Source organism: Aotus nancymaae, unplaced genomic scaffold, assembly GCF_030222135.1.
Source record: "Aotus nancymaae isolate 86718 unplaced genomic scaffold, 86718_ANA_hifiasm-v0.15.2.pri h1tg000019l, whole genome shotgun sequence".
Lineage (NCBI taxonomy): Eukaryota > Metazoa > Chordata > Mammalia > Primates > Aotidae > Aotus > Aotus nancymaae.
This window is the reverse complement of record NW_026988431.1, coordinates 44,019,768-44,080,715: the sequence shown is the minus strand read 5'-3', so window position 1 is coordinate 44,080,715 and position 60,948 is coordinate 44,019,768. Positions and strand designations below refer to the sequence as shown.

The 60,948-nt window shown below is 37.8% G+C and overlaps 2 protein-coding genes and 1 non-coding gene across 4 annotated transcripts; 1 reads left to right on the top strand and 2 right to left on the bottom strand.

Annotated features, from left to right (window-relative positions):
• Positions 1-351: 351 nt before the first annotated feature.
• LOC135275924 (U6 spliceosomal RNA) lies at positions 352-454 on the bottom strand. The gene has a single exon (XR_010343513.1). It is a non-coding gene; the product is annotated as a U6 spliceosomal RNA (small nuclear RNA).
• A 5,211-nt stretch (positions 455-5,665) lies between these two features.
• On the bottom strand, positions 5,666-43,173 carry EIF2A (eukaryotic translation initiation factor 2A). Of its 2 annotated transcripts, XM_064378794.1 has the most exons (15): positions 43,075-43,129; positions 39,430-39,528; positions 37,277-37,346; positions 31,184-31,258; positions 27,088-27,206; positions 26,000-26,099; positions 25,243-25,325; positions 21,964-22,037; positions 21,677-21,821; positions 21,450-21,566; positions 18,545-19,116; positions 14,026-14,139; positions 8,438-8,566; positions 7,269-7,334; positions 5,666-6,674 (listed from the first exon to the last, which is right to left on the bottom strand). In XM_064378794.1, exons 3-15 carry the CDS (start codon positions 37,321-37,323, stop codon positions 6,609-6,611), a joined length of 1,707 nt encoding a protein of 568 aa, XP_064234864.1. In that variant the 5' UTR covers positions 37,324-37,346; positions 39,430-39,528; positions 43,075-43,129; the 3' UTR covers positions 5,666-6,608. The 2 variants fall into 2 exon arrangements, with proteins under 2 accessions (XP_064234864.1, XP_021525223.1); XM_021669548.2 differs by lacking the exon at positions 39,430-39,528 and having other exon boundaries at positions 43,075-43,173.
• A 127-nt stretch (positions 43,174-43,300) lies between these two features.
• Positions 43,301-47,386, top strand: SERP1 (stress associated endoplasmic reticulum protein 1). Its single transcript, XM_012437038.2, has 3 exons — positions 43,301-43,873; positions 44,144-44,219; positions 45,418-47,386. The coding sequence occupies exons 1-3, from the start codon at positions 43,790-43,792 to the stop codon at positions 45,456-45,458; spliced, it is 201 nt and encodes a 66-aa protein (XP_012292461.1). The 5' UTR covers positions 43,301-43,789; the 3' UTR covers positions 45,459-47,386.
• The last annotated feature ends 13,562 nt before the right edge of the window (positions 47,387-60,948 follow it).

The following is a 60,948-nucleotide window of genomic DNA, read 5'->3' as shown; positions in this document are numbered from 1 at the left end:
AAAAAATATATATATATATATATATATATATATATGTATAAAGTTGTTTTCTTTCTGTGGACTTCTAAGATTTCTTTGTATATTTTGGATAATACCTCTTTATCAGATATATCTTTTGCAAATATTTTTGTGGCTTTTCATTCTCTTGAAAAATTAAGTAATTTTAAACTATTTTATTTTTAACATTTATTTGGAGACAGTTTCGTTCTTGTTGCCCAGGCTGGAGTGCAACAGCGTGGTCTCAGATCACTGAAAGCTTTGTCTCCTGGGTTCAAGCAATTCTCCTGCCCTCAGCCTCCCTAGTAGCTGGGATTACAGGCTCCCATCACCACTCCCAGCTAATTTTTTTTTTTTTTAATGGAACGCTTCACGAATTTGCGTGTTATCCTTGCGCAGGGGCCATGCTAATCTTCTCTGTATCCTTCCAATTTTAGTATATGTGCTGCCAAAGCGAGTTCTAATTTTTTTTTTAAGACAGAGTCTCAGTCTGTCACTTAGGCTGGAGTGCAATGGCACAATCTCGGCTCACTGAAACCTCAGCCTCCTGGGTTCAAGCAATTCCCTGCCTCAGCCTCCTGAGTAGCTGAGATGACAGGTGCTTGCCACCATGCCTGGCTAATTTTTGTATTTTTACAAAACACAAGTTAGGGTTTCACCATCTTGGCCAGGCTGGTCTTGAACTCCTGACCTTGTGATCCACGCCTCAGCTTCCCAAAGTGCTGCGATTACACACATGAACCACTGTGACTGGACTTTTTTTTTTTTTTTTTTAATGAGCCCATACCCAGTTTTTGCATTTAAGGTTTTCACAGGCTTGCCTCAACACCAATGACAGTTTATAATATTCTTTCAATGGGAAAATATTCCTCTTTGCAAATAGTTGACTTATAAATAAACAAACTGCTGGAACGTGATTCATTTGCACCAATAAGAGACCACTATTACAGAACAAGTTTAGGAGGCGGGTGGGAGTAAGTGATGGCGAAAGGCTAAAGAGGGTTAATTCATGGAGTTTGACAATGAGAAAAGACAGACTGGACAACAGAGTAAGACCCTGTCTCTAAATAAATAAGTAAGTAAGTAAGTAAATAAATAAACAGCAGTAACCCAGGCTACTAAAATGGCAAGTGTTAAGTGAGTGAACATATTTTCCAGTTACGTTCTAAAATTTTGAATTCCTCATTAATTTCCCTTTGCTCAAGATCTTTAGAACCCTCTAGTGGCCACATGAGGAATTGGCTTAGGTGAACCATGTAAAAGCTTTTCATTTTTACATTCATGTAAAAAACAATTATATATATGTATATATAATAAGTTATATATGTATATAATGTATATATAACATATTATATATTTTATTTATATATAAAATATATAAACATATTAATATAAATCTAAAAATATAAAATAAATACACACACACACACACACACACACATATAAATAGGCTGGACACAGTGACTCACGCCTGTAGTCTCAGCACTTCAGGAGGATGAGATGGGTGGATTGCTTGAGCCCAGGAGTTTGAGACCAGCTTGGGCGACATGGCAAAACCCTGTCTCTATGAAAAATACAAAAATTAGCTGGGCATGGTGGTGCGTGCCTGTAGTCCCAGCTACTGGGGATGCTGGGTGGGAGGATCACCTGAGCAGTGAGCTGTGATCATATCACTGCACTCCAGCCTAGGCAACAAGGGAAGACCCTGTCTTAAAATGTATACATATATTATAAAATATATTTTTAAAAACCTTTAGAAGTGTGCTTGTCTGACTTCCAATTTAAGATCACAGACTAAAGGTTCAGAAACTGTATTAAAAACTCTGGAATACAGAAAGTAGACAGATTCAGACTGATTTACCTATCATTTCTACAACATAACAGGGGTGAAGTTTGGGGCTGGCAAAGTACTAGAGAGGTTTTCTTTTTTTTTTTTTTTTTTGAGACGGAGTTTTGCTCTTGTTACCCAGGCTGGAGTGCAATGGTGCGATCTCGGCTCACCGCAACCTCCGCCTGTTTTTCTATTTAGAGCAAACTGTTTTTCTATTTAGAGCATCCAATACCTGTTAAATCTTAGTTTTTCCCATTAAGTCTTCCCTGATTCTTTAGTTGTCCTTAACTTTTAAACAAACTGAAATTTATACATTCCATATTGGTCTGCTCAGGCTGCCATAACAAAATACCAGTCTAGATGGTTTAAACAAAGGAACTTTTTTTTCCTCACTGTTCTGGAGGTTAGAAGTCTGAGATGAGGATACCACCAGCATGGTTAGGTTCTGGTGAGGACTCTTTCTTACTTACAGCTGGCTGCATTCTTATCATGTCTTCACATGGCAGAAAGAGACACAACCAGCTCCTTGGTGTCTTTTAGTGTAAGGGCACTAATCCCATCATGAGGGCCCCAACCTCTTCACCTCATTTAAACACACTTACCTTCTAAAAGGCCCATCTCCAAATACCATTGCATTGGAGGTTAGGGCTTCCGCATTGGCGTTTTAGGCTGGCACAGTCTATCTAACTTCCTGTCCATACATTAGTTATCTATATTAGTCAGGTTTTCCAGAGAAACACACACACACACACACACACACAATCTAGAGAGAGAGAATGAGGGATCATGACCTTGGCTAACCCTAATTACCTCCCAAAGGACCCACCTCCAAATACCATCATAGTAGGGGGGTTGGGCTTCAACATATAAATTTTGGGAGGATACAAACATTCAGTCCATAACACACCCAATTCACCTATTTATTTTTAATTTTCTTTTGTGGAGACAGGGTCTCACTATGTTATCCAGTCTAGTCTCCAACTGCTGGGATCAAGTGATCCTCTCACCTCAGCCTTGCAAAGTGCTGAGTTAACAGGTGTGAACCACTGCACCTGAGCCCCAACTCACCTTTGTCATGCTAATTTCAGACTTAAGTACCCAGATGGATAAATAAATGAACATTTTAAGCAATCACATGGTGCTCCCTGACTACCAATATATGTTGCCTTCTTGGTCTACTCACCAGCATGTGTGCAATAAGCTATTTATATCTCATTATTTATTATTATTATTTTTTGAGACAGAGTCTCGCTCTGTCGCTAGGCGCCAGGCTAGGGTACAGTGGTGTGATCTCGGTTCACTGCAACCTCCACCTCCCGGGTTCAAGCAATTCTCCTGTCTCACCCTTCCAAGCAGCTGGGACTACAGGTGATCACCACTACGCCCAGCTAATTTTTGTATTTTAGTAGAGACGAGGTTTCACCATGTTGGACAGGATGGTCTCGATCTCTTGACCTTGTGATCCACCCACCTTGGCCTCCCAAAGTGCTGGGATTACAGGCATGAGCCACTGTGCCTGGCCTATATCTCATTATTTTACCCAAATGAATCGACAATGAAAAAAGTGATAATACTTAGAATAAAAACCTTTAGTCTTATAAACTTAATTCTGAGACAAGATGGAATATGCCAAAAGAGGAGAATATTAGCACCACATACCCACAGGATTATGTTAAAATGTAAACAAAGAATAAAATCATACAAAATATTATCAATATACTACATAGTATGTCCATAAAGTGATCTGTAAAATATTTATATTTTAAGCTTTCTAGGGATGAATATATTCTACAACAGAAAAAAGATCACTTTACTCTTACACATTTTCAGGAATGTATGAATACTGTAGGAAACCGTAGGCTAGGCCTATTTCTCAAACTTTGTTAACATATTGGAATAGCCTGGGAAATCTCTGAAAAATACTGATACCTGATTTCTACCACTAGATATTCTTATATAATTGGTATAAAGGGGAACTTAGGCATTAGGAATTACAAAAGTTCCCCAAGTGATTTTAATGTGCAACAGAATTTGGGAATCACTGGCCTAAGTTATCCTGAGGATAAAAAGCATCTCCACAATCTCAATGGTTTAAAAAACAAGTCTATTTCTCACTCATGCTACAAGTCCAAACTGAGTCAGAAGGGGGATTTCGTTTACCCTCCTTCTCTGCCATCTCAACCCTAGGCCTCAGGGTCCATCACAGCAGGGGAGGAGGAATAAAGAATCATGTACTAGCTTGTAAATGATTTTGTGCAGCAACAACTCACCTCACTTCCCCCTAACATTTGATTAGCTGAAGCAAGTCACTTAGTCATACCTAATTTCAAGGAGATGGGGAAGCGTAATTCTCCCACATGATCAAGAGAGAAGAACAATTAGAAACACTGGTGAGCAGAGTAATGTCTCTACCCTACCTTCCCCTTTTTTTTGAGATGGGGTCTCACTCTGTCAGCCAGGCTGGAGTGCAGTGGTGCCACCTGGGCTCCCTGCAACTTCTGCCTTCTGGGTGATCCTCCCACCTCAGCATCCCCAGTAGCTAGGATCATAGGCATGTGCCACCATGCCCAACTCATTTTTTGTATTTTTGGTAGAAACAAGGTTTTGCCATGTTGTCCCGGCCAGTCTCAAACCCTTGAGCTCAAGCCATCTGCCTTCCTCAGCCCCTCAAAGTGCTGGGATTACAGGTGTGAGCCACCGCACCCAGCCCTCTCTCTCATATTTCCGTATCAATGCTTGTTTTTTGTTTTTTTGGGACATGGTCTTGCTCTGTCACACAGGCTGGAGTGCAGTGGCATGATCTCGGCTCACTGCAATCTCTGCCTCCCAGGTTGAAGTGATTCTGTTGCCTCAGCCTCCTGAGTAGCTAGGATTATAGGGGCCCACCACCATGACCAGCTAATATTTGTATTTTTAGTAGAGATGGGGTTTCGCCATGTTGCCCAAGCTGGTCGAACTCCTGGGCTCAAGCAGTTCACCTGCTTTGGTCTCCCAATGCTGGAATTACAGGCATGAGCCACTGCACCTGGCCATTTCAGTGACTTCTGTAACATTAATGTAGATTAGTGTGAAGCTAGTTAAATCCTCTTACTTCCACACAATGTATTGTTACGTAGAGAGAGAAAGAGATGGAGAGAGAGGGAGAAAGGTACTGATACAGAAGGAGCTCCAAAAAAAAGAGTTTTGCTCTTGTTGCTCATGCTGGAGTGCAGTGGCATGATCTCAGCTCACTGCAACCTCCGCCTGTTGGGTTCAAGCAATTCTCCTGCCTCGGCCTCCCAAGTAGCTGGGAGTACAGGCATGTGCCACCATGTCTGGTAATTTTGTATTTTTAGTAGACATGGGGTTTCACCATGTTGGTCAGGCTGGTCTTGAACTCCTGCCCTCAGGTGATCTGCCCACCTCAGCCTCCCAAAGTGTTGGGATTACAGGTGTGAGCCACCATGCCCAGCCCCCAAAATATTTTAAGGGAGTACAGAATCACTATGGTGAGTATAAGCTGGGCATAGTGATGCAAGCCTGTAGTGTCAGATACTCAGGAGGCTGAGGTGAAGGATCACTTGAGTCCAAAAGTTCAAGGCCGCATTTCTGCCTGGAAGACAAAGTGAGACCCTGTCTCTAAAAACAAAAAGCAACAAAAAAACTCACACAGAACAGTGAGTATATGCCATCTTTTTTTTTTTTAAGAGTATGTATATGTATACTTGAAAACCCATATGGTATCTATCATTAGAAAGATACACAAAAAAATTGGAAAATGTGGCAGTGGAACAGACTTCCTTTCCATTGCATGCCTTTGTATTGTTTGAATTATATAAAAAAAAAAAATCCTGGGTGTATACTTCAAAATTTTTAAAAAAATGATTTTATGTTACTACATAGGATATTCTTACAAATTAGGAAGTCAAACATCCAAACAGAGAAATGGGCAAAGGAAAAGAAAAATCAATTAACTAAAGAAATACAACCATCAAACATGAAAAAGTACATAACACATCCCTAATAAAAATAAATGTATATAACAGTAACGAACTATCATTTCCCCTTTATCAATGTGGTGAACATTTGAAAGCCTTATCACTTCTGATATTGACAACAGTGTGGAAAACTTTAAATGGTGAAAGTATAAAGCTTGAGGTAGGGCGATTTGGCAATATCCATGAAAACTACGCAGGGTGCTGAATGTTACTATAGGATATATTACCTGAGGATATAGGAGTAGTGTATCACAGTAACCTAAAGCATAGTCTCTGGGATTAGACAGTCTAGGTTCAAATCCCATTTCCTAGCTTTGAGACACTGGCAAACTTCTCAATTTTAATGGCCTTAGTTTGTTTATTTATAAGAGAGTGATTATAAGAATTACTTAGTCTTGTGAGAATTAAGCAGCTTTACACATGCCTTATAGATTAAAAAAGGACATCTGAACTAAGGAACTTAGAAGCAAAGTGATTATTTAAAATGTATCTATTCATTTATATGGTATATATCACCCTCTACAAAAAAAAAATGACATTTGTCTTTCAGTATTTCAAGCTTAGCTAAAAAATTCATGTATCTCTTTTCTATATCACATATTGACATGATATAGGATATAAGATATAAATATCAATTTAATAGACTATTAAATAATTTTACACTTTGGAAAATCTTGGATAAATGGTTAAAATTAGAGATTGACATTACGTGTGGGCACAGGAACATTCTGTGCACACCAATGGGTTTAACAGAAGATGTGTCTGCACTGATTTCTGGTCATCAACTTGCTTTCTGTGAATCTTTAAATACCGAGTTCCAAATCTTCCAGCTCCTGGAGAAGGGCTGTTTCTTTTTGAATTTTCTCCAACTAGAAAAGTTTAAAACAATGAAGTTATTATGAAACAAGTACTGGATATGTAACAAAAATAATACATATACATGACATTTCTGACAATTTATCATGTTCACTAGTAAGCACAAATTTTAAAATGCAGGTTAGACGCAAATTCTAATTTGTTATCTGGTATGAATCAAGGGTAAAAAAGAACAGACACTGTCTTATTGCATCCCTCTGTGCCCAATACATTTTCAATTCTATATTTGGGTTTAAAAATGTTGAGGAAAGGAGGAGGGAAAAGGTAAACAGGGAAGTACAACTTGAGATATGCAAAGGAAGAGAATCTTTTATTTGTCTGATGTAACAAATTGCTATTATTTTCATCAGTAACAGCATAGTATGCCTCTTAAGAACACTGACTCTTTCATTCCCATGATCAATACCATATCTCCTCTATTTAAGAGTAAAGCTATTTAAAAATAAAAACATTAAAAAAAATATGGCATATGGTTTTCAAAATAAATTTTCAAAATCTATGTGCTCTTTTACCTGACTAGATACTTGTTTATAATAAATGGGGGAAGGGTGGTGGTCACAAGCCTAAATGGAAAACGAAGAAAGTACCTGATTTTTTTCGAGCTGTTTTCCAGTTGCTGCTTGTTCTTTCAGTTGTTCGATTGCTTTCAGTTTCTGCAAATATCAAATATGAGTCAAGAGGAAGGAAGTCACTTCAAATGCAAATTTCCTTATTAAGAATGTGAAACTCAAATGAGATTAATTATCTTACATTTGTATAAAAAATGGTCTGTTAAAATGCTATGATAAAACTATTTTTTAAAGTTAAATGCAAAATTGTAAATATTAAAAACATGAGATTTGGCAAAATATTTTTCTCAGGCTTTTAATTAGTGTTTTCATATATGTATGTGTCTATGTAAATGTATCAGTAATGGCACATTTCAATGCCCCACTGGAACTGGGTGATGTTTCTGGCTTTGAGAGAAATCTCAGTGAGAGCATTCTGAAAGATTTTTGGTGCAAAGTCCTGCCCAATAAAAAATGAATGAAAGAGAAATCTCATAATGCAGCTGTGAAGAGCTCTAGAGACCCTGTTTTATCCCCAGGGCTACCCCAGTACACTGGCTGCAATATCACAAGTCAATACATTTCTCTTTTTGTCTCCGTCTCTTCATCTTCAAAAGTAGGATAAATATCTGGTCCTGCTTATCTCACAGCTATCTAATGAAATACTGATTATGCCTGTAATCCCAGCACTTTGGGAGGCTGAGCAGGTAGATACCTGAGGTCAGGAGTTAGAGAACAGACGGGCCAACATGGTAAAACCCTGTCTCTACTAAAAATACAAAAATTAGCTGGGTGTGGTGGCGCATGCCTGTAATCTCAGCTATTCATGAGGCTGAGGCAATCACCTGAACCTGGGAGGCAGAAGTTGGAGTGAGCCGAGGTTGTGCCACTGAACTCCAGCTTGGGTGACAGAGTGAGACTCCATCTCAGAAAAAAAAAAAGTTTTCAGTATATTTCTATGCTAATGCATATTGATTTTTATTACTCCAAAAATCAGTAAATTGCTAAGAGCCTTCAGACATTTGTGACAAAACTAAAATCAGTACCATTACTAAGTGACAGTACTTCATAGCGAGAAAGCAACAAAGAGAATTGCTAACATAAACTTCTTAGATACCTGTCTTTAGGCATCTAAGTGCTACCTTATTTATGTAATTTTAATTTATGCCTTGCAATATGCACATCTGTTTTTCATTTAAGTTTCTCACCTTCTTTAGGTTCTTGATTTTTTTGTCTATCTCAGGATCGCCAGACATCGACTGAGAGATAGTGCTTCGTGGTGTGCTCTGTGGGGCAGGAGTAGGTGCCAAATCTGGACTCTTGTCACTTCTTGCTTCCTGCAGGAAATATTTTTTTAAATTCAGTTTTAAAAACCAACAGCATTACAGTATTTAAACCATCACAGCTTTGGTCTATAAAATACATAAACTATGTGATTTTACCTACATTTTATATAAAGAATCTGAATTAAAGGTCTCATGAAGTATGCTACATACTCCCATATTAGAAATAAAATGACCTTATCAGAGTAAACTAGGAGGTTTCTGTACCAGCCAACAAGCATTCCAAACTTTTGGATATTCTGAGATGTGCCAGTAGATGGATAGATGGATGGTTTGAACACATGAGAGGGCTTTTCTATTTAGTGTGTTTAAAGTTTCACTCTCAGAAGGCTCTCTCCAAAACTATGAAGAATATGTATGATCAAGTACATGTAATGGATTATTCTATAAGAATAAGAATCCTACAGATACTAATTTATAATCAGATCAATTCAATTCTGCAACAAAGAACCACAAAACTTTTTTCCCCTTAAAGGGATGCTATGTTGCTTCCAATATGATCAGACCTCTGATAACTTTTCTTGTCCCTCCTCACTGAAGGACCCCTGATTCTGAATCACTTTTATTTCCACCAAGGTGCTGTACAGTTTTGCCCTTGGCTTTTGTGTACAGCAGTCTCCCTTAACCATGCTTTCACTTTCTATGGTTTCAGTAACTGAGGGTCAACTGCAGCCCAAAAATATTACATGGAAAATGCCAGAAACATACAACATAAGTTTTAAGCTGTGTGATGAAATCTCTCAGCATCCTGCTGAGGGTGAGAATCATTCTTTCATCCAGCGTATCCACAGTGTATTCAGTCCCCACCTATTTTTCACTAGTAACTGTCTTGGTTATCAGATTGACTATCAGTATCAACAGTGCTTGTGTTCAAGTAACCCTTATTTAACTTAATAATGGCCCCAAAGCACAGAGTAGTGATGCTGGCAATTTGGATGCACCAAAGAGAAGCCATAAAGTGTTTCCATTAAGTGAAAAGGTGAAAGTTCTTAATACAGAATAAAAAATATTGTACATTGATTTGCTAAGATCGACAGTAAGAATAAACCTATCCATGAACTTGGGAAGAAGAAAAAAGAAATTAGTGCTAGTTTCACAGCTGCACCTCAAACTGCAAGTTACAGCCATGGTCATTCATCTCACCACACAGGCATTGTACCATCTCACATCCTTACAAAAATGGTGAATACAATACAATTAGATATTTTGAAAGACCATATTCCCATATATTGTATTACAGTCTATTGTTTTAATTGTTCTATTTTCTTATGAGTTACTGTTAATCTCTTACTATGTCTAATCTATAAAGTAAACTTTACCATAGCTATGTATGTACAGGAAAAACACAGTTTCTATGAGGTTCTGTATTAGTTGTGGTTTCAGGCACATCTCTGCCCCTCCAGGATAAAGGGAGACTACTATATATTGTTCCTTGTCCCTAGAACACCTTCCCCTACAAGTCACTGGCTGAACCCTACTTATCCTTTAAGTCTCCTGGAAAATTTCCCTATTCTAAGACTGGATAGTTGCACCTTTCCCAGGCTCCCATAATGCCCAGTATTTTTCCCTACGGTAACACCATATTCCACCATTCTCCATTAGAATTGAGCCCCTAGCATAATGCTGGTTTGCTGCACGGGCTAAATAAATAAAAAAGTAAAGGAATGACTTTTCCTTTATAATTACGACAAGATATATATTTTGGTAAGGGGAAAAGAGTTATTTATGTATTTATTTATTGGCTCCAAGAAAAGGTTTCTACTTCTTATAGAATTTCCAGTGGAATATATATAATGCCCCAGGTCTCCACAACCTTTTACTCAGAGTTCTGGGTAGGATACTCCAAACTTTTAAAGCATCCTCAGGGAACACAGAATAGGGTATCGCTTCTAGATATTCAACTCTAAAAAAGTCTGCCTAAGAATTTATAGAAAATACAGAATTGGAGTCAATTTTTCTTTTTAAAGTCATGTTGGTTTCACTTTTTTGTATACTTTAATAAACAATTCCTTACCTTCTCCATGAAAACAAATTACTGTGCACTTTGAGTATTTGAAAGAAAATATTCAGTCTCTCCTCTTAAGGAGCCTATAAGTTCTGGTAATAGGCAGTTTTATATTTTTCATAATATAAAGTTAAAGTAGAAGAGTGAATAAAAGAAGAGAGGATATTCTGCCTATCAAAATTCACTTTTTATATCAGATTTTAAAAATATAAAATTTTAGTTGTTTATAATGAGCTAAGAATATAACTCTTCTAGGAAGAAAGGTTAAATGTTATACATGTGAAAAACCTTCAAAATTAAGTGAAATGTGAAATTTATTTTTCTCCACAAACTAACCAAGAACAAGCTGCAATGTCTGCATTATTACACTTAAATTCTGGCCATTCTCTAGAAAGGACATATATATAACAAGATTAAATTCTCATGTTTCAACTCTTTTTTGGTAAAGTCAATAAACTTATAAAATTATCACCAGTTTATAAAAATACTAGTTAGATTATATACATCTGACTGCTCTATCTCTGGCTACTTACTTCACAGTCAGGACTAAGACGGCCTGGATAAGGTGAGATTCTGTCAAGGGCCATTTAGCTTTGTTCTATTACCCAGCCATTACTAACTCCAGACAGTTGTCCCCAGAATACATACTGAATAGATTATCTTGCAAGTTGAAAACCCTTTGCTATTACTGGAAAAACAACTCAAAAAGCAACTTCAAGATGAGGGATTACTGGTATCATCTTTGGTATCATCTTTAGTAAACAACGTGTATAGGTGCTTGATGATTGTACTGGCTCCTTAAAAAAACCTGACAGTTATATAACTAAGAGTTATAAAAAATCATTATTTATAATAATTATAATCATATTAAATTATATGACAATTATAAAATATTAATATAAAATATATAGATACAATTTGCATATTATATAATTATAATTTGGTATATTATTAGCATATTAATAGTTATAATTATCAATTATAATCACATGTAATTATATGTTATTATATATATAATAATTATAAAGGAATCTTAGTTCAGTATCACCGATGGTCATATTAAAAATATCTTTTGATAAAGTGGAAGACATCTTGCTTATAAAAATAGAATTCTAAGTTGAGTGGGTTTCAGAGAGGCCCTAAAACTCAGAAGGCATCTAACCTATCAAGCTGTAAGGATACTACTAATGTGTTATAATACCCAGGGCCAGCAGAGGTCCCTACCTGTACTGATGAAAGGACAAGACTGGCTTAACGCATGGAATAGATCATTTTACTTGGAATAACGTAAAGCTGACTTTAAATTAAAAGATACTTCTGGGGATGAAATATATTAACTACAGATGAGCAGAATGTTTTTTCTAAAAGTCCAGATTTTAGCAGAATATGGTTGCATAACACAATTCTACACCTTAAAATAGTAACTGCCTCCCAAAACACATAACCATCCTAGACTTGTCAAAATTCAAGAATTATCAGCAAGACTGTATTGGTGATATAGCACTCAGCTATTAAAAATCTGCCCTTTCCAGAATGGGCACAGTGGCTCACGCCTGTAATTCCAGCACTTTGAGAGGCTGAGGTGGACGGATTCTTTGAGCTCAGGAGTTTGAAACTAGCTTGGGCAATGTGGCAAAACTCAGTCTCAAAAAAACCCAAACTAAAAGCCAAATAAAACCCGCCCCTTTCCAGCCTGAAAAACATAGTGAGAACATGTCTTTACAAAAATAAAAAAATTAGTCAGGAATAGTGGTACACATGTATAGTCCTAGTTACTTGGGAAGCTGAGGCATGATTACTTGAGCTCAGGGGTTTGGGGCTGTAGTGAGCCATGATCATGTCTCTGCACTGCGGCCTGGTTAACAGAGTGAGAAAAAAAGTGTCTCAAAAAACAAAAATAGAAACAAAAAACCAAAACCCTACCCCACTGCTCTAGTCTGACATATTGGTGTTTCCCCCAAATTCATAGTTTGAGACCTAATACCCAATGTGATAGTGTTAGGAGGTGGGGCCTTTGGAAAGCAATTGAGTCATGAGGATTCCACCCTCACCAAATAGCTTTATAAAAGAGACTGAAGAGAGCTCCGCTGCTCCTTCCACCATGTGAGGACACACAAAAAGAAGTTGCCATGTATGAAGAATGGATCCTCACCAGATACCGAGTCTGCCAGCATCCCAGCTTCCAGAACTGTGAGCCATAAATTTGTGTTTATAAATTACCTAGTCTAAGGTAGCAGCCTGAATGGATTATTATGACATGTACTCTGCCTGAATTGCAAAAATGTGATCACCATAACTTCACTAACTAGACATCCCCAGCCCAGCTGATCACAATTTGTCAATTATTTACACTGTTGTGGCTTTTCAACTACAAAATAAAAAAAATTGGAAATATTCCATTATTTGGGTACTTCTGGTATTTAGATTCCCAGTTAAACAATTTCATATGGTGCTGTAATACTGAGTGCCCAAATGGCTTTCTAGTCATGTAATTTCCAGCTTCTCTTATAAACACATGGTTCAAGGAAAGCAAACTGCACCACCTCACACAAGTGCCACCAAAAGAGTCTACAGCAAGTAACATGCTATATAATACCATTAGTCTCAGGTTACAATGTCAGGTCCAGTTTCTTTTGTCACCCATCATACAGACAGGATTACTTCGAAATTCATAAGCAAACACAAAAGAAAGATAGTCTGCCTATTTAAGTCTAACTACAACTACATTTTATATAACAGCCAAGGGTTTTTGTGTTTTTTTCCTTTTTTTTGAGGCATGGTCTCACTCTGTCACTCAGGCTGGAGTGGTACAATCACGGCTCACTGCAGCCTCAACCTTCCAAGCTCAAGTGTTCCTACCATCTCAGCTTCCCAAGTAGTTGGGACTACGGGGTACACACCATCATGCCTAGCAAAAAAATTTTTTTAGAGACAGGGGTCTCACTATGTTGTCCAGGCTAGTCTTGAACTCCTGGGCTCAAGCCCAATTCTCCCACGTTGGCCTCCCAAAGTGTTGGGATACAGGGATGAGTCACCACACCTGGCCCACAATCAAGTATTTAGGACCACAATTCTTTAAACTTTAAGGCTTAAAGCTAACTTAACTGTCTTTTTTTTTTTTGGAAATGGAGTCTCACTCTGTCTTCCAGACTGGAAGGCTGGAGTGCAGTGACATGATCAAGGCTCACTGCAACCTCCACCTCACAGGTTCAAGCAATTCTCCTGCCTCAAGCCTCCCAAGTAGCTGAGATTATAGGCCCAGGTAATTTTTGGATTTTTAGTAGAGACAGGGTTTCACCATTTTGGCCAGGTTTTGAACTCCCTGGCCTCAAGTGATCCACCTGCCTCAGCCTCCCAAAGTGCTGAGATTACAGGCATAAGCCACCACACCCGGTCATAACTGACCTTTTGTTTGTTTTGTTCTGAGGAGATTAGTGCCCCCAAATACCTGCTTTGCAGCTTTCTTAGCTTCATGCTTCCTTTGATTTTTAAGAGCTGTTTTTGACAACGGCTTATCATTTCCTGATTGTGGTTTCATATTCTGAGGTGGTTCCTCTTCATGCTAATGGAAAATGAAAAATAATTTTGAAATGGAGTCCATGTTGTAAACACATACAACAACAAATAATATACTTCTGCTAATATAGGATAAACTTATTTGATCAATTTTAAGATCATTAGCAAAGATTATTTCAAAACTAATTAGTAGTGGCACACTCCACTGTCAGGACAGATTTAATTAGGGTCTTCCTACTAGTTGCTGTATCTTTCAATCATATCAGAGCTGGCAAAATTCACTTTAGTTTTGTTCAAACAACAGAATTTTTCTTAGCACTACTACAGACACATGATTCTTATGAGACTAGATATCAACAACAGGTTCTTCTGAGGTCTTTTTGATTCTGACTCCTGTCAACAGAAACTCAGTTGCCTTGCTTATTTTCTTCACACAAAGAATTACTTGCTAGATCTTTACTTGTAAAATCAGAAATTAGAAGATTAAAAATAAAAGCAAATGAAAAAACGACTAGATTACAATACATGCAATAGAAAGAAGTAACTAGATAACTATAAATCTGGGATTGACATAATAAAGAGGGCAAAAAATTACATGGCTTTTCAGATTACACAATGAAAACAATCAGTTCCATCATCAGATATTTATATAACCATGTAACAACCATAATCCACAATAGAAAAGACGGTGAATTATAGGTTCAATGTATCTCCAGAGTAGTTTTAGACAATATACAGTATGAGTGATGGCACTACAAGTCCCTATCAGATTCACGTACTTACTGATTTCTATCTATACTGCTACTATTTTAATGTTAACTGTCTCTTAAACTCTATCATAACTCAGCACATCAAAATTATCAACTCTCCATGAAGTTTCTTGAGTACTAGGTCTCAGATACGCATTTTACTTCTAAGGCCTATATGGAAACAGGCAAGACTCAAACACTTAAGATGCAGAGTAATAAATAAGAAACCATAAAGTGACCTTATCTTAGCAAATGCACTAACTATTTCAGGTCATCAGAGTTCTGGGTATGTTCACAGTCTACTTGAAACAGACTGAGTATTAAGAGAACCTGCATTTGTAGACAGCAGACAAATCTGGAGTACAAGGGTCTTTTATTTCATTTTAATCCAAACTGCATAAAACGCTACTTGAGCTATACAATATTTGCTGAACATTTGTTTTATACATAATATGAAAACTCTTTCAATAGTGGCCTCTTCTGTAGTTTGTTTTGGCTGTAAAGCTTCTGCTCAGGAGAACTTTGATTTAAAATGATGCAAGAAGAAAAGGTAAGTTACAAGTCTCTTCCACACTTATGAGCATCATATAGCCCCTGAGAGCGCTTTCACTTCAGACAAAAAAATCCACACAACTACTACAGATCATGAATTTTTTTCTGGTTTTGGTACTATGTGCTCATTATGTGTACTTTCATTCTCATTAATAAACTTTATTCAGTTATATCAATTATTATGGGACTGTTTTTGATGAACACATTTTATTTTTCTCAGCTTACTGCAACCTCCTGTTCCTGAGCTCAAGTGATTTTCCCACCTCAGCCCCCTGAGTAGCTGGGATCACAGGCAGACACCACCGTGCCCAGCTTTTTTTTTTTGTATTTTTAGTAGTGACGGGGTCTTGCCATGTTGCCCAGCCTGGTCTCAAATTCCTGGGCTCAGGTGATCCACCCACCTCACTCTCCCAAAGTACTGGGATTACAGGTGTAAGCCCCTGCACCTGGACAATGAACACATTTTAAAAGGCAAAGGTTTTTTGGAAAGCTAATAAATATTCTTTAAGGATAATTTATATATAAATTTTTACTTATAAAAATTTTTTTTCTGTGGTGGACGAACCCTGCCTTTTTTCCCCTACTGCTGTGTAACCCTCCTCCTTTGTAAAGTTATCGACTACACAGTCTTTGTTTCTAGTAATTTCTTGACAGTATTTTCTTTGTAATTTAGCTAATTTCTGGAATTGAATACACATAAAAATTTCTAATTACTGGGCATATAGCTACTTCAACTAAAAATGATTTGACAGGACCAACAATCATTACACCACATAAAAAAGCAAAAATTTAGTGGAAATCTTAAATGTTAAAAAAAATCCTGACTGGATGCGGTGGCTCATGCCTGTAATCCCAGCACTTTGGGAGACTGAGGCAGGTGATCACTTGAGGTCAGGAGTTCCAGACCAGCCTAGTCAACATGGTGAAACCCCGTCTCTACTAAAAATACAAAAATTAACCAGGAATGGTGGCAGGCGCCTGTAATCCCAGTTACTCAAAAGGCTGATGCAGGATCGCTTGAACCCGGGAGGGGGAGGTTGCAGTGAGCTGAGATCATGCCACTGCACTCCAGACTGGGTGACAGAGTGAGACTCTATTCCAAAAAAAAAAAAAAAAATCCTGATTTTAAGTTCTTACTTAATTTTATCTCCATTTTCAAAGTATTAGTTTCTGTATCAATTTATTCCCCTCACCAAAATAAACCTACTAGTTTTATGGATCAAAGAACTGGGCCATCTTGCACAGATTCAGAAAGCAGGATGGGCTGGAGTTACTTCTGTTTTTATCTGAGGTAAGGAAAATTCCAAATAGGACAAATCCGAAGTCTACTATGTACTTTCTTTTTTAATCTAAATAAATATGATAAATACAAATAAATAGTGTTATGTTTTTATATAATTTTACTTAAATAATAAAACGACAGTGTTTAAATAGAACATTTAGATGGAAAGAAGTTTCAGAGCTACATTTTGTTTAGTCCAAGAGGAAGGGTTGCTCTTTTTGTTTTGTTTTGTTTTTTTGAGACGGAGTCTCGCACTGCCATTCAGGCTGGAGTGCAGTGAATCGATCTCGGCTCACTGCGACCTCCGCCTCCTGGGTTCAAGTGATTCTCCTGCCTCAGCCTCCAGAATAGCTGGACTATAGGCACCCACTACCACACCCAGCTGATTTTTGTATTTTTAGTAGAGAAAGAGTTTCGCCATATTGGCCAGGCTGGTCTAGAACTCCTGACCTCGTGATCTGCCCACCTCAGCCTCCCAAAGTGCTGGGATTACAGGCTTGAGCCACCACGCCTGTCTGATTGTTGTTTTGTTTTTGTGAGGTGAGGAGCGGCACCAGGAAGGCAAAGGACAACAAATGCATTTTATTTGACCAAGAAGTGTTTTAAAAATTGAGAAATTTTCTGTAAGCATTCAGAATTGTTTTGTCTCAAAATTTAAACATTTTGGAAAACTGAACTTAAAATCTCCCATGGAAAGAATCAGCTATTGCTGTGTAGCTGTGGTAGCCTTTAAAGAGGGCATGATGGGCACAGGAGGGCATGATGGGCGCAGTAGCTCATGCTTGTAATCCCAGACTTTGGGAGGTTGAGAAGGGGGACCACTTGAGGTCAGGAGTTCCAAGACCAGCCTGCCAACATGGTGAAACCCCATCTCTACTAAAAATACAAAAAAATTAGCCAGGAGTGGTGGCAAGTGCCTGTAACCCCAACTATTTGGGAAGCTGAGGCAGGAGAATAGCTTGAACCCAGGAGGCGGAGGTTGCAGTGAGTTGACATCATGCCACTTTACTCCAGCCTGGATGACAAGAGGGAGACTCTGTCTCAAAAAAAAAAAAAAAGGGGTATGAGCTCTCTCATTCACCATTCTCTCCCACTCACTATTGCCTTACATTACTGGCCCAGCCCGACAGGTATCTGAATTTGAGCCTCTGATCTACAAGGCTGCTATGCCATACTCAGTTACATATCCTAGAAAATTTAATTTTATTTATTATTGTTTTTAGAGATGGGGACTCACCATGTTGCCCAGGCTGGTCTTGAATTACTGGGCTCAAGCAATCCTCCCTCCTTGGCCTCCCAAAGTGCTAGGATTACAGGCGTGAGCCACTGTGCCCAGTTTATCCCAGAACACTTAAATGCGAATTATTTTAAGTTAACTACTTTGTCAACCTAATAATATGAGCTGTTCATCATCTTCAGGAGTAAGTCCTCAATGATTCATATTCTGATCTGGTACTAAGTAACACAAGAGCATGAGAAAAAAAATCTAGAGAACTCCACACTGTGACAGACCTTTTTCTTTTATTTTTATTTTTTGTTTTTTGAGACAGAGTCTTGCTATGTTGCCCAGGCTGGAGTGCAGTGGTGCAATTTCAGCTCACTACAACCTCCGCCTCCCAGGTTCAAGCGATTTTCCTGCCTCAGCCTTCCGAGTAGCTGGGATTACGGGCATACACCACCATGTCCAGCTAATTTTTGTATTTTTAGTAGAGACGGGGTTTCATCATGTTGACCAGACTGGTCTTGAACTCCTGACCTCAAGTGATCCTCCCACCTTGGCCTCCCAAAGTGCTGGGATTACAGGTATGAACTACTGTGCCTGACCCAAAATAAACTTTTTTCTATAAAAGTAGTAAAACTCTACTTACCAGTTTGGAGTTGGTGACTGGTTTATTTCTTAAAGCTGGAGGTCTATAAGCTGTTGCAACTTTAGGTTCCTCGTTGGGTACTTCACTTGGAACTGCTTGGTAAGTTATTGTTTTTGCTGGAAATATTCCATCCAAAAATGGCTGCCAAGAAACCTGCCATAATTCTGCATTTGATGGCACATCATACTTGTGCAAGATAGCGCCAGTATAATGCCAAATTTTGTATCCATTATTAACCCGTAATCTGGGAGCACATGTGGCTGTTAAAATATGCTCACCATCTGGGCACCAAGCAAAATATGTAGAATCAGAAGCCACTGGTTTAGAAATAAGTTTGTAGTTTTTCACATCCCACACTTCCATTTGTCCTCTCAGATTTCCAAATCCAGCTAATACTAATATATGTCCATGAGGGCTATAGTAGGCTGCATTACGAGGACCAGTTCCAAAGTCAAATACAGGATCACATTTCAAGTTGAAAATTGTTGCTTTGGCAGGCATAAAACCATAAACAGCACAAAACTCAGTAGAACTAGAATTCCAAACTACATCATAAATGGGGCCATTTTTTGCTAGAGAAAGAATATAAAGCCCAAATTAGCAATAAAGAACTATATCAATATTTGTTAGCAAAAGTTACCATCATATAGTACTCATAAACACGTCAAACAGATAAAAAAAAAAAGTCAAGGAATGTTAACATTAAAATATTCTTCCATTAAATACTAGGGGGATTAATGTATAATCATGAATTTATTTAAGAACCCCTATTGAGTCTTAATTTCTTTTAAAAATTTTGGCAACATGGGTTTATAGTAATAGTTTGTTAGTATTAATAAATTTTTTTTTGGAAGGGGTAATGTGTGCAAATGGTAATCAAAATACAAACATTTATTTATTTATTTACTTTTAGAAATGGGATCTCACTTTGTGGCCCACACTGGAGTGCAGTGGCATGATCATAGCTCACTGCAGCCTCCACTTCCTAGGCTCAAGGGATCCTCCTGTCTTGGCATTCCAAAGTGCTAGGATTAAGGAAGGAGCCACTGTGCCCTATATTTTTTAAAATGCCACAAAAGGTCAGGCATGGTGGCTCAGGCCTGTAATCTGGCACTTTGGGAGGCTGAGGCGGGCAGATTACTTTTGGTAAGGAGTTTGAGACCAGCCTGGCCAAAATGGTAAAACCCTGTCTCTACTAAAAATGTGAAAATTAACTGGGCGCAGTGGCATGAGCCTGTAATCCCAGGTACTCATGAGGCTGAGGCAGGAGAATTGCTTGAACCTGGGAGGCAGAGTGAACCAGTGAGCAGAGATGGTACGACTGCACTCCAGCCTGGGCGACAGAGAAAGACTCTATCTCAAAAAAAAAAAAAAAAGCCCACAAAAAACAGCATGCTTTATCCAAAGGCAACCCTCTGTTATCTTTCTTGCATATCCTTTCAGATTTTTTTTTTGAGAAGGAGTTTCGTTCTCGTTGCCCAGGCTGGAGTGCAGTGGTGTAATCTCAGCTCACTGGTTCACTCTGCCTCCCAGGTTCAAGTGATTCTCCTGCCTCAGCCTAGTGAGTACCTGGGATTACAGGTACGTGCCATTGCACCCAGTTAATTTTTGTATTTTTAGTAGAGATGGGTTTCACCATGTTGGCCAGGATGGTCTCAAACTCCTGACCTTGTGATCAGCCCGCCTCAGCCTCCCAAAGAGCTGGGTACATTTTAATATCTGGTAGTGTCAGAACTCCAGAGAATTTCCTCTGGCCTGCTAGTCTTTTACAAAAGTTTCCAAAATATTCTTGTATGTTCATTTTTCAACACCAACCTTAGAACCAGTTTAGTTAACAAAAATCAACTGGCATTTAAATTTAGCTTTAGGTTGACAGGAGAGAAATGACACCTTTATTAAAATATTTCTTCTTAGTAAAGGTCATAGTTTGTCTCCCTGAAGTTTTAAAGTTTTCTTCCCACTGGCCCTATATATTTGTTCTTATTTTTTGCTATATATGAAATCTTTCATTTTTTTAAAGTAGCTTTTGTTTATAGTGTGATTTCATCTATATGAGCAGAGATGATTTTGTTTTCTCCTTTCAAAACTGTATATATTTTACTTCTGCTGATTAGAAATATCGACTAGGTATTTCAGAATGTTATTAAAATAAAGTGAAAAGGGGAGCCATCCTTGTTTTGCCTCTGACTTTAATGGAAATACTGGTTTTTAAAAGGTAGATTACCCTACTTACACATGTTCAAACAACAGATGAAGTGGTAACATTCTTGGATATTATTACTATTTTGAGACAGGGTCTCACTCTTTCACCCAGGCTGAAGTACAGTGACATGATCATAGCTCACTGCAGCCTCGAACTTCTGGTCTCGTGATCCTTCCACCTCAGTCTCTTGAGAAGCTGGGACTACAGGCATATGCCACCATGCCTGGCTAAGTTTTTCTATTTTTTTAGAGGTGGGGTCTCACTATGTTGATCAGGCTGGTCTCAAACTCCTGGGCTCAAGTGATCCTCCCACCTCAGCCTCCCAAATGTGTTGGAATTACAGGCATGAGCCACCATGCCCGGCCTCTTGGATATTATTAACAATTCTAAAGATAGTATTAAACATGTAAACAATTTGCTATCATAGTAAGTTCCAAAAGAGCTACTACAATGGAATTACCTCACTCAGGAAGTTCACTCCTAAAAAGCTGGCATAACTCAATTAACTAATTGGATTCTAGCAAAATAAGGTATGTTTGAGGATGATTTTAAGTTTCTTAGTTAAGATGAATTTTATCTTAAAGGTTATTAAGGTATTTTAATTCTATCTTTTGATCAATAATTTAGATTATATCATCTTTACAGCATAGCATTTTTTACTACCATTGTTTCTAATCAAAGGAAGACTGCCAGAATACTCACGTAATTGTACTACAGCACTTTCTCCATTTGTTGCGATGTAGTGCAGAGTTTGTTCTCCATAGTAGGAAGCTCCTGTCTTGTCAACATCTGTGCTAGCTATCACCAACACAGCAGTAGCTATAAAGCACAAATTAAATAGGCATTCAATCTTCTTTTATAACATAGGAATATATGGCATAAATTAACAACTGGTAAACAAAAGGAGGGATAAAATATATATAGCCTACCTTTTTTATTCCACAGCATTGTAACCTTATCAGCCTTAAAGAAACTTTTATTAGCTAAAGCTGCATGAGGTCCAGCAAAGTTGGGGTACTGATATAATCTAACAAATGAAGGTGCACCTTTACTTCCTGGAACATAGACAGCCACCTAAGATACATAGACATAAATCATTACTTAATTTTTTGAAGACTAAAAACTGAGATGGACATGTTTTTACAGCCACAAAAAGAAAAAAAGTAGGAAAAGGTTTAAATGCGTAATATTCCACATAAACAAAAACAGCAATTACCTTGTATGGTTGTGGTCCAGGTGATAATACAAAATCATTAATTTTTTGCAAATGCAATTTATTTGCAATTGTGTCTAAAAAAAAGAGTAAATGAAGTCAGATTGATGAGAGAAGCTAAAAGGAACAGGTTAAATTCTGAATACATTCTAAAAGGTTATTGTAACTATACACTAATACTACTCATTGTCATCTCATGTAGGTGAGGCACAGAAATATAGTGAAAGAAGCATGGGGTAGGGGTAAGACAAATGTAGGCTTCAATTTCTACTCAGTCATTTATTTGCAGTATGAATTTAGGCAAGTAATGAGATTATACCACCTAACTCTAGTAATTGATTTTAAGAGAACAGTGCCAGGCACATGGTAGGTTTTTGATAAACGTCAGTTATCCTCTCTTCAATCACTGCAATAAAGTGGTTTTAGAACGTATTAGATGGAAAAGATCAACCTTGGCCTGCTACTGCAGAATGTGAATATGGAAATTCTGTAACTAATGTGATAAACAGATGCATAATAATGATGACCACAACAATTGTAACAATGGCTGATATTAAGAGCTTACGCTACACTAGGCAGTCTGAATTATGCTATCATTAATAAAACTGCTATCCTAGTTAATTAGATCAAGAGCTAAAATACTTTCTTTGTTCAATTTCAGAGATCAATGGCTTTTCAAAAGCAGCACACCAAACTGTCAAAGTAGTGATCCCTCTTCATTTGCCATGCTTACAAAGAGGTGAATAATTCTAGAAAACAAGCTAGCCCCAAAACAGTGAGGTGACAGTGAGCCTCAAACACAAGAAAATGAAATGCATAACTATACTGATTGGTTGCTGCTCAAAATCAGCCTACATGCCATCTTTGGCATGTGTGAACAAAGTTACCAGTTCCTATTCTAACTGATATACTCAAAACTGTACAATCAGTAATCTTTTTGAACACAACAAGAACTGCAAACCCTTTAAAAAAAATTGTTTTCTGTAATAGCATTACTTTTTGGTATTAAGATTCTAAAAATACCATGTGGATAATGGAACAAACCAAATGAATACTTATGTGAATGTGACATTCTCAAATTATCATCCCTGGTATTCCAGAGAAACAAGATTCTTGGTGGTGACAAAAGGCAATACAAATAAGGTAGAAGAAGTTAATAAAAACCTTATAGTCTTTTTTTTTTTTGAGACGGAGTTTCACTCTCGTTACCCAGGCTGGAGTGCAATGGCGCGATCTCGGCTCACTGCAGCCTCTGCCTCCTGGGTTCAGGCAATTCTCCTGCCTCAGCCTCCCGAGCAGCTGGGATCACAGGCATACGCCACCATGTTCAGCTAATTTTTTGTATTTTTAGTAGAGACGGGGTTTCACCATGTTGACCAGGATGGTCTCGATCTCTTGACCTCGTGATCCACCTGCTTCCGCCTCCCAAAGTGCTGGGATTACAGGCATGAGCCACCGCGCCCAGCCTATAGTCTTTACTTTAAATAAAACTCTAAGTATAAAACTTTAAATAAAACTATGATTGTTACATCTTTTTAATAGAAAAAAAGGCCTAGAAACAATGATCAATCCAACAGTAATAAGAACCCCGAGAACCTAAATACCATTTTTTTGCTATACTCAATTTTTCAAGAAACCCTGTTTCCTTTTAATGCTTCCTTTAATGAGATCAAGAGCTAATACTTTTTCTTTGTTCAATTTCAGAGATCAATAGCTATTCAAAAGTAGCACACCAAAAAGGAGACAGGGTTTCCTGAAAAATTAGCCAGTTCTAGGTGTAATGGTTAGAAATGTACAAATTAATCCTAGAATGACTTGTCTTACCATATGGCAAAGAAGTCATTAAAGACTAATTGATCAAAGATGAGACAATTTGAGCATCAATAAGAAAAATAATTACAATGGATTGAAACACATATATTTTAAATCCACAGCTCATGGGGCTAAAAAATAGCCTGGGCAACATAGTGAGATCCTGTCTCTATAAATAATAAAAAATGAGCCAGGCATGGTGGTGTAAGCCTGTAGTCCCAGCTACTTGGGAGGCTGAGGCAGGAGATTTGCTTGAGCTCAGGAAGTCGAGGTTGTAGTAAGCCATGATTGTGCACAGCTTGGACAAAAGAATGAGACCTACTCTCAAAAAAAAAAGAATGGGGAAAAAGCAAATTGGTTACAATGGAGGTTGCTACAGATAGAATACATTAAAACTATAAAGGCAAGAATACTTATCCCGCCTTTTCTATGTAAATGTACCACTAGGTAACCAAATAGTAGATGGGGAAATTTTTATTTATAGAAGCAGTACAGCTAAAAAATAAGGAAGGGAGAAAAAATCAGAATATCAACAATTTGCAACCACTGATGAAATAATGCATCTAGGCATGAAACATTAATGTCAGCTAACTCCACAAAATTAAAGACAACCAGACATTACGTGCTTCTTGATAAAATAAGTGAACACCACCTTATAATGTAGTCTTACCCTCACTCACCTAAAAAACAACCTGAAGCTGACCAACTCTAGCTCCAACTTGCAATTTATAGGGGACAGACGAACGTGTTAAATTATACCATGGGATAAAAATGCAAAATTCAAACTATGGAAAAATATGCAAGACAAATAACCTTGTTTTTTAAATACTGAATTATGAAGAGTAAAAAAACAGATGGATTGGGAACCTACAGGATCAAAAGAAACATACAATGTGCAGTACCTTATTTGGATCCTGAGTTTTAAAAAAAACTGTAACATTTGCAATTAGTAGAAATTTGAACACATATGTAATAATTTGTGATAACAGTTTTGTGGCTAAGTTTAAAAAATTAAAGGCCCCAATCTTCAGAAATCTACATTGAAGTATTTACCATATTTTAAAAGTATATAAAATTATACCATGTCTGGGATTTGCTTTCACTTAGTAAGAGAGATGGTAGCTGGAGAGATGTATGGATGAGATAAGATCAGCCACAAGCTGATGGTTATTAGGACTGAAGTTTTGTGTTTAAAATTCTACATGATAAAATATCTAAAAAATTTGTGCCACAGAATTTCAATAGCAATTAAATTCAGGAAAAGATATTCAAATGTCTTAATAGCAATTACCAGATAATAAAAAATTATTGTAAAAGAAAACTTTTGTCTTATAGATTTTCACTGGATTTAGACTTACGAAGAATTATGCAAATAAATTTAACAGTAATAATTGATTATGTCAAAAAAGTTAATGAAAACTGTATACAATTACAGTAAGTAATAAAATTATGTCATAAATCTTTACATACTAAAATTGTTGTTTTCAAAGAAGTGAACTTCATTGTTAACATTTCGGGCACAAAGAGTTTCATCTTCTGACCAGGATGGACACCTATGTCAAAAAAAAAAAAAAAAAAAAAAAGTATAAAAAATAATCAGACAGAATGTAACATCACATTAACATGTTAAAGTTTGTGATAGTGCTTACTATTTAAAGAAAAACAGTTATAAATATTTGATATCAAGTCAGTTACTAATACTTTTGGTCAGTATATGTTAATAGAAAAGGCTGGGCATGGTGGCTCATGCCTGTAATCCCAGCACTTGGAGAGGCTGAGGCGGGCAGATCACCTGAGGTCAGGAGTTCAAGACCATCCTGGCCTACATGGTGAAACCCTGTCTCTACTAAAAATATAAAAATTAGGCAGGCATGGTGGCACATGCTTGTAATCCCAGCTACTCAGGAGGCTGAGGTAGGAGAATAGCTTGAACCTAAGAAGCGGAGGTTGCAGTGAGCTGAGATCATGCCACTATACTTCAGCCTGGGAGACAGAGACTCCGTCTCAAAAAAAAAAAAAAAAAAAAAAAAAATAATTGTTCCTTTCCACTTAATACTAAAGGAAAGAAATATCAAGTTTTTACTCTATTACATTCCTACATACAAAATTCTTAAAATTGTAGATTTTTGTCTGGTAAGTTATTTTGAAAATCAACACCAGGAAAACAATTATATAGTAATGACATTAAAAATACTATAAAAATTAGTACTTTAAAGCATTTATTTACCAATTTTGCATTTTTTTTTGGATGAAAGATTTCAAACATGTCCCAGTTTTCACATCATAAAGTTGTAGGTTGGGTATCCCAGCTGTGCCATCTTTAGAAGCTGCAATAAAAATTTTTTTTCAGTAATTGCCTTGTAACATTTGTAAAAAGATTCTTTTTCTTATTTATTAAGTTTGACATGGATTACTATCAAATGGGTTGGTTAAATCATGAAAGCTTGCCTCTATGTTACCAAAAAAAAAAAAAGTTACATAAAACCACTCATGATTCTCAACTGATTCTCAGTATCTCTTTTATTTACTTGGAAAAATAAGATTCATTAGAGTTCATGCCTCTTGAAAGAACAAAAACCCAGGAGGTTTGTAACCCAGTAATGACCTATTATCATTTACTTATTCAACAATATTGACATTATTAGAAAATGTTTCTTAAAATAAGCCCCTGTAACAGTTAAAATGTCTTTTTTTTTTTTTTTTTTTTGAGACGGAGTTTCGCTCTTGATACCCAGGCTGGAGTGCAATGGCGCGATCTCGGCTCACCGCAACCTCCGCCTCCTGGGTTCAGGCAATTCTCCTGCCTCAGCCTCCTGAGTAGCTGGGATTACAGGCACGCACCACTGTGCCCAGCTAATTTTTTGTATTAGTAGAGACGGGGTTTCACTATGTTGACCAGGATGGTCTCGATCTCTTGACCTCGTGATCCACCCGCCTCGGCCTCCCAAAGTGCTGGGATTACAGGCTTGAGCCACCGCGCCCGGCTAAAATGTCTTGATTTTAAAAGTCATTACTATTCTTAATCTTCAGAAATCTCTATCCAGCAGTTATTTACTTTCTGAATTTTCCCTTGAGCTTTTCCTTTTCCTTTAGCTCATAATGGATCTTTACATGAACTTACAATATACCTTGAAATTACTTTCAGTACATTATTTATTTGGAGAGTACAAGATTCACTGTTTATTGTAAATATTTACATTGTTTACTATCATAAAGACTAATTACTTTCTTATGAGGTTATAAAATTTACAACCTTTTCCCCCACTAAATTTAATTGATCCTGTCAAGGTATTTTTAAACCGAGAAAATACTTACTGGTATAAGGCTGCCACATTGCCAGAACAGTGTTTTTTGGCGAGAATTCAAGGCAAACTGCCTTTGGGAGGTCGAAGGAGTGGAGTAGTCCCTCGTTAGTGACATTGATAATATTTACTCTGGTTTCAAAAGAAATTATTTCAGCAATGAAATACTCTTTTATAGTAGTCACCACTAACCAAAACATTCATACCTCTTTTCAAATACAGATCACTCCAAAATGTTCATTTTTCATAAATATCAACTTTAACTTAATTCTAGAAAATATCCAGAAAATACCTTAACTTAAACAAAACAAAACAAAAGGCTGGGCACAGTGGCACACACCTGTAATCTCAGCACTTTGGGAGGCCAAGGTGGGTGGATCACCTGAGGTCAGGAGTTTGAGACCAGCCTGGCCAACATGGAGAAATTCTGTCTCTACTAACACTACAAAAACTAGCTGGGCACGGTGGTGAGCACCTGTAATCCCAGCTACTCAGGAGGCGGAGGCTGCAGTGAGCTGAGATCGCACCACTGCACTCCAGCCTGGGCGACAGAGTGAGACTCCATCTCAAAATAAACAAACAAACAAACAAGCATATTTTACCAAAAGGCTCCTATATAAGGCTAGTGCTGGGAAATTACATGAAATTAGAAGGCATATGGATGGTTCCACCTTCAGCTGAAAAGGAAAAAACAGTGTCTTTAAGTGAACACAAAACTAATTTACAGAGAAGCTGAGGTCTATCAAACCAAAGAAAAGGCAGAGGTGCTAGAGAAAATGGCAAAAGTATATATGTATTTTTTATTTGAGATGAAGTCTCACTCTGTCACCCAGGCTGGAGTGCAGTGGCACTATCTTAGCTCATGGCAACCTCTGCCACCAGGTTCAAGTGCTTCAGCCTCCTGAGTAGCTGGGACTACAGGCGTGTGCCATCATGCCTGGCTAATTTTTGTATTTTTATTAGAGACGGGGTTTCATCATGTTGACCAGGCTGGTCTCAAACTCCTGACCTCAGGTGATCCACCCGCCTCAGCCTTCCAATCCCCTCAGCTGGGATTACAGGTAAAAGCCATCATGCCTGGTCCACAAAAGCATACTATAAAATTTGAATAAATGGGCCAGGTATGGTGGCTCATGCCTGTAATCTCAGCACTTTGGGAGGCTAAGGTGGGATGATTGCTTAAGCCCATGAGTTCAAAACCAGCATGGGCAACACAGCAAGATCTCATCTCAATTAAAAAAAAAAATTTTGGCCGGGCGCGGTGGCTCACGCCTGTAATCCAAGCACTTTGGAGGCCAAGGCGGGCGGATCACCTGAGGTCAGGAGTTTAAGACCAGCCTGACCAACATGGTGAAACCCCGTCTTAAAAAATATATATATTAAAAAAAATTTTTTTTTTAAATAAATGGAAGGTTTATCAGTAGGGAAATCAGTAAGGAGACTTTGGATGTCTGTTACAATCTCAAGAGCAATCTTTAAAAGATATGACTCTAAGAATTATTATGGTACAGTATAAAAATGACAACTGTATAATAAAAACAGTTTCATTTTGGGATGTTTTCTATGTACCTAACTATTTTACGTATATTTTTCTCATTTAATCCTTAAACAATCTTATACATGTCATCATTTCTGTTTTACAAGTGGTTAAATTTAGGCTTAGAAAAATAAAATGATTTAATGATTTGCCCAACATGATACTATAGATAAATGCCACAGCCAAGCTTTGAAATCACTTTGGCCTGACTCACTTTTATGTACTATACACTATGGGGTGTTAAAAAAAAAAAAAGACACTCCACCATATTCCAGAAGATGCTCAAAGTAACTTTGTCCTACTCAGGTTTGAGGAAAATAACTGAGGTTTAGGTAAGCAGTACCTGACAAGAATGAAAGATTACCACATACTATTTAAACACACACACCTACATGGAACTCTTTACAACTTGCTGCAAATAACCTATTTTAGAATTACAAGGCGCTTTCTTGTTTTCTCGTTGTTGTTAACCTTTATTTTTTTTCTCTGTTTCTCAACCAGAGCCTATTTAGAACTGATGATCTTTAATAGTTATTCTTGGTTTAACGAAGGATGTTTATTTTAATGAAGAAAAATCAAAAGAATCAGTAATGGTTTCTGACTTAGTTAACCAGAAACTGAACAAAGACCGCAATCAACACATGAAATCTAACTCTATTATCCCAGAACAATATGTACTATTGTGGTCACAGCACTTTAATGAAATAAATGCTAGAACCTAGTATAGAAGATATGTATTAAAATCATGGACATGACATATGGGGACATATTAAAAAGATTCAGAGTTGAATCCAACAGAAGGCTAAGTGAGGATACGAGTGAGGCATTAACAAAAACAGACTTATTCAACAAATTCTAAGCTAGAAGAATAAGGAATACCTCAAAAAAAAAAAAAAGACAATTAAAAGAAGTACAGTATAGCCCATTTGGTAGTAAATTTCTATTGATTCACTCAAACAATACAAAGTAAAATATGGATAAAAAAAAATTTTTCTGACTTGCAACTTACTGCTGAAGACAAAAAAAGAAAAAAAAATTAAGTGCCCACAATAGGTTACACAAAAAAACAGTAAGAAATTTTGAGAACACATCCTATTTTTGAGGCTAAGATTAAAACCGTTAACATGGTAGATAAGACCCATTATAATCATAGTATTAATAATTTCAGAGGAGTAGATTGAGGCCAGGAATGGTGGCTCATGCCTGTAATCCCAGCACTTCGAAAGGCTGAAGTGAGCAGATCTCTTGAGGTCAGGAGCTTGAGACTAGCCTGATCAATATGGTGAAACACCGTCTCTACAAAAAATACAAAAATTAGTGGGACATGGTGGTATGCACCTGCAGTCCCAACTACTGGGAGGCTGAGGCAGGAAAACTGCTTGAACCTGAAGGCAGAGGTTGCAGTGAGCCAAGATCATGCCATTACACTCCAGCCTGAGTGACAGAATGAGACCCTGTTTCAAAAAAAATAAAAAATAAAAAATAAAGAGAGAGTAGTAGTAGATTCAATAATTTAAAAAAAAAAAAAAAAAAAAAAGAGGCTGAGCACAGTGGCTACTAACACCTATAATCCCAACACTTTGGGAGGCTGAGGTAGAAGGACTGCTTGGGGCCACAAGTTTGAGCTCAATCTGGTCAACACAGCAAGACCCTATCTCTATTAAAATTTTTTTTTTAAAAAAGAAAAATAATAAAAGACCAATGTTTTTAAATTATAAAAGCAGATTCTGCCAGCTACTTATAGTCATAAAAGGTGAATCAACTAATTCAACATGTTCTCTTTAGTAGACAATTTTTAAAAAACGAGTATTAATCCAGTCTCACCTGAGAGTTGAGAGACTTCTGAATACATTACCATTGTAAAGAACAACATTTAAAATTTACCTTTCAAACTAATGCATTCATTTTCTCCCTTTTGAAAAACCTAACAGTATTATATGTGGTTTAAAACAACGTAAATAACTTAAAGCCACACAACAAATATTTTGGCATTTGCCTGGTCTGTGAAATAAAATGTTGTAGTAGCTCTTGGAAAATTAAAAAGGACTGGTTTTCTTAATAAAATACAAGCATTTAATAAACATAATTTTTTTTTTTGCAAAACCAATTTTGTAAACTGATATGTAACACACTAAACATGCTTTTGAATAATATACACTTTTATATACATAAGACTAATAATAATAACTGCAGACAGTAATTTAACAGCAAAGATAAAAAGTATCTACATCTAGGATTAAATGAATAAAGAAAATTATTTTCTCAGTGTTAGTGCAGATTCAAGAAACTCCAACGAATAACTTACAGCTCCACTTAAAACAATTTCTCAGCTTCTTTAGCATTGTTTTTCATACATTAATTTTTAATTCTAAGTAACTAGATAAACAAGTCATGGCATATAAATAGAAACGAATAACTGAAGGTATTCTGTGTAATGAGAGGTAATCTCTCACTACATCATGACATTAAAAGATGGATTTTATTGAGACTCAAATATCTGTTATTCAAATAGTGCCAGTTATGTTTACATTCATGACACACAAAATATAATGTTATGTAAATGAATACTAACTTTTCTCCATTGCCCCAGGCAAACAAAGTTCCATCCTTACTAAAGGTATAGACTTTGCAATTCTTCCCAGATTCCCTGAAAATGACAAAAAAAAAAAGTTTAAATCAATAAATATTAATACTTAAAAAAATCTGATTATAAAGTCAATCATTTCACTATCAATTTAATAACTAAGAACTTGTACAAATTTCAGAAAATTCCAAAATGCTTTCCTCTACCAAAATACTTTAAAGTGCAATACTAACAATCACTGTAAAGTAAGCTGGAAAATGATTTCATACTAACAGGTCAATCTTAAGAAAAAAATAGTGGCCTTTTGAGTGAGTAAGTTTGTGTGGTAGGCCTTCCATCAATTTCTCACATGTAGTGATAGAAAGTATAACAGTAAGAACCTACTCACTTAGCTAAATGCTGATGCAGTATTCTAAACAAAAACCAATCTGTGGAAATCAGACTACTTGGCAATATTCTATCAAGTAATCAAAACTCTAAGTACTGTATCTGTCAACTGGAGACAGTTATGACTAATACATCACCCAGTGATAACACCCAAATAGAAACATGTATCTGTGTACATGCAGATGTACATTAGCGCAGTCACAACACAAGATGAGAACTTCCTGGCTAATAAATAATTTGAATTGCTAAATAACACCAAATGCATTGAGAACTGACTAATACATCCCTGTACACTATCTTTACATTAATTCATCTGCACAAATGAAGTTGACATTTGTGCTTCTGCAATCACACAATAATGACAGCTTACACTTAGTTTATAGATAACAAAACATTTTTTTTTAAGATGGAGCCTCGCTTTGTCGCCAGGCTGGAGTGCAGTGGTGCAATCTTGGCTCACTGCAACCACCGCCTACTGAGTTTAAGCGATTCTCCTGCCTCAGCCTTCCTAGTAGCTGGGACCACAGGCGCATGCCACCACGCCCAACTAATTTTTGCATTTTTAGTAGAGACAGGCTTTAACCATGTTGGTCAGGATGGTCTCAATCTCTTGACCTTGTGATCCACCCACCTCAGCCTCCCAAAGTGCTGGGATTACAGGAGTGAGCCACCGCGCCCAGTCGATAACAAAACATTTTTAAAATCTCTTTCCCATGGTGCAGTGGCTCATGCCTGCAATCCCAGCAATTTGGGAGGCCAGTGCAGGTGGATTACCTGAGGTCAGGAGTTCGAGATCAGCCTGGCCAACATGGTGAAACCCTGTCTCTACTAAAAATACAAAAATTAGCCAGGTGCAGTGGTGCGTGCTAATAATCCCAGCTACTCGGGAGGCTGAGGCAGGAGAATGGCTTCAACCCAGGAGGCAGAGGTTGCAGTGAGCCTTTGTGCCACTATCCAGCCTGGGCAAAAGCATGAGACATCACCACAAAAAAATAAAAATAAAAAACTCTTTCCTGCATAAGTCGCTATGATCAAGATGTTCCCCATCCTATACTATCCTACACTTATACAACTCATTTCTGAACGTCATGGCAGAATTTTGCAATTATCTTTGTTAAATTCCACCCAGGTTTTAGCCTATCATTCCAGCCTATTGAGGTCTACTTAAATCTCGATTTTCTCTTTTAAAACATTCGTCAGTCCTTACATTACATACAGAAGTATGTATAACTTACAGCATGTATTACATACAGAAGTATGTAATGTGTAAGTTATAAAACTGTTACTTAGCTATCATCTAAATTATTTATAAGAATGTTCAGTGAGCTCTGAACAAGATCCTATGGCTCACCAACATCCTTCTTTCAAATTAAAACTAACTCATTAATCAGTTGACTTTACTGACCTTAACCAATGACAATTCTGTCATCACACAATCCAAAGACTTTCTCATTTCCCAGATATTTTGCCAAAATTATGTTTACAGTTGTATTATTCTGATGTGTCTGGAAATTCTACCCAGAAAGGAAATGAGATAAGCTTGAAACAATCTGTTCTTAGGAAGCTCATTTTGACTCCAATAAACAATTCCGTATCTCAATGATTATAAACTGTCCTTTTAATAACTCATTCTCGAGCCATGTTTCAGACTGAAGACAAGCTTACTAAATACAGAATCCAGAATTCAATTATTTTCTTGGTCTTGGCAATTGGGAAATTTTGTCTCTTTCCTTCCGGTATAATTTTTGGAATGAAAAATTTCAAATATACACAAAAAATAGAGAAAAAGTATGATAATCCACCTATGCACTCATCATCAAGTTGAAGTAACTATTAACTCAAAGCCAATTTTGTTTATCTATTCCTCACTTTTATCTTTAATGCCATAACATTCTAACACAAAAACCAGATGTCATTATTATATTATTCTATATTTCAGGATGCATCTCTAACCAAAGGGTGTATCTTTTAAAAAACATAATCACCACCATGCTACTTCATCTCACAAAATTAACTCCTTAATATCATTAATACCCAATACTTGGATTGGATATCTGGGTTTTTTAAAAGTTCTCCAGGGTCATTCTAATGTGCAGCATTTGAGAACTACTCATGTAAAAGACTGACTGAATCCTGAGTTTAAAAAGTTTTTTTAACCTTCATAGAAGATATGTACAGCACAGTTCCTACTGTATAACTCATCAGGAGACACATATTTTTGTTCTACTCTTAGTGATACTGAGATTGTACTGGATTCAATCATGTGCCTCCTTGTATCTACCTAACTCTTCCTGCTGCCACGCTTCAACCATTCAATGAAGAGACCTCATCTTCTAATGCCACTGGTTATCTTGGAGTCTGCAAGGTTGGGGCCATATTTCCGCATGGTTCCCATCATGTACTACGGCAGCACACAGAGGAGCTTTGGCACTCAGATTCAACCCAAACAGGCTAAAAGGCTGCAGTAAATATCTCAGCCGTCTCCCCACAATAAATCGTTCTGAAGTACAAAGGTTCCACACAGCCTCTCTGGAGACATTCTGCACACATGACCAAGCAACCTGGCTTTATTTTGTGGATTTGTGGTCAGCTCAGTATACTCCCATCATATTTGCTTTCACTCCTTCCCTGCCTCACTTCCCTTTCTTCCCTACTCCTGCAGCCTTGGGATTGTACACCTTCATGAAGTGTAGCACAAAACTTTGCCATAGATTTGTTTTTTGTTTTTTTTTTTTAATAGAGATGGGCTTTCACCATATTGCCCAGACTGGTCTTGAACTCCTGGGCTCAAGTGATCCACCCACCTTGGCTTCCCAAAGTGATGGAATTACAGGCATGAGTCACTGTGCTGGGCCAGACTCAGTTTTCTAGAGTAATGCTTCTCAAATATTAATGTGCATACAGGGATGGGCATGGTGGCTTACTCACGTAATCCCAGCACTTTGCGAGGTCAAGGTGGGTGGATCACCTGAGCCCAGGAGTTCAAGAGCAGTCTGGTCAACATGGTGAAACCCCATCTCTACTAAAAATACAAAAAATTATCTGGGCATGGTAGTGGGTGTAATCCCAGCTACTCAGGAGGCTGAGGCAGAGAATCGCTTGAACCCAAGGAAGCAGAGGTTGCAGTGAACTGAGATCACACCATTGCACTCCATTGCTGGGCAACAAGAGTGAAACTCCACCTCAAAAAATAAATAAATAAATAAATAAAATAATGTGCATACAGGCCAGGTGTGGTGGCTGAGGCCTATAATCCCAGCACTTTGGGAGGCCAAGGTAAGTAGATCTCTTAAGCCCAGGGGTTGGAGACCAGCCTAGGCAACATAGTGAGATCCCATCTCTACAAAAAATACAAAAATTAGCCAGGCATGGTAGCACGCACCTGTAGTCCCAGCTACTTGGGATACTGAGGCAGGAGATCATTTGAGCCTGGGAGGTTGAGGCTGCAGTGAGCCATGATTATGCCACTGCATTCTAGCCTGGGCAGCAGAACAAGACTCTGTCTAAAAAAAAATTTGCATATAAATCATCTGAGGATCTAAAATACAGATTCTGATTCAGTAAGCTGGATAGGGCCTGAGATGCATTTCTGTACTGGCTCAGAGGTGATGCCAATATAGTTGGTCCTGGTTGGGCCCATGCTTCTATAGCAAGGTTCTAGAGAACTGGGCTTAATAAAAATAAAAATTGGTCAACAGAGTCAGATAATATCAGCTTGATTATAAAGTTCCCTATTAACAATCATCAAACAGTTCAGCTAAAGGTTTCAGCATCGTTTGATGATCATCTGCCTAGATCAATGGTGCTTAAAGTGGGATCCCCAGATTTGCAGCATCAGTGTCACCAAAGAATTTGTTAAAAATGCAACTTATTGGGCCCTATCCCTGATCTAATGAATCAGAACATCTGGAAAGAGAGCTTAAATCTGGGTTTTAACGAGCTTTTCAGATTCTGATGCTTGGTACAGTTTGAGAACCAGTGGCGTAGATCAATTTCTTGAGGATTATAAAATGGTAATTGTCTGATAAGCATCCATTCTGCATTTATTAACTGGAATTCTTCTATAAAGTTATTTTTCTCACTAAGTATTTGGTTACTCTGAGAAACAAAGAAAGGCAAGATAAATGATTGATTCCTTCCCTTTGTTTATAAATTTTCAAAATAAGGAGTGAGGCCTCCATCAACCACTGATGCTGACCAGTAAGGTTTAAATGGAGGAGGAATTTTAAAATGCAGGAGCATTTATATACTTGACATGCTTTACCCTTCTGTTCATAATTCTTAATATTACCATCTGAGGTAGGTGTGAATCTCTTCAAGTTGATTCCTATGACCCTTTAACAAAATCTCATTAGTCTTTTAGAGATTCTTTGCTTTTTGGCACAAAAGTCCCTACCTCAACTTGTATATTTTCTGTCCCAGACGTAGAGTGGACCACTTCTCTAAGAAGTGGTTTTTTTCAGTGAAGAACTGTATTTAGAAATCACAATCTGTGAGGCTGGGGTATTCACTGCTACTATGTTACTACTGCTTCCAGGCTTTTTCAGTGGACAGAACTAGGAAATGCAAATGTTTTCTGAAAATAAATAATGGGTTCATATTGATATAAGCAAGTCTATCTTTCACGCTAATGCTGAAAAATCTTGGTTCCTAATAACATTAATACAATTAATTTACTCTATCTATAGTGGATTCAAATGACAATATAAACTTTCAGTTAAAAATAAAACTATTAGGTTGGGCGAGGTGGCTCATGCCTGTAATGCCAGCACTTTGGGAGGCTGAGGCAGGTGGATCACCTGAGGTCAGGAGTTCAAGACCAGCCTGGCCAACATGGTGAAATCCTGTCTCTACTACAAATACAAAAACAATTAGCTGAGTGTGGTGGCAGGCACATGTAATCTCAGCTACTTGGGAGGTTGAGGCAGAATTGCTTGAACCCGGGAGGCAGAGATTGGAGTGAGCCGAGATCGAGCCACTGCACTCCAGCCTGGGCAACAAGAGTGAAACTCGGTCTCAAAAAAAAAAAAAAAAAGAATTTTGCAGGTCTTCCTATGGTTATGCCACCAACGTGATATAAAGCTAGGATCACTTATTTTAGTTTCCCACTTTAATTATTTTAATTTTTAAGTTTAAAACAATTATATGGTCCAAAGTCAAAACTATACCAAAGCTCATTCACAGATGTGTCCCCTGCATCCTGTAACTCTCTCCCCCTATAAATAAGCATTTTTAACTGGTTTTTGGTTTACTCATCCATTGTTTTTTCGGGAAAAAAAAAGATATCTAGTTAGCTATATACTATGTGCATATATACATCCTTCCTTTTAATATCTTTTTCATTCTGATTTCACTAAGATTACTGGAAGTGATTTGGCTATCAAATTTGCAAGTTTTTTTCATTCCTTAAGATAAAACTCTTATAAACTAAAGGTTTGTATTCAATCACACTAATGTCCACACTTTTTCTTAGTATTGCTCCCCCTACCTTATAAATAGGCTTAAGTTACTATTTTCAGATCTGAAGATCATTTTCCTTGATAGAGAACATGAATTCATCTTCAGTTAGTATTATACAATATGTACCAAGAAACATCTGTTCTTTTCCTTTCTTGTTCAAAATACACCACCAACAAAAACATTTTAGATTTACCATATGTTCCCTATAACATTACTTAACAAAATAAACCATACCTTGGAAACACTGTGCTTTCTGTAAAATGTGGTGGTCCATTCACCATGTACAGTCCTTCTGATCCCCGGACTAAAGAAATAAAATGAAAACAATAACAATTACTTTGTTAAAAAAGACTCAGTTAACACAATTTTTTTTTTAAAAAGCTTTAGTCAAAATGTGAAATCATTAAAAATTTCATTGAACTATGGAATATTAGCAACAAAAGGGCACATTTTCTTACTGTTACATAAAATCATACACTTGCTGAGAAATATGTAACTTTTTAAATAAAAACTTGAAACTTTAACTGTCACCACTGAAAGAAAGGCAGCTGTGGTGTGGTAGAGAGGACATGAACTCAGAGGCTGACTTAAGTTTATAACTGCCTGTAGAATCTTGGATACACTACCACCTCTGAATCTGTGCCCTAATCTGTAAAATGGAAATACTAGAACACAAGGTAGCTGTACGGTTTATATACAGTAACAAAAAATATAGTACATATTTAAAGTTTTTAGAACTATAAGACATTATTAATATATTCAAAATTTCTCAAACTAAAAGAACAAGTGGAATGAGACATTCATTTATTAATGCCCCAATGACAGTAACATCCTAAAAAATTAAGTGGAAACAAAGTTAAAGATGAAATAATCATCTATAGAATGAGATCATATTTCTTATTTTTATTTTTAAATTTTTAAATTTATTTCTTTGAGACAGGGTCTTGCTGTCACCCAGGCTGGGGTACAGTGGCACGATCGTGGCTCACTGCAACCTCAAACTCCTGGACTTAAGTAATGCTCTGGCCTCAGTCTCCCAAGTAGCTGGGACTACAGGCATGTGACACCATGCCTGGCGATTTTTTTTTTTTTTTTGTAGAAACAGAGTCTCACTGTTGCCCAGGCTGATCTTGAACTCCTGGGCTCAATCTTCCCTCCTCAGCTTTCCAAAGTGCTAAGATTACAGGTGTGAGCCACTGTGCCTAGCCTAGACTATATTTTTATAAATGGCTGAATTAAACGCTTCTAAAGCTGAACCAAATAAATAGATTCATTTATTTAACAAATGCTTGGTGGGAAAAAAATGAACTACCTCCCTCCTAAGCCTGTGCTGAACACTGGTGATATAATAGATAAGAAAAGCAGCCTTGTCTCTGACCTCATTGACCTTTGCAAACAGTAATCAACTAGCCAAATATACAAAATTGTATACCCGTGTTTAGTGCTACAAAGGAAAGATATATGGTACCATTGAGGGTATAATAGAAAGTTTTGACCTAAAAATGGAAAGCTAGGGAAAGCATCCTTAAGTTATTTGTATACTTAGATTTAAAGGATCAATGGCAGTTAACAAGCAAAGAGAACAGTAACAAGTGCAAAAACTCCAAGGAAAGAAAAATGACAGAGCATCGGGGGATGGAAAGAAGGCCTGTGTAGATAGAGGATGATGAAGCTGGAAAAGAAAATAGGGTTCAGGCCAGGGGTGGTGGCTCACACCTGTAATCCCAGCACTTTGGGAGGCCGAGGCAGACAGATGGCTTGAGCCCAGGAATCCAAGACCAGCCTGGGCAACATAGGGAGATGCTGTCTCTACAAAAATTAGCTGGGCATGGTAGTATATGCCTGTAGTCCCAGCTACTCAAGTAGTTGAGGCAGGATAATCAGTTGGACCTGGGAGGTCAAGGCTACAGTGAGCCATGATCATGTCACGTATCACCATGCCATGTTAATTTTTGTATTTTTTGTAGAGACAGGGTTTCACTATATTGCCTAGACTGGTCTTAAACTACTATGCTCAAGCAATCCAATCTGCCTGCCTTGGCTTACCAAAGTGTTGGGATTATGGGCGTGAGCCACCTTGCCCAAACTGACATTTTGTACTTCTAAGATGCCTTGGTAGATTTAATTAGTTTGTAGTTTCATTTTAATTTGAATAAAAGGATATATAGTTTAATTAATTGATTTACTCCTAAGCTGTGATACAAAGTTTATTAGGAAAAACACAAAATTAGGTCCATAACAGAACATAAACTATTTTAAAACTAATAAAAGCCAAAACAAATTTGAACTAAAAAACTTTTCAATACTGAAACAATTTTTTTCTACATGTAACTTTCTAACTTTTTAATTAGAAGTATCTGAATGTGAAACTACAATGTGTACTTAGCTTAATATAGCGTATTCTGAGTTTGTGTGATTCCTGGTTTTTACTGATTTCCTCCTTCAATCAAATGGGATCGGCAATATGTTCTAGTAGAAAGAAAAACCTAGAATGCAAGCAGTTTTTTTTTTCATTAAAACAACAAATAAACCCCAGAGTTTCACACAGTCACTGTGTGAAATACATTAAACATCTATATAACCTTTTCTAAGCTTACTAGCCTTTTTAGAGACTCATATACAATTTGTTGCTCTGGGCCTGAGTTAGAAAGACACAGGGCTTCAATAAACAAGGATCCTACGGCAGGGGTGTAGTCATCTTTAAAATACGATACTTTTCCCAACTTTTATGTTCACTGAACTACTCATCAGTGTAGGAAAATGACTTAATTTTCAATAAATTATCTCGGTGACTTCAACAGGTCAAGCAGATTAGACAATATGAATTTCACATAATGGACATTGTTGTTTCATGTGCCTAGCACCCAGCTCTTCTTCTTTAGGAAGTGCTCATTTTCTTTTGAGGAGTATCTGGAGTGAGAATATAATTTAGTCCTGACTACATGATTAAACGTTGACTGACACAAAAATGAACAAGGGCCAAACAAAGTCAAAGATAGCTAGCCTTAAGATTTTTGCTGAGACTATTGGCAAAAACATGTCCTTTCCTTTGGAACTGGGGAGTTAGTTGAATGTCAGTTTAAAAATGAATTTAATCTGGAGGAAAGCAAGAGCCTAGGGATGAAGAAAAACAGATTTCTGGCTGGACGCAGTGGCTCACACCTATAAACCCAGCACTTTGGGAGGCCAAGGTGGGCAGATCACCTGAGGTCAGGAGTTCGAGACCAGCCTGACCAACATGGCGAAAGCTCATCTCTACTAAAAACACAAAATTAGTTGGGAGTGGTGGCGTATGCCTATAATCCCAGCTACTTGAGAGGCTGAGGCAGGACAACTGCTTGAACCCAGGAGTGGAGGTTGCAGTGAGCCAAGATTGAGCCATTGTACTCCAGCCTGGGCAACAAGGCAACAAGAGTGAAACACCATCTCAAAAAAAAAAAACCACCAGATTTCTGAAGCCATATTTAGTATCTAGAACTAGCAGTACTGAGGCTTTCAGGTTATATGAGTTTAAAAAAATAGCCCCTTTTCACCTGCTTTGGCTTTTTTGTCATTCCCAATTAAAAGCTGGGGTTAACAAAATTTACTGGCTAATCTGCAAATTATTCACAGCTCTAAAATCCAATGAGTCTAAATTTAACAAAATATTTTGAAAGAATCTATTGTTGAATGAAGTATCTACATTGAGAATGTTTAAAAGATTAAAGTCTGTTCTAGTGAAAGAGAATGAACCACGGAGTTGAACAATCTGAATACATATAATGCTAATCCTGACAATTAGCAGTATGAATCTGATCACTTAATCTCTCTGGGCATCTAAGAATATGAAAATATGAAGAGCAGACTGAACAGACAATTTTAAACTCTTACAAAGTCCCTGATTTTAAGCACTGTAAGACAATTGTCATCCTTGGTTAATTTGACTATAAAGTGAAATTAATATCCTTCATTAATTTAGAAAAATAATCTCAACGTTATCCTTCCACGACAATCCTTCCATTGTCTTCCATGAAACCAGTCCCTGGTGCCAATTAATTTAGAAGGATAATCTAAACATTATCCTTCACCATGTTGGTCAGGCTGGACTGGTTTTATGGAAGACAGTATTTCCACAAACGGGAAGGGGATGGTTTGGGGATGAAACTGACGAAACTCTTCCACCTCAGATCATCAGGCATTAAATTCTCATAAGGAGCACGCAACCTAGATCTCTTGTTTGTGTAGTTCACAGTAGGGTTTGGGCTCCTGTAAGATTCTAATGTCCCTGCTGATCTGACAGGAGGGAGAAGCTCAAGTGGTAATGCTTGTTCTGTATCAGTCTGTGGCCTGGGGGGTTGGGGACCCCTGATTTACAGTATCTGTTGTTTACCAGGCACTGCACTAGGTACTGAGAAGACAGATATGAATAAGACCCTGACCCTGACATTGAAGGACTCACAGTCTAGGAGGGGACAAAGACAAGTGAATGTCTAATTATCCTACTTAGTAAGTGAAAAAAAGTTTCAAATATACTTGAAGTACGAAAATAACCCAGGAAGTGACTGACTCTATCTGGGTAGAGTGAGGAAAGGCTTTACAGAACAATTATATCTAAAATGAATTTTAACAGATGAAAAGAGTTTGCCAAATCAAGAAGAGGGATAGGATAATATTAGACTGAAGAAATAGGTTGTTCAAAGGGACTCAAGAGCAGTTCAGTATTGATGGAGTACAAAATAAGATGGGATGGCAAGGAAATAAATGAGTCTCAAGAGCTATTCAAGGATTATAAATGGTTATATACCCTATGTTACTCAGGATTGAATCGGCCCTGTAAGCAGTGAGGAACTACTATAGGCATTTTTAGAGGAGGGGCTATTTATCAGATTTTTAAATGTATTAATTTTTTCACTGAGTTCAAATAAGCATTCAGTATTAAAAATTGTGAATAACAAGGTACCTTTATGAACCTAAAAATAATTTATTATGTACTTTTGCCTTTTAAACAGTCTTTGCCTAGCATATTATCTAGCAGATTACAGTCAGCGTTTGATAAATGATGACTAAACTGTAGAAGACAGAGTATCAGTGGGCATGGTGCTTAATAACAAAGATTTTAAAATATAAAAATAGAAATGTTGAATGGCAAAAAGTGCAAAAATCTTATAAGTTTCCTTTCAAGGAGTGGGGTGGGAGAATGGAAGGGAATAGCCTCCCTTCTCAAATGCAGACCTTTCTCTTAATGACTTTTTTCCATCTAATAGTTAATCAGAACCAAAGCCTTCTTTTCCTTCTCAACCCTCTTTTCCTTACTTAATACTCATATGCAAAGACTCCTAGCCACAACCTAGTAAAACAACTTCCCCAGCATTGTCCAATATAAGTTTATTATCTTCTCTAACACTACACACAGTCTTCAGCTTTAAAATTCCAAGAGTCCTCTAACGCTCTACTTCTAATATGCTTATAACCATTTCAAAATCCAATGCTGCTATAATATCTCTATCATGCTCACTGCTACACCCTTTCCCAACCACACCTTCATCATTTGAAACCTGCATTACAGCTCCACTCTCCTTATTCGGTCCTACAAACCTCATTAAGGCAGGAAGAAAAGAATTTGGAAGTAAGTCCAGGTGTATTTAACGTGCATGGTCATCCTAGAGGACTAACTCTTATGTTTATCTTTGTCCGTATTGTAGAGTTAAATGACTTCACAGGGGCCCATGTAACACCAGTATTGCAGACCCAGGTGTCACAAATTCAAGTAGCACATTCTGATTTTCTGCCCCTTCTTCTACTCCTGTAGAAGATGAATCCGCAGGCAAGAATGATGGATGGGTGAAAGGGAGGGGGTATACGAAAGCCCAGAGGCGGAGTCTTCACTTCCGATTGCCACGCTATATTAAGAAAGCCAAGAGACAGTCTGGCCTTTCCGCAAGACACAAGAAAAGGCAGATCAGACTCCCCGGCTCCTCGGGTAGTTCTCAAAAGCAAAGACAAAAATAAGAAATTGGTCTGAAGAAAGAGTCCTTTGCTTGTTCAGCACTCACCTGTCAAGAGCGGCGTGGACGGCGCCATATTGTCCCGGAAAGAGAAACCCATCCACTCGGGTGAGAGTTCACGAGGGCGGCACCCGGCCCCTACACGTCTCCTCAGGCGTGGAGACAGCGAGTTGGTATTTCCGGAGCCATCAGCCTCGGGGCCAATTCACTTCCGGTTGCGGTAGAGGCGGAAAAGGCCCCCGAACGCGCACGCGCAGATTCGGGGCGACGTTTGACAGGGCTTGGGAGGGCTGAACTGGGGCCGGTGCGCTTGCTTTCGCCCTCCTTCTCCAGCGGGAGGGGTCCGCACTTCCGCGGGGCGGAGCCCACCTAGTGCTGACGTTGGCAGCAGAACCCAAAGTAGATCGAGGCGGCGGGCTGCACCGTCCGGTTGTTGCGTTGCGTTTCCTTCCTCTTTCACTCCGCGCTCCCGGCTGCGGCCAAAGCGACGGCGACGGCGGCGTGAGAACGACCAGGCGGCCAGTTCTCTTCCTCCCGCGCACCCGCCTTCCTCGGCCAGTCAGTAGGCGGCCGGCGCCCAGCTAGTGCTCAGCCTCCGCGTTTGCCGCGCCCAGGCCCAGCGGCCGTAGCTAGCGCCTGGCCTGAGAACGTCGGCGCTCCGGCGGCGCGGGCACCTAGGAGCGGAGCCTCACAGCGGCTCGAGAGGAGGCAGGCGAGCGAGCCAGTCCGAGGGGTGGCCAGGGCAGGTGGTGGCGCTGCGAAGATGGTCGCCAAGCAGAGGATCCGTATGGCCAACGAGAAGCACAGCAAGAACATTACCCAGCGCGGCAACGTCGCCAAGACGTCGGTAAGGAAAGACCGGGCGCCCCTCTGCGTTCCGCAGCCGGTGCTGAGTCTGGGTCCCTGGGGCCGCGTCGCGTTTTGTCTCGGACCCGGCCGACCGTGGGCTGGTGCTGTGGAGGGGTAGGGGCCCGAGTCTATGAGCCAGCCGACTGTGGGGGCTCGGGAACGGGAGACCTGTGAAATAAGGAGGCCCGGCGACCGGGGTGCCGGCTGTGGGAGCCTGGGGTCCGAGTGGTTTCTCTGCATCTGAAATGGTGGATTTTCCCTTTTGCAGAGAAATGCCCCCGAAGAGAAGGCGTCTGTAGGACCCTGGTTATTGGCTCTCTTCATTTTTGTTGTTTGTGGCTCTGGTAAGTGTCTTGGGCGCTCCCATCAGTAGGGTCTTGGGTGAAAGGGTTTAGGATGACGTGGTGACCGGTCAGTAATGAGTCCTACCTGCGTAGTTCTCAGCCCACCTGCCGAGGACTCCTCATAATTCTGTTTCATCTGAACCAAATTATTTGTTCCACATATGCACAGAGGGTGGTGCTCCAGAAACTTCTCCCAGCTTGATTTGTACTCACTGGAGATCAGAAAGGAGGTCAGGTCCTTGTTAATGATCAAGTTGGAAGAAATGTAAGACTGAACAAAACCTCATGGAATGAGAATTTAGAATGTTTTGTAACTCCATTATCAGTCTTTGCAAAGAAACTTATAAATATGTACATATAGATGTTAGAACTTGATTTAACATATGCCAGAATCTAATGTCTTAATGTCAAAATTGAGTATATTTTATCAAGTAAAGCTTGTGCAAAGAATTGATTCACTATAGTGGAAATGTACCTGATTGGCATTTTAATGTGTGAGTCAAATGTTTTTAGCTTAATAAAAGAAACGTTTGACATATGGTAAAAAAAAAAAAAAAAAAAAAAATGGTCAGGGCAGCCTGCTGTCAGAGTAACAGACACTTGCCTTTGCAAATAGATTACAAAAAAAAGTCTTTCCTCTCTTCATTTATCATCTTAATATGCAGGCTGTTAATATTGAAGTGGTTGTTTGTTTTCCACATTCTAAAGTTACTGAGATTTCTGTTGAATGCTTCACTTTGCCTTTCTTCTGCACTTACCAATTGGAAGCTTTCCTGATAAATGGCTGAGAGCCAAGCAGTTTATATAACCTAAAGATTATTGAATTTCAGCTTTGTGAGAATGAGGAAACATGCATGTGTTATAGGCCAGGCCTTAAAAGGATGCTAAATTGTTTAAGGATAAACTAAAATAATTCTATGCTAGAAAAACCTGTTTGCTTTGGTGCTTTAAGTTCTTTATAAAATGATTACTTGGATACTTAGACATAAAATTCAGGGAAGCTAAGAAAAAAAATAACTCAGGGTCATTTCATTGTTTTGTTTATTCAGGTAGGCCTGTCTTCACTTATTATAATGAAGTTATGTCGCATTTGCTAATAAGAGTATGGTTGGATTCTTCAGCTACCTTAATAAATACGTCAGTCACCAGACCTATTTCATTCAAAGCTTATTTTAATATTTGCTCTTTCTTTTTGCAGCAATTTTCCAGATTATTCAAAGTATCAGGATGGGCATGTGAAGTGACTGACCTTAAGATGTTTCCATTCTCCTGTGAATTTTAACTTGAACTCATTCCTGATGTTTGATACCCTGGTTGAAAACAATTCAGTAAAGCATCCTGCCTCAGAATGACTTTCCTATCATGCTTCATGTGTCATTCCAAGGTTTCTTCATGAGTCATTCCAAGTTTTCTAGTCCATACCACAGTGCCTTGCAAAAAACACCACATGAATAAAGCAATAAAATTTGATTAAGATACAGTAGTGGACCCTACTTATTCAGTCAATAAAGAGTAAGTTTTTTTAATGTGGTTATTAAAACAGAATGGACAATTAGGCTAAGTCTGCATACAAAGGGTCTAGATTTTGTTAACCCTAATGTATAAATGCAGTTAGCTTAAATTACAGTTTGAAGTCTTGTGGTTTTTATATAGCTAGGCACTTTATTACTCTCTTGAACTGAAAGCACACTCCCTTATAGGATCATGTAACTGTCCTGTAATAAGGTGCTTATAAATGGAACAACTACACAGCCTAGTTTTACCACAACCTTTAGCATCTAAATATTTTTAAAAGCTTCTAAATGTCTAATATAAAAGGAGATGCTTTAGCTACAACATCTATTTTACCAATATTGTTTCCATTACACTACTGTGGATTTTACATGAGTGAGTATAGTAACCCAAGATGCCATTGAAAAAAAAAATTGATCATTTTCTAACTTATCAGTTACTGTGGTTTCACTAAAAGCTACCGTGGTGGAGTGAAGTCAGTCAGGGAAGGTTTGTTTATGTTACCTTGATTTCACCAGAATTATTTTAGTATATCCAAGGGATTTACTATGCCAAACAAAATTTTAGGGAAAAATACTACTAAAAATGGATGCCTCATAAGAACATGCTGTTGAGGCCAATGTGCCATAAGATATTTTATTTTAGCATGTTAAATAGCACTTTTAATAGCAAAAAAAGGCACATCAACTACAAAGTTATACTTATTTTGGAAATGCTTTTTCTAGATTAATGATTGAAATGCCTTTAGGGTACTAGACACATCAGCCTAAAGTGGCATCTTTAATTGAATGGATTTACTGATAAGGATCAGTCTTTAGTCTTCCCTTTGTTATATGATTTTCTAGGTTATGGTTGATCAAATTTACTTTTTACTCATGGTAAGGGTGAGGGTGATAGGGCAGGTTTTGGGTTTTCTAGTACTGTTGAAAACTGCAAGTATTGGCTCTTTGTATACTTAGCCATAACTTGGTGAAAAAAACCTGAGCGGTGTCTATGTATTAATGCATTGGAAAGAAAGCTGCTTGTGTTTGCTTTGTTAATTGTCTTTAAAATATTTCTTTAAAATAAGCTGTTTTAAGAGGAACAGAAGGGAAATCTGCTACCTAGTCTATACACAGTGTGAACCTCATAGAGGGCTTCTGATACCCTCAAACGAGAACAGTAAGGGAGCGGAGTGGTTAAGGACTTTCTGGAATAAGAAATGAATCAACTCACCTTGGGCCAGCAGGTTTTTAACTAAATTGTTATTGCCTTTCTCACCCAGTTAATCAATCTCTGTACTTGTTTCCCTTTTTGAAACAAGTATCTTGGTTAACTAATTCTGTTTTATGGTTGCGCTGAATTCATAGCAGGTGCCTTATTCTTTGCTTTGAGTCAAACCATTCCATATCAGAATTTTCCTTGTTTTTTTGTAGATAATTGGCTTTAAGTTGTCATTTTTGTTTTTTAATGTACAGTGTTCTGATACATTGACTGTTAAATTGCTATAGCTGGCAATCATTTTACATATGTAAAATTGCATTCCCTTTGTATTTCATGTGTAATTTACCAATTAAGTGCATTTTATATTCAGGTTGGATTATGCATGTTTGGGTAAACAAAAGCTGTGTCTCACTTGATTTATTCTTTAAAAATAAAGTTCCCTGAATATTTGATGCTTTTCTTCTAAAAGGAAATGATTTTACAGTTACCTGAGTGTACTTTTTATGGTTATTAGAAAATGATTTTAAAGAATGTTTAGTATTGTACTGAAAAGAAATGGTATGCAGAGGCACAGATATTAAGATTTATAACTGGAAATGGGTAGTAAGAAAAATATAGAAAGCACAATCATTTGAATATTTTTCCACTTAGGATTTCCTAATCTCCTTTTCATCCAATTCAGGCTCAAAATAAAGCACAATTCTCTGATCTCCCTTTGCCAGTTGAATTTTATAGATCATCTAATATTGAGCACAGTATAAGAATAAATACTTTATTGGGGTTGTCAACGTTACTCAGTTACTCTTTGTGGTTTTAGCTGTAACATTTCAACAAGTTGTCAATTATTGTATCTGTTGGGTTGTATACAGTATTGCTTAAAATAATTAAGTGGACTTCCAAAAGTAAGATTTCCATTGTAACAGGATACATTGTAATGGGTTTTGACTTACATTAAAGAAATGTGTATAGTCAACTGCAGGGCCATGACTCTTCTCACTGAGGTACTGGAGTTCTGTTGGTACAAGGGACAACCATGTTGAGCTGGATTATGTTCTTGGGCTCAGTGGCAGCTTCACCAACAAAACTTGTGCTTTATTATCTGTAAACTTTAGAGCAGCAGATTCTCCACGTAGAAATTGTTCTTAAGTTTGATTTGCCTTTACCTGCCTTTTTAGTTTTTAAATTTATTTTTTAAATGGAAACCCTAACTTTCCAAGAGATAGGAGTTGGTTGGCTTCAACAGCAGACTCTATGGCACTCCCTCAGAGATGCGTTTCCTGTCTAAACTTACTTAGTACCACGCTAGCTATTTGTACTACTTTATCTTCAAATTGAATTAGGACACGTGTCCTTATTTAGAAAGAGGACTAATGAACAATAAAAGGCTAGAAATTAAGGGAAAAAAATTAACTCCCTGGGCTTAGGTAATTCAAAGTAAATTAACATATATCACAGAAAGAAAGAGGGACCTGGAAAATTTAGTCCAACTGCTTCAATTCACAGATGAATAAAAATGTGCATTTTAGTCAATGATCATACATGCTAGGTATGGAACTGTAAATATATAGTCCCGACACTGAAATGTCTTTCAGTTCAGTGGTGAAGGAACAGACATAAAATGAAAGCATAACCACAATCAGAATAAGTATTTCAAAGGAAGAGTAAAACCAGGTAAATTTTTGTTTGATTTTTGTTTTGTTTTGTTTTTGCCATCATAGAGCTAATTTGGGGAGAGCAGAAATGAACCAAAGTTTCTTGCACTCTATGGTAACAATAGAAATGATTGCAAAACTTACACTCAGAACACTTCTGTTTTCATGAGCTCTTCTGCTTTCACAAAAGTTTTGAACTTTTTTTTAAATTGCCAATTCAAAGAAGAAAAAAGGAATCTCCATTTTATGAATACATGAAAAAAATAGTGACAAATTTACTATTGGTGTCACTGTACAGCACAAAAATGCAAAGCTCAGTAATGTTACCACTGTGATATATTCAAGGTTACATTTTTAAAATTATTTTGCTAGAGTTCTATTTTGTTTAAAATTCTTTCATCTGGGCCAGGCGCAGTGGCCCATCTGTAATCCCAGCACTTTGGGAGGCCAAGGTCGGTGGATCACTGAGGTCAGTAATTCAAGAACATCCTGGCCAACATGGCGAAACCCTGTCTCTACTAAAAATACAAAATTAGCTGGGTGTGATGGCTCATGCCTGTGATCTCAGCTACTTGAGAGGCTGAGGCAGGAGAGTCACTTGAACCTGGGAGGCAAAGGTTGCAGTGAGCTGAGATCGTGCCATTGCACTTCAGCCTAGACAACAAGAGCAAAACTCAGTCTCAAAAAAAAAAAAAAATCTGTGATGTTAAAATGTCTAAAATAAATGTTTTTATTTTGTTTTTAATTTAAAAAGAAATAAGAGATGCAGTCTTGCCATTTTGCCCAGGCTGTTCTTAAACTCCTGGGCTCAAGTGATCCTCCACCTCAGCCTCCCAAAGTGCTGAGTTTACAGGTAAGAGGCACTGCAGCTGGCGAAAATAAAAAATTTTAAAATAATAGTCCAGTAGTCCAAAAAATGAAGCAATGTGCCCTGCAGAAATACTTTTTATAACAAAAGTTTAATGAATATTTTCCAGTGTGCAAATTTTTTTGCAATGCAAATAGAACAAATCTATAAATTTAAATTATTAAAACTGATTACAGTATCATTACATGGACTAATAACAAATGTTTCTTTTCTAACACCATGTATTATGGAGAAAGCCTGCCCAACAAGAGAATGAGAATAATTGATTTTGAACTGGAATAATTGATTTAGGAGCTTTTATTTTACATTTGAGGACGTTATGGCCTAGAGATATTGTTCTTCCTAACACCGATAAAGCAGTGGCAGAGTAAGGATTAGAAAACTGGTTTTGTAATGATGAAATTGGAGCTCAGTATGTTGAATGCCAAGGAATTATGATGCTTTAAGCGTGTCTCTCTTTTTTTTTTTTTTTTTTAGCAATTTAAAGCACTTTTATATTAAACAAGAAAGTAATGTCTCCTTTTAACTTCGAAGATTATGTATTAATCTAATGAAACTATGAGTTCTCCATGGTGGTAAAACCTGAATGTTTATTAATCTCACATGGCTTCCCACTGCCATTGGGATGAAGTAACTCTCTTGCCTTGGTTTTCAGGAGGCTTCACAGCCTACCTTTCAGCCTTGCCCCCCCACTGCTTCCCTCCATACAACTGTTCTAACCCAGATTTTTCAGATACTTTTACTTCGGGTGGTTTTGCCCATTTTCCTGCATTACAATACTACTTAACTTTTCCAGCTTTAATTTCACTTATCCTGTAAAGCTTTCTCTTGCCATGGGAATCAGCAAGACTCTCTTTGGGACTTATAGCCCTGGACCAGTTAGCATTTAGTACGTTCACATGTTTATTAGTTTATTAGTTTTGTTTCTTATTTTCTCAGACATGGAATCCTCAAGGACAGAGGCTATGTCATTTATTACTTTCTTCATCTACTGTCATCACTCCCTTGGCTAGTACAGCGCTTCACCCACATATAGTGGGAGTTCAACATACTAATTGAGTGATAAAGTGAAAGAGATCAATGAATGCCTTATATCAGAATAATCTTTAAGAAGCAGGTCTTTTTGTAAGATCCGCTAACCCTGGTATAACAGTCATCCCAACTACTTCCAAGCCTGGTCATCTCTGCTTGATGACTGGGCTCAGCACCAGAATTCGGTTTCTTTATCCTTTAAACAAACTTATCCAGGATAGGCTTGATATTTGAAAGTACTTCAACAGTGTGATATTTGTCTTTCAGTCATATTTGAGAACCGTTCATAATGTGTCATTGAGAAAACAAAAAACCACTTTATCAAAGAAAGCTGACATTTTACCACACCGGTCAGTCCGGTTATAAGGAAAGAGTCAAACAGCCATGCTTGCTGTTAGAGCAGGTGCTTGTGGGCTGTGAGCTGCCTTCTGTCCCAGCCCCATCCTAAGGCGTAGGAAGGGACAGTGTACCCTTCTCTGTGCCAGACCCATGCAAACCAGGCAAGTATACTCCAAACCAAATCCAGCCCCTGAGGAGAAAAAGCTTGTTCTCCTCGCAAAGGAACTCCCCACAGCAAGTCCACACCATCTTGACTATCATTTAGGATGTGGTGTGGTTACCAAAGCAGGTCTCAAACATTGGGCAAAGGAGACTTCCAGCACCCTTTTGGGAAAATGTCATCCATGGAGCCACACAAAGCACCCTACTCACAGCACATTTAGCTTCTGGCACCCAGGAGGGCCAGACCAGGGGAGACCACCGAGACGCTGCAACTTTGTTTTCTGTTTGACATGTGTAGCACCAATAAACGCACAACTGCAGATCCCAAAGCACAAATGCATCCGGGACTGAGACAGATTGTAATTTAGGATAAAGCCTAAATCATAAAGGTGATTTTGCAGTGGAATTATCCACGCATGTTTCTGCCTAGCTCTAGCCCTAGTCACTAGTGCACAGTCTGCCTGTTAATTACTCATGGATTAAGTGGAGAAGAAAAGTACCACAGACAATGAAGATCCTCTGGAAAGTCATTGTTCTTGCTCAAGAATAGTATGAAGATGTTTTTCAAGGCCAGATTCCTTTCTTTTTGTAAATATCCCACTGAAATTCATCGATGTTGCCAAATATATACAGGGAAAGCTGACCCAGCAGAGTTTAGTACTCAGCCTGGTTTTGGCCAGGCTTAGTGGCTCATGCCGATAATCCCAGCAGTTGAGGAGGCCAAGGTGGGTAGATTGCTTGAGCTCAGGAATTTGAGACCAGTCTGGGCAATATGGTGAGACCCTGTCTCTACAAAAAATACAAAAATTAGCTGGGCTTGTGCCTGTGGGCTTGTAGCATGTGCCTGTGGTCCTAGCTACTCTGGAGGCTCAGGTGGGAGGATTGCTTAAGCCCTGGAGGCAGAGATTGCAGTGAGCCAAGATCACACTACTCCACTCCAGCCTGGGCAGTGGAGCCAGAACCTATCAAAAACAAAACAACAACAACAACAAAAACTTAAACAAAAACAAAAACTCAGCCTGATCTAATCTGCTACTTAGAGTGTAGGTTGGGAACCAGCAGTAACCTAGAAGCCTGATAAAAATACGGTGTCTCAGTCACCCCATCCAAGGCCCACTGAATCAGAATCTGCATTTTCACAGGATCCTTAGGTGATCTGTCTGCAAACAAAACTTTGAGAAGTATTGAAAAGGGCCCCGAGTTCTGGTTCCAGCACTGGCACTAACTAGTTCCATAGTCTTGCATCCCAAAACCTCCTTGAGCCTCATTCATTTCACTTGAGGAAAAAGAAACACCCACCTGCCTCATATAGCTGTTACCATCTAATGATGGTAAAATCACTTTGAAAAATTAGAAATACTCTATGCAAATAAGATACTACTGACTTTGTGAACTGCAAAACCAAATAGAGCTCTGATAGGGCGAAGGGACTTCCTTACTGAAAACAAAAAGAAATCATAGCCTTCATATTGATATTTGGCTTGGCTAAAAGTCACCTACCATCCTAGGATCACTAACTATTTGTAGATCTCAAATTAAGCTTTTACCTTTCCAAAGTTTTGCCTTCCGAATGGCTTCTCAAAATGTATAGTACTGTGAATCATATTCTGCGATTTAGCTTCCGCTGAAAAATGTTTTGCATGTACCAGGTTGGGATCATTTTGGTCTGAAAGTTACTCTTCCACACCAGTTAGCCCAGCTTCAGAGGCTCTTATGACACCCTTTTATTACCTTACTTCAAATTTGCCAGCACTAGGAAGTGCAGTAATTGTGCTTACAGGTAGTGCCATCCTGGACATGAAAAAGGCACTCAGCAAATATGTAGGCTCTTAAAACTTGTCTTGGAAAAGCCTTGAAATCCCCATTAGAAGAAAACAGAAAAATGTTTAGAAAAAATACATGGAATTTGGGCTGGGTGTGGTGGCTTATGCCTTTAATCCCAGCACTTTGGGAGCCAAGTTGGAGGACTGCTTGAGTGAGCCCAGGAGTTTGAGACCAGTCTGGGCAATATAGTAAGACCCTATCTCTATTTCAAAAAAAAAAAAAAACTTAGCCTAATCTGGTGGCTCATGCCTATAGTCCCAGCTACTTAGGAGGCTGAGGTTGGAAGATTGCTTGGGAGGTCAAGGCTGCAGTGAGCTGAGATCACACTACTGTACTCGAGCCTGGGTGACAAAGTAAGACTGTCTCAAATAAACAATATGGAATTTGATTTTATACCTTCCGCATTTTAAAATAAATTTAGATTTACAGAAAGGTTGCAAAGATAGCATAGAAAGTTCCCGTATATTCCTTTACTCAGCTTCCCCTAATATTAACATCTTACATAACCATGGTACATTTTTCAAAACCAAGAAATTAACAGAACAGCAATACTTTAACTAACCTAGGACTGTATTTAGATTGCACCAATATTCTACTAATGTCCCTTTTCTGTTTCTGGATCCCATCAAAGTTAACCACACTTCAATTTAGCCTTCGGTCTTTTTTTTTTTTTTTTTTTGAGAGTGTCTCTTTCTGTCACCCAGGCTGAAGTGTAGTGGTGCGATCATTGCTCACTGCAGCCTAGAACTCCTAGCCTCCAGTGATCCTCCCACCTTGGCCTCCCAAAGTCCTGGGATTTTAAGCATGAACCACTGCACCTGGCCCTCTTTTTTCATTTGTTTTTTAGTAATGAGCAAATTGTGCCTCATATCAAATATCAGATAAAAATCCAGTACACTACATTTTAAAACATTTTAATTATTAAAAGTCCAAATATACATAAAATAAATGAGATGTCTACATGACACTACCAATATGCCACAGTTGTTAAAGTTTTGTCATATTTGCTTCAAATCTCTTTTTAAAAATATAAACAAAATGTTATAGGTAGGATGAATATATCTCTTATTTGACCCCTAAAGTCAGTGTAGGCCATTTACATATTTTTCTGGTACTTTTAGAGTACATGTATAAATTTATAAATAAAACATACCCTTGTACACTTTTAAGATTTAGAGAGGTGGTATCAAACTGTACATCGTCATATGAAACATTATACTCAACATCATTTTGAAGTTTCTTCAGTGGATCTGATTCATTCATTTGAATTGCTTTATAGAGTATACTCTTTTAAATAAGCTACATTTATTTATCTGACTTTCTTATGAGGGATAATGAAGTTGTTTCCACTTGTTCACCTTTGCAATCTGGGTTGTAATGAATATGGGTATTTATATTAATATATTGTCTCCTTGTATAGCTGTATACAGAATTCCTCTAGTCTAGAATCTGGTTGTCTGGGCATGAGGTATGTACCTCTTCAAATGTATGAGATATGGTGAAATTGCTATCCAAAAGAGGGTACAAAAACATTGTTTCCACTAGCACTGTGCAAGAGCTCCTCTATCCTCAAGTGCTCACTAAAATTTCATTTTATCGGATATTAACTTGTGTCCGTCTAATAAGAAGGTAAAGTTGTCTCCCTGTTTTAATATGCATTTATCTGATTACTAGCAAGGTTGAGTAACTTTTCAAGTGCTGGCTCTGAAGCCTGGATTTGTATCTGTTTTCTGTCACTTTGTTTCTATATAACGTTGGGCAATATAAGCCTCAGTTTCCTCAACTATAAAATAAAAATTAAATGAGCTTATGTATGTGAAACACACAGAAATGAGACTGGCATCACAAGATGCCCTGGATTCATCTGAGATATTTCCCTTTCTAAACTTGGAATCAGCCATTTTCCCCAGGAGTTCTGGTTCTTTTTATCAGGATATGGTATTTAGAGATTGCAACCTGAACTCTAGGGGAGCCCATTGCAGCTGTGTCGTCACTGCTTCTAAGACTTTTAGTGAACATAACTTATCAAATATGTATTTTTAAGGGAAAATTTTTACTGTTATTCATACTGGTATAAATTTATACTGATATTTCCAATTCGAATGTAAGTCTATAAGTTTTCACTTATGTCTTTAATTTTATGTTTGTATCCCTTAAAAAAAATTTTTTTTTTTTTTCAGAGACTAAGTCTTGCTTTGTCACCCAGGCAGGTTTAGTGGAGTAGCTCACTGCAGCCTCAAACTGCTGGGCTCAAGCAATCCTCCCACATAAGCCTCCTGAGTAGCTAGGACTATAGGTACTCCCGCCACCATGGCTGGCTAATTGTTTGTATTTTATTGTAGAGACAGGGTCTCACTATGTTGACCAGGCTGGTCTGGATCTCCTGGGCTCAAGTGATCTTCCCACCTTGGCCTCCCAAAGTGCTGGGATTACAGGTGTGAACCACTTTGCCCTGCCTTCTTTCATGTCTTTCAACAATGTTTTGTAGTTTTCAGAATATAAGTTTTGTTCTTGTTAAATTTATTTCTAAGCACATTATTCTTTTTTATTCCATTGTAAGTGGAACTTTTTCCTCAATTTTATTTTCTTTTTGCTCACTGCACTGTATAGACATAGAGTTTGTTTTCATATATTGATCTTGTGCCCTGCAACCTTGTAGAGCTCATTTATTAGTGCTAATAGTTTTTTAGTGAATTCCTTTGGATTTTCCACACACAAGATTATGTGATCTGCAAATAGAGATAGCTTTACTTCTTTCCTTTCCGGTCTGAATGCCTTTTATTTCATTTTCTTGTCTAATTACCCTGGCTAGAATTACCCTCTTGTACAATATTGAATAGAAGTGGCAACAGTGGGCTGGGTACAGTGGCTCATGCCTGTAATCCCAGCATTTTGGGAAGTGGAGGTGGGCAGATTGCCTGAGGTCAGGAGTTCGAGACCAGCCTGGCCAACATGGTGAAACCCTGTCTCCACTAAACATATAAAAATTAGCCGGGCATGGTGGCGCACACTTGTAATCCCAGCTACTTGGGAGACTGAGGTGGGAGAATTGATTGTACCTAGGGGCAGAGGTTGCAGTGAGTCAAGATCACTCCAGCATGGGCTACAGCATGTGACTCCATCTCAAAAAAAAAAAAAAAAAAAATGGCAACAGTGCACATTTTGTTTTGTTCCGGATCCTAACAAGAACAAGAAAACATTCAGTCTTTTACCGTTAAATATGATGTTAGTTGTGGCTTTTGTAGATGCCTTTTTTCAGGTAGAGATTTTAGTTTGCTGGAGCTCTGTACAATTTTTACATCTATATAAGAGATCTTGGTGTAGTTTTCCTTTCTTGTTGTGTAGGTTTTCTTAGGGTAATACTGACCTCGTAGAATAAATCAGGAGTTGTTCTCTTCTCTTCTATTTCTTGGAAGAGTTTGTGAAGAATTGGCATTAATTTTTTAAATGTTTTTGTAGAATTCACCAATAAAGCCATCTGGGCCTAGGATTTTCTTTGTGGATACTTGTTTCGTTACTAATTCAATTTCTCCCCACCCACTTTAGACATAGTCTTCCTCTGTCACCTGGGCTGGAGTACAGTGGCACAATCATGGCTCAGTGCAGCCTTGACCTCCTGGGCTTAAGAAATCCTCCTTTCTCAGCCTCCTGAGTACCTGGGACTAGAGCTGTATGCCACCATGCCCAGCTAATTATTTATTTTTTGTTTTGTAGAGATGGTGCCTTGTGTTTCCCAGACTGGTCTCAAACTCTTGGGCTCAAGGGATCCTCCCACCTCAGCTTCCCAAAGTGCTGGGGTTACAGGTGTGAGCCACTGTGCCCACCCACAAATTCAGTTTCTTCACTTGTTAGAGGTCTGTTCAGATTCTTTGTTTCTTCTTGACTCAGTGTTAATAATTTGTGTCTTTTTAGAAATTTGTTCATTTTGTTTGTTATCTGGTTGGTATACAGTTGTTCACAATATTCTTTTATAATCATTTTCATTTTGGTAACATTAATAACATTTCTTCTTTCATTTGGGCTTCTCTCTTTCCCTTGGTCAAGCTAGCTAAAGATTTCTCAACTTTGTTGTTCTTTTCAAAGAATCAACTTTCAGGTTTATTCTCTCTATTGTTTTCCTGTTCTCGATTTCTTTACTTTCTATAACTCTTGGTATTCTTGGCTTGCCTGTGCTGGCATGGAAACTTTGCTTTATGAATAAGCTGAAGTGAGTGGGATTGCACCCAATATTCTCAGTAGATTATCCCCCGAGTGGGGCTGGGTAGAAGGGAGCGCCTACCTTTTGGCTATACCACCCAGAACTTAGCCTTTGTAACAGGTAGCTGGGGCAGGAGGAGAAATGGAGACATCCTGCCCTGATGGGACGATACTGCAGCCCTATAGTTGGGAGATGAGGGCAGAGGGACCCCTGTGTTCCTGGCTGTGTCTACCTGGAGTACAGTTCCCATCACACTGAATATGGAAAGGGAAGGAAATGAGTCGTGATTCAAATGCCATAGACACTTACTGTTTCTAAGTTGCTTTAGTAGGTTTTTTTTTTTGTCACCCAGTCACCCAGGCTGTAGTGCAGTCGCACAGTCTTGGTTTACTGCAACCTCCTCCTCCCAGGGTCAAGGGATTCTCCTGCCTCAGCCTCCCAAGTAGCTGGGACCACAGGCATGCACCACCACGTCCAGCTAATTTTTGAATTTTTTAGTAGAGACAGGGTTCCACCATGTTGGCCAGGCTGATCTTGAACTCCTGACCTCGTGATCCGCCTGTCTCGGGCCTCCCAAAGTGCTGGGATTACAGGCGTGAGCCACCACTCCCAGCCAATAACCTTTTTTAAAAAGGCTTTCTTTTATGCTTTTATTATGAGATAGACGATAGAGATATGGATAAATATTCATTTCTTAGATAAATTGTAGTATTGCACAGATACTCTTTTCTTTATCTTGCTTTTTCCACTTAACATATACCCTGGAAACGAAAAGCAAAAAATATATATCCTGGGCATTTGCCCATGTAAGTGTAAAGAGATATTCCTCACTTCTTTTCATAGCTTCGTGATCAGGATGTGCCATGATTTATTCAACCAGTCACTATTCATAGACATTAGTTTTACAGTCTTTTGCCATTACAAATAGAACTGGAATAAATTGCCTTATGTATTCTGTCTTTTCATATTTTTGCAAGTGTGTTTTTAGGATAAATTCTTGGAAGCAAGATTTCTGAGCCAAAGGATAAATGCAGTTCGGTATTATCAAGTTTCCTTCCATTGAGATTCTTCTGTTCTATATTCCCATCAGCAATGTAGCAGAGTGACAGTATTCCTATGTTACTTGTTATAGTGTACTATATATGATTAAGAATCATAATGTATATTCTCTAGTTTTTGGTGCCAGTTCTGTGTTTGTTTATTGGTTCAAGTTGTTAATTATGTTGTTTATGTCTAGATTCTTATCAGTGTTTTTTTTACTTTTTGAGAGAGGTTTATAGACTTGTAAATTTTTTCCAATATTTCTGTAAAATTTTTCTTTAAATATTTTGAGGCTCTGTTAGGTATATTCAAGTTTAGAGATAACTCTCAGATAGATTATTTCTTTTTTGTTATGTAACATCCATTTGAATCTCTAATAGTGCCTTTTCACTTGCAGTCTGTTTTATATGTAACCGTAAGGTTACATATAATCTTTAGTGTATACACACACACACACACACACACTCAAATACATAGTCGGCCCTCCATATCTGTGAGCGTCTGTGATTTCAACCATCCACAGACTGAAAATATTCAGAACAAAATTTCGTAAAGTTTTAAAATGCAAAACTTGAACTTGCCTTGCCGAGTACTGTGTTGAATTTACACGAATGAAATGATGTGCAGGCATTGTGTTAGATGTTGTAGGTGATCCAAAGATGATTTAAAGTGTATGGGAGAATGATAGGTTATATTCAAATACTGTACCATTTTATATAAGGGACTTCTGAGCATCCACAGAGTTTTGTATTTGCCAGGTCCTGGAACCAATCTACTATGGATACCTAGGGCAACTGTATACATTCAAATATACTGAACAATACATATTCAAACATATATTGATATATTTAAATTATATAATAAATGTGTATATATATTCATCTTTCTTTTGGATGCAGTTTGTGCAGTATTTTTTTCTGCTTGTTTATGTTCAATCTATGCCCTTGTGTTGTGTCTAGTATAAATATGTGGATTATAATTATGTTTTTATGTAGTTTAAAAATACTGTTTAATTCATTTACATATATTGAAATTAGTAATGTTCTGGACTTATTTTTACTATTCTTGCCTTTCTGTTTACTGTATGTTTTAGTTTTTTTTATTTTGCTTACTTCCTTCTGTTGGACTGATTGGGATCTGGGATTTCCAGCATAGCATATTCTCTTTTCTTTTCTTGGCACATCCCCTCCCCTCCACTCCCCTTCCCTTCCCTTCCCTCTCCTCTCCAGACAGAATTTTGCTCTGTCACCCAGGCTGGAGTGCAATGGTGCAATCTCGCCTCATTGCAACCTCTGCCTCCTGGGTTCAAGTGATTCTCATGCCTCGGCCTCTGGAATAGCTGGGATTACAGTCATGTACCACTATGCCAGGCTAATTTTTGTATTTTTGTAGAAACAGAGTTTCACCATGATGGCCAGGCTGGTCTTGAACTCCTGACTTCAAGTGATCTGCCCACCTTGGCCTCCTAAAGTGCTGGGATTACAGGTGTGAGCCACTATTCCTGGCAACATTTTCTTTACTATAATGTTTACCTGTGGCTCTTCTATTTCAGAAACTGGTGGCGATCTTTTCATTAAGTTGTATTTCTTTCCTCTCTCAAACTTTAGGGGTAATTTGAGAAAGGCTTAAATTTTGTAGAAAGTAATATTGTAGAAAGTAATATGAAATTGTTTTTTCATTTATAAATCATAATTTAAGTTTACATAAAGTACAGAAAACTGTAGCTTTACCATGTAGCTTTTGGGGGGGATAATGACTTTTTATCATAATCCTTTGTATTATAAAAATAATCTATATAATGCTTAGTATCAAAAGATAGACTCTTTTGAATAAGCGCATTATTGGGAAATACACACCAAAATATTTAGGGGTAGAGACCCATGATGTATGTAACTTGCCTGCAGATAGTTCAGGATAATAGTTATATCCAGAGAGAGAGAGAGAGAGAGAGAGAGAGAGAGAGAGAGAGAGAGAGAGAGAGAGAGAGAGAAAATAATGAAGTGAATGATATAAAACGTTGAATAGGTAAATCTGGGTAACGAGTATTTGGCTGTTTTTGGTATTTTTTTTTCTTGCAGTGTTTTATAATTTTGAAATTATTTCCAAATAAAAAGTTTTAAACTCCATATTTAGCAAAGGATTACAAAAATCCTTACGTTGTGAAATTTTTCATTCACATTAAATTTTAAAAAGTGAATGAATGTTAGTATTTTTGATGATGATTGGGTGCCCCCCAGTGTTCAATTTCTGCAACTACTGGTCTTACAAATTCAAACCCAACTTCTTACAGCTGTATTTAGAAATGCCTTTTTGTTGATTTTTTGTGTGTGTGGACAACATAAGATTGTATTTGTTTTTTCTTAAGACACAGTATCACTCTGTAACATAAGATTATGAGAAAAATGTGTATAATATCAACATTTGTAAAAATAAAAATAGCCACAAGCTACTAAAATATGAAATCAGATCCATGCATTATGATATCAAATGCAGATTTCTGCTTCCCCTAGGACCCTAATCAGTACACAAACTAGTTAAAACTAGGGGTTTATACATAATCCATGGTAATTATAGGGTATAGACTTATTCAAAACACCCATATACTGAAGGTGAACTGGCCATACCAGGAAAACTAGCAACACATTTTCTCCTTTTTTCTCTAAACAGCAGATGTCTTTCATCCAAATAAATTCCTTATGACAAAAGAACAAGTAGGTTTAACACGTGCCTTAAGATAAATCAGTATCATAAGTTTTGAAATTTTAAAACGAACATCAAAAATCAGTCTGCTTTAACAAACTTTACTGATTCTGAGGATCTTTTAAGTTTTCTTCATGGATTGTGGCTATCATCCAAATTGTGCAGCAATTCTCTGAAAACCTGGAATGTAAAATGTTG

Bases quoted from the DNA above. Each gene is read 5' to 3' on its own strand.
- EIF2A (XM_021669548.2), bottom strand. From the start codon at position 43,126: ATGGGTTTCTCTTTCCGGGACAATATGGCGCCGTCCACGCCGCTCTTG. The intron at 21,822-21,963 runs GTAATTGCTGTT...TATGTATCTTAG, and splicing joins CTGGACCACAACCATACAAG to GTGGCTGTCTATGTTCCAGG. The intron at 8,567-14,025 runs GTATTTGGGGGC...TATTTCCTGCAG, and splicing joins CTAAGAAAGCTGCAAAGCAG to GAAGCAAGAAGTGACAAGAG.
- SERP1 (XM_012437038.2), top strand. From the start codon at position 43,790: ATGGTCGCCAAGCAGAGGATCCGTATGGCCAACGAGAAGCACAGCAAG. The intron at 43,874-44,143 runs GTAAGGAAAGAC...TCCCTTTTGCAG, and splicing joins GCAACGTCGCCAAGACGTCG to AGAAATGCCCCCGAAGAGAA. The intron at 44,220-45,417 runs GTAAGTGTCTTG...TTCTTTTTGCAG, and splicing joins TTTTGTTGTTTGTGGCTCTG to CAATTTTCCAGATTATTCAA.